Raw genomic sequence first — 72,089 nt, forward strand, 5'->3', positions numbered from 1 at the left:
GGAAGTGCCAAAATATTCCTCAGCCCCTGTGTTTTTCAATGGCATAGGTTTAAAGGTAATACAACACATCAGGTATCCACTTCCTGTCAGAAAATGTCTCAGGGTTTTGCCTGCCAAATGAGTTCTGTTATACTCACAGACACCATTCAAACAGTTTTAGAAACTTTAGAGTGTTTTCTATCCATATATAATAAGTATATGCATATTCTAGTTACTGGGTAGGATTAGTAACCAGATTAAATCGGGTACATTTTTTTATCCAGCCGTGCAAATACTGCCCCCTAGCCCTAACAGGTTTTAAGCTATATATATGGGTGCATTTCAGAGACATTTTTGCAGTGATTGGACCTAGGTCGACAGTAGCAGTAGGACATTTACTAATACAATTCATTCTTTAGCGTTTGAGCAAGGGAGAGAGGAGGATTTTGATAGCAGGACCGGGCCGAAATAGCTTGCACTGGATCAAATGGCTATCCAATTATCTTTAATCATTACAAGTAAAAGCCAAGTATTAACAAGTCATGATAAAAACAGATCTCATGAGTTTGGAATTTCTGTGAACTACACCAGTCAATATAATGAGTTTTGGAAATGTATATTCACATATGCTAAAATCTCTTAACACCATGGCCATTGTCCTCATTCGTCCCAATCAGTTCAGCAGTAATCTTCTCCAAACCTGTGCACAGTAGTCTAGTTTTTGAAATTACTTTATATATTTGAATGTCTTAAGAATTTTACACTTAAGGTATTGTAATCTATACTCATAAGACTATTGTCATTTCATGATTTCAAGATCCAATATCAAACAAGGTACTTGCCGCCGGAGCAGCCAGAGGAACTGCCCTTCCCTACCTTCAGGCTATGATCAAACCTTACCTACACCCCAACCCGAGCACTCCGTTCTGACACCTTTGGTCTCTTGGCCCTCCCAACCCTGAACTAACATATGGATAACAAATAATTGGGAATGAAGATGGACATCTGTTGATCACAGATACCGTAAAAAAAAGGTAGGGGCGTGGATACATCTCCTCCGCATAGTGTTGATCAGGCTGTTGACTGTGGGCTGTGGAATGTTGTCCCGCTCCTCTTCAATGGCTGTGTGAAGTTGCTGGATATTGTCGGGAACTGGAACACGCTGTCGTACACGTCAATCCAGAGCATCCCAAACATGCTCAATGGTTGACATGTCTGGTGAGTATGCAGGCCTGGGAAGAACTGGGACATTTTCAGCTTCCAGGAATTGTGTACAGATCCTTGAAACACGGGACCATGCATTATCATGCTGAAACATGTAATAGCAGCAGATGAGTGGCACAACAAAGTATCTCTGTGCATTCAAATTGCCATTGATAAAATGCAATTGTGTTAATTGTCCATAGCTTATGCCTGCCCTACCATAACCACACCTGCACCATGGGGCACTGTTCACAACGTTGACATCAGCAAACCACTCACCCACACGACGCCATGCAAATGGTCTGCGGTTGTGAGGCCTGTTTAAAGTACTGCCAAATTCTCTAAAATGGAGGTGGCTTATGATAGAGAAATGAACATAAAATTCTCTGGCAACAGCTTTGGTGGACATTCCTGCAGTTAGCATGTCTATTGCATGCTCCCTCAAAACTTGAGACATTTGTGAAATTGTGTTGTGCGACAAAACTGCACATTTTGGTGGCCTTTTACTGTGTCCAGCACAAGGTGCACCTGTGTAGTGATCATGCGGTTTAATCAGCTTCTTGACATGCCACACCTATCAGGTGTATGGATTATCTTGGCAAAGGAGAAACTCTCACTAACCCTAAACAAACTTCTGACCCAAATTTGAGAGAAATAAGCTTTTTGTGCAAATGGACATTTTATGGGATCATCTATTTCAGCTCATGAAAAATTTCGGGCATCTTTTATTTCAGCTCATGAAACGTGGGACCAACACTTTACATGTTGAGTTTATATTTTTGTTCAGTATACTGTATTTAAAATTTTAAAAAAGAGTTCCAAACCTCTCTGCCAATAACAGCTAGTTTTCAGTTTTCCCCTCCCCTCTCAGACCACTCCCAGACAGTCCAAAAGAAATATTCTTGCTTGAGAAATTGTGTCTTTGCTAAGAAGCAATTTTTGTTTGGTTTCAATTATTAAAGTGGTCAAAAATAACCACAGTAAGGTACTTAAGTTGTTACCCATAAATGTTTTGATATTGAGAGAAAAATGGCTGCATTGGACATTTAAGTGAAAATAGCTGTTCATAGGTCTACTCTATACAGTATACTGTATATATCCTTTTCTTATATTGGACTTAAGAAGACATTTGGTGAATTGTTATCTTAGACCTACTACTGATTTTAAGTTAATTTCCCGCAATTTTTGAAGCACTAATTTTAACATTGATCAATTTCTATGGGGACAAGCAATGTTTATGACAAACTGTTCACACCTCTCTTGTTGGCGGAGAGAATTTTGCAAGTTTAATGCTTATTTCCTGCAATTCCACACATTTTGTCATCGGGTACAAAGAAAATGTTGCAGTTTTAAAGCAAATGTTCTTGCAATTCTATACATTTTGCCATGTCTTATGTGTATTCAAGTGATATTTGAGTGACTAAACAATTACAACAATATCTATGGACAAAAAATAAATAAAAATACATTAGCTGACATGGGCTAGTTGATCTGTACATTTCTGACAAGTTGTAAATAGCTCTCTAAGGTATGCAATGACTAACATGACAAGAGGAACTGCCGACACCTTGCGCGGGAACCACTGACTTAGAATGTTATGCTGTAGGTGTTCTCTATGTTAAAACGAACACAACTCACAAGATTTTCCTCTCAGGGACAATATCACTGGATAGTGGTATTGAACAACACCTGTGCTTAAATGACAGTGTGAACATATATTTAAGAATTAAGCAGAAAAAGACGGGCCAGGTAGTTAGGGCAAATGCCAGACGGGCTGATCCATCTTTAGCTCAGTGACCAGTCTAAAAAGTATGTAACCATAGAGATAGATAGAGGACTGTAGTGCCCAAAAGCCAGTTTTAGCATGGGCTGCAGCCTTGAGGACTTTCACCATTTTGAAGTAGTAACTGGGGGATCAGCTAATGAATTATACTTATGAGCAAGCTTTCCGTAACTGCAGGTGGCAATAAATAGCCAACCTTGGCTATTTATCTGTTCAAAAAACACTGTCCAGGTGGCATTATGCACCCTTCCAGTTTGTTTGAGAAAATGGACTACTTCAAAATGGAGATTGCCTCAATGGTGCTTCCAGTGCTCTCGCAGATGCCATAATGGGACAGATACACTGACATGATGTTCATCTAAGTCTATAGATCTTTCACTACTAGAGGAATACTTTACTGCCCATTTGTGGAAACAGAACTTATTGGAACCTTACATCATTTTCCCCTTTCCCCCATCCCCCTGAAACACACATACAGTACATATCCACTGATATCCTAGAAGAACATAGGGTCAGAGACACAGCAGCATCCCTGATTTGACTTTTCTACAGTGCTTTACAGTACTATGACAGTAAAATACATTTAACGGAAATAAATAAGAATTTACAGAAATAAAATGCAATACAAACAAATATGTTGATGATAAAAACAAATGTGCAATATAAGCATTCAGTTCTGGCAGCTCACATCTTGACAGATATTCCTGTCAGTCCTGGGATTCAAACCAGTAACCCTGGCCCTACTGCTGTACCATCTAAAGTCATAATTGGTACCAGTTAAGGTTCAGATTTCTGATCTCCTTGGTCCTAATCCCTATATGATAGAGTGCAACATTGGTGGGAACAGAACATAGCCACAGGAAGTAGGGGTAATGAGGGTGATGCAGCACCCCCTGAAAAATCTGAATTAATAACAAATATTAATATTTTTGGATAACTTTTTTCTCATAAAAGCAGCACACCTTTACTAGTCCTGCATTAGCGGACCGATGTAGCCTTCTGTAGCACGGGCATAGTATTTTTTTCCCCCCCGTGGCTATGGAACAGAATAAACTGTACAGAAATGTATGGTTACTGTAAACAACAGAAAAAAGGATGGCTGTAGAGAAGTTGATGAAAGTGATCAAGTGGGGAGCACACGTATTGAAAGCCTACTTTCGTGACTCCTTTGAGGCTTTCAAGCAAACAAGTAATATTTTGACATATGAGAGCACAACTAACACAAAAGGTGAAACCACCAGACTTGCTATGATACATATACCATGCAGGTTGCTCAGTGCACTTTCAACACAGGAGAGTTTAACAATTGCTAAGTGAGAGAAAATGGTTATGGGAGTAAAATAAAAATGGCATAAGCCATCACTGCCAGAATAAGTAAGCACTCATTACATATACATTGCAGAAAAAGCCTACAATATACAACCTTCGTGAGAGATTCCCTTTATTTCTGCCTCATGGCAAAATGTGTAAAACTGCAGGAAATTAACTTGAAAACTGCAACTGAAAAACAAAAAAATTCAAGAAGACAAACGTTTTATGGAGATGGAAAGGTATACAGCTGTCCTAAGGTTAGGTGGGCCAAGAGTCCAGATCTGGCAGAATGGTTTTGGGTGTAGGGTCTTCCCAAAGATCCCACTCAGAATCTGTTTGACCATAGTTTGAATGTAGGGAGGGCAGCTCCCCTTGATGCTCTGTAGTTATGCAGTTAACTAGCTAATATGGCACAAAACATTCTCAGTTACAATACATGATAAACTTGATGCGATTATTACAGTCAATTATAGCAACTATAAGTAAGAAAAAACATTATTCAAAATTACACAAAGGAACTATCAGGTTATGTTTCATGGTTAAGGCCTAGTACCTTGTTACAAGCATGCCTGATTTTAACCATCCTAATGCCATACATGAAAGGATTGAAAATTGGTGGACATATCAGAAAATAAACAAATAAAATAGTGCGAAGTATGGGTGGAAGATCTTCCGTTTCATATCTGCCTTGTAGAATCACAAATAACCAGCCAAAGAAGAAGTTCAGCATAGAGGCTATATGTGGTGTGCAAGTGTTAAATGCTTTCTGTTTTGTCTTTTTTTGAAGACTTTAAACATATTTGTAGAATTCTGACATATGAGTATATGGTAGGAAATATAGTACAAGAAACATAAACCGCAGTGACAAGAAGACCCCATATATTATTCAGCATAGTATTTGAACAGGCAAGCTTGACTACTGAGTAGTTATCACAATACAGTCTGTCTAGAATGTTACCACAAAATTGCAGTCGCAAACTCAGGGAGATAATGATGGCGATGAAGAAAAAAGAAGACAACCAGGACAGCAGAATTAAGCCACAAATTATTTTAGGTGTCATAATACTATTATATCGTAGGGGATAACAAATAGAAATGTACCTGTCATAGGACATAACTGGTAAATTACTAACTAACCTAAATGGATAATTCCTTGACTTGTTGATTCAGTAATAGATTTCCCCACATCTACAGTATACTCACCAATATAGACAGCTTTTCATTCTCCTGATAACATAATTCAAACAATATTATTCGTTGTATCCTGCACTCATGTAACTTTACATTCAAATGCAAAGTAATACATTGATTACATGTATTCTAAATCCAAAATGAAGACTGCTCATTTCTAATCCATGGTGAACTGCCCTGTTAGGGCTAGGGGGCAGTATTTACACCGCCGGATAAAAAACGTACCCGATTTAATCTGGTTACCACTCCTACCCAGTAACTACAATATGCATATACTTATTACATATGGATAGAAAACACCCTAAAGTTTCTAAAACTGTTTGAATGGTGTCTGTGAGTATAACAGAACTCATTTGGCAGGCAAAAATCTGAGAAGGTTTCATGCAGGAAGTGGCCTGTCTGACAAGGTGTCGTTCTTCTTGTCTCTGTTTATTGAAGAGTGAGGATCTTAGCTGTCCCGTGACACTTCCTACGGCTGCCATAGGCTCTCAGAAGGCGGCAAAACGCAGAATCGTGGCTTTGCATGCTCTGGCTGAAAAAAAGTAGCGTGTTTGGGTAGTGGCTGGTTACAGTACTGTGAGACTCAGGCTCGTGCCCGCGTCGACCGAAAGCTGTGTTTTCTTTCCTCTGTTTAGCTAAATGGACCTTCCCGGTCGGAATATTATCGTTTTTTTACGAGAAAAATGGCATAAAAATGGATTTTAAACAGCGGTTGACATGCTTCGAAGTACGGTAATGGAATATTTAGATTTTTTTTGTCACGAATTGCGCCATGCGCACGACCCTGATTTACCATTTCAGATAGTGTCTGGGACGCACGAACAAAACGCCGCTATTCGGATATAACGATGGATTATTTTGGACCAAACCAACATTTGTCATTGAAGTAGCAGTCCTGGGAGTGCATTCTGACGAAGACAACAAAAGGTAATCAAACTTTTATAATAGTAAATTATGGTGAGTGCTAAACTTGCCGGGTGTCTAAATAGCTAGCCCGTTAATGCCTGGGCTATGTACTTAGAATATTGCAAAATGTGCTTTCACCAAAAAGCTATTTTAAAATCGGACATATCGAGTGCATAGAGGAGGTCTGTATCTATAATTCTTAAAATAATTTTTATGCTTTTTGTGAACGTTTATCGTGAGTAATTTAGTAAATTGTTAGCGAATTCCCCGGAAGTTTGCGGGGGGTATGCTAGTTCTGAACGTCACATGCTAATGTAAAAAGCTGTTTTTTGATATAAATATGAACTTGATTGAACAAAACATGCATGTATTGTATAACATAATGTCCTAGGTGTGTCATCTGATGAAGATCATCAAAGGTTAGTGCTGCATTTAGCTGTCTTCTGGGTTTTTGTGACATTATATGCTAGCTTGAAAAATGGGTGTCTGATTATTTCTGGCTTGGTACTCTGCTGACATAATCTAATGTTTTGCTTTCGTTGTAAAGCCTTTTTGAAATCGGACAGTATGGTTAGATTAACGAGAGTCTTGTCTTTAAATAGCTGTAAAATAGTCATATGTTTGAGAAATTGAAGTAATAGCATTTCAAAGGTTTTGAAAATCGCGCCACAGGATTCAACTGGCTGTTACGTAGGTGGGACGAATTCGTCCCGCCTAGCCCAGAGAGGTTAAACTCAGCTCCTCACTTGATTCTTATACATGTGAGATATATAAAAAAATAAGCCTGCCATGGTGTGATATGCAAAGGATTACCAATACCTGGGGATACCTGGGGATAATTAGATATGTTCAGAGTCAAGGAAACCATATAGAGAAAAACAGATACCATTTTGTACCACATGCCCTCCAGGGTGTTCAAATGCCTTTTTTAAATGAAAAATCCACCCAAAACACTCAATCTTATAATTTAAATAACACTAATATGTGACAACAATATTTTTTTGTGAAGCAATGTTTCATTTTGGCTTTTTAATAGGGATGGTAGCAACATATGAAAATTGCTGTGGAAATCTGTTGCAGCTCAAGTTGGCTACAAAATCCACATTGCAATGCTCTCTCTATGGGCTGGCTGGCTAGCTAGCAAACATAGCTACGCACAATAACACCAAAGACAATATCAGTATGTGACGTAGCTAGTTAGCTGTAAAATTGCCTTATCAAATTGCACTATTTTAGGATTCTACAATTGAATCATATTCAACCTGCAGATCGATGTGCCTGATAAAGTGGAGTCTGACATTCGCAACGACACCATGCAGTGGACCCTGGACTGAAGAGGCAGAAAAATAGAAGAAATGTGCTAGACTGTCTGTAAAACTGTAAAAGAGTATGCTAAATTTAAATTTCTCTAAAACATTTCTAGGACGGCCCAACATCTTTCCCTCTTGGGTGCATAGTCAATATTGGACCTTACCTCAACTTTCCACAAAATGCTGTGCTGCAGGATAAAACTCTAAAGTGCAGTCATGCACAGAAAAAAACGTTGGCGAGTCCTTTTAAATCAGTTTTAATTTCATGTCTACTTCGTTTTTTTCCCCCCAAATTCCATTTTCTCAGTTTAGTTTTTCCAGGTTTCGGATTTCTCCCATGTTTTCTGGTTTCCCCCAGTTTCTTCCAAACTTTTTAAATAGGAAAGCAGCAACATTTGATTTTCTGTGTTCACAACAACATCATGTGATGATGTGAAAAATCTAAGAAACTTAGATTTTCTTGTATAATTGCCCTTTGTAGTTGCCCACTGTTGTTTGGTTAGAAGGTTTTCTGTAGTGCAGTAATCGCACATGTGATGATTATGTATTCCATATAGAGTGATTTGCATTGTGGCCACAAATGGAATGGGTAGAGTAAAAGGCCAACACTTCATATTATTCAGAACTCAATGAAATAATGCCAGATATACATTCTACAGACCCTGTTGAGTACTCCCAACAATACTTTTACTCCGTCACCCAGAACAGTTTTTGCTCTATAAGCCAATATGTATTCCATATACTGTACAGTGATTCACATTTGGGGTATTTATGACCTTGGAACATGTTTTAAAACCCACATTTAATGCAAATGTCACTTTAATATGAACAAATATGAACCATTGTTTATTTTTCATATCATTAATATATACAGGTTTTTTACACTTTTATACTATTACATGGTGGACTTTTATTTAGAACATTTCGGAAATTCCGTTACCCGGAAATACTTTTTATTGTTGCTGATGAGACGCTGATCATGTGATGAGTCCGCAAATCAAATACCCAATTGTGGTGCCAACCTGACAGCGAAAAACAAGTAAGTTATCCTTTATATATTGTAGTTTAAATTAGTCTGTAGTAAAGTGTTGAGTTACATTACATACTCTACCCACCTCAGTCGTTATTCAAATAATTCTGGTGACTTTACAGCAATTGCTAGCTAGCCACAATTTTGCTAGCTAGCTACAGTAGCTAAATACACTTCTCATAGTCACGTCATGAGACTTGTAAATGAAAGAGGAATATAATAATACGAATCTAAGGGAGTTTCCCATCTCCCCATTTAGAGTTTATGGTTTAGTACAGAAATGCCCTTATCAAGATGGTGTGTAAAAGGCATTTCCTAACAGACCTGCTAACTTCATTTGTTGTTAATTTTAAGGTTGGATCCAACATGCAGTACCTCCAGCAGGCAGAGAGGCAAGAACTATTCCTCCAACAGCTCAGGGATAAGCTACACTATTCATAGTCCTGTTAGGCTGGACAATAGAGCGAGTCAAAATTCACCCCAGGCTGAAAAACGGCTTAAGAACGTTGGCTAAGCAGGAACACTAGCGCGAGCTCATAGCAAATGAATGGAATCGAACGGTCGCAAAGCCTGTTTTGACCGGAGTGACGCTTAGAATTCCATTTTGCCTAAATGGCACTAATTTTTTATCCCTTTTCATTTTACCACTACAATCTGTTCGTCTAGAAAGTAAACATCCGCACCTCGATGGTGTCAACTGTGCTTATGGCTACGTAATGAGGAAGTACGGAAAAAATGAAAACTTCAGACTATTTCTGGTCTAGCGATCGATGACAAATGAGCTCGCTGCCCAGACTGTTCCTATGGAGAGGCATGCCTCTGCATAGGCAAACAATGGGGGGAGCTCAGCGTTCCATGGGAAAAAAATATTTTTGGGCTAGCATTTGATGACAGTGGAGCTTGCGGCCCAGACTTACATAATTAGAAAGAGGAGATTTTCCTGATTAAAATGGCGTCTGACTTGAAAAAATTCCAAATATACACATTGCGAGATATTTGGCAAAATAGACAGACATGCCTATATTTCTCCTATAGGAAACAATGGGACGACCTCAGAGTTCCAAGATTCATTTTTTATTTTTATTTTGTTGTTTACACTTTAACTATAAACAACGTGAGCAGGTCTCATTGCCAACAATAGCGAAGCAGGAATTGTGACATTGAACAATAAGCTGGGAATAGAATGTTCGGAAGGCGAGTTGTTGCCACAGCGCTCAATAGAACTAATAGGAGCTGGCAGGGTGAAAAATGCCCTAAAATAAGGCCTTTTTTTGTGATTATTTCAAAACGACAGCAAGCAGCTGGGAAATATGGTCATATTATGAAACTGGGCACCACAGCAAATGCAATGAGCTAGTGTCCAGCCTAGTCCTGTGTAATGTTTAATTCATTGCTGGACTTTTTAAAATTGAATGTAATTGTATTATTTTAGAAATATACAAATAAAAGGAAATGTATGGTTTAAACAGAAATCTCTGACACATGCGAGAAGTACCTTATTTAGGGCTCCCGAGTGGCGCGGCGGTCTAAGGCACTGCATCTCAGTGCTAGAGGCGCCACTACACACACTCTGGTTTGAATCCAGGCTGTATCACAACCAGCCGTGATTGGGAGTCCCATAGGGCGGGACACAATTGGCCCAGCATCATCCGGGTTTGTAAATAAGAATTTGATCTGACTTGCCTAGTTAAATAAAGGTTACATTTAAAAATGTAATGTTTTTTTGTTTTCGTAGTTGGTGATAATTTGTGTTAATACAAGTGTTAATACATTTGTGTTTACATCATTAAGCCTTTATGTATGTGTTATGAATTACCAAAGGTGTCTGACTTTATAGTAGGTCATATGATAAGGCATTTATGTACGTGTTATAAATGACTGAAGGTGCCTCACTTCAAACTAAGTACTACAGGACACTACATAAAGTGTCAATAAATAGGTTATTAACGTTCTACTGATTTATGAAGGTTCTCTCATGATTCATAGGATACTGTACGGTGTGAGAGGTATTTAAATGGGTTGATGGACCTGTATAGCTTGTGTGTATCAGAGCCAAGATGATTTGGAGTTGTCCAACCTGAGACCACAGCACCAGGTATTACTCTTCTGTTCCCATGCTGGAGACCAGGGCTTGATTACTACCTGTTACACTGGTGCCAACATTTTGTGGCTGTTGTTTCAGCGGGGGAGTGAGGGACTGTGTCAAAAGACCTGATGGGCCCAATGCTGCACGGTATGGTTTCGTTTTTGTTGTGTGCATGTTTGTGTACTGAGGAGCATGTAACTTGCTTCCAGAAGAAAGCCAATTTCAGTTTCGTTAGGTTGGAGGCTTTCATCAAGGTAAGTGTTTCTTGGTGTAACGTCATCCCCAGACTATTGCACACACAGCAAATATAAGCCTGGGATAGCTACCATTCAAAGTTGGCCTTAGTGGGAGTGACCATAGAATTCTGTAGGAGTGACCTTACTGAGTGAAGTATTTGTCATCGTCACTAGTTAACACAGTCAGAAAGTCATAACTATGGCTAAACCCTGCCCATATCCACAATTTGTCTTCTGAAAATTAGATTTTAAACCTAACCCTAACTAATGAAGGTCAAATTTGTGTAATGTGACTAACATGACTTTACTTTAGAGAGTATTCCAATCCTTCGACCCAACATGTGACCCTTTAGAAACCACATGGTTATATTATGTCCAACATGGTTGGTTATGTCACATTTGACAATGATGATTATGACACACAGTTATGACACATTTATGAACCATGACATACGGTTAAAGATACTAACACATTTATGTAGTGCTTGTGAAGGCTTTATGAAGCCTTTATAAGCTGAACGTAATTTAAAGCTGGACTGGAACTGCAAAAATATGACCAATGGCTCATTCGAGAGAAGACAACCTCCCGTGTTATGACATCGGCCAGTATTCAAATCTGTCTTGTATGACAGACGTTTTCGCAATCTAAAAGTCGTATTCCTATTAACTACCAGTGTAGTGAGAACAGCTTTATAAATATGCTACGTCATACCAGCCAGAATTTCTGCCTGCTTGAACGCTAATAACTCAGATACACATGAAAACATGAAATGACCCAGGGAATCGATAGAAAAATCACAGAGATGCACAAAAACAATATAACACTCAAAATGGGTGAATCCTTCCTTTAAATTCTATAGAAATACAATCATTCATAGAGAATAGTAGATTAAACAGGGCATGTCTAGGCAATGTGACATGGCTAGCTAGTTAGCAGTGTGCGTTAGTGACGGTCGCCGATGTGTGCAGAGGGTACCTGGTTCGTGCCCAGGTTTGGGCAAGGACAGGGAAGGAAGCAACAGTGTTTCACATGGTCAAACTGACATTCTTAAATAACAAACGTAGTTTGGTTGGATGGTACAGCACATCAGAAGAATACACATTAAAGCTAAAATCAGCAGTTGAAACAATTAAACAACTGAAGGATCGGCATAGAACAGGTATTCCCCACATTTTCAACAGTACATTTACATTTTCCAACGGGGCTATACATTTGGGTAAGGTTTTTTTCTCACCTGAGTAGCCTCGTTTCACTGCCAAAAATAAATTTAACCATCTAGTGTTCAGCTAAATAACAACACAATGTCAAATACAGGTAGGCTAGTCAAATAATTAACATCCAATCAACTGCTACTCTCTCGCGGGAAACCTTCACTCTTGCGCAGATATTTAGAAACAAAACATGACCCTTTTAAAAATAAGCCACAGGAGTTTTTTGAGCGAGAATAAAGACGACTTTCGAGTAGTAAGACATGTATAAAAGCAACAGATACAATTAATAAGAAGGGGCTAGAAGCTTCTTATATGGTGAGCTACCGAGTGGCTAGGACAGGCAAGCCCCATACTATCGTGGAGGTCTTAATTCTTCCTGCTGCCGCGGATATGGCTGGGACAATGCTGGGGGAAAAGGCCAAAAAAACTATACAGACAATGCCTTCATCAAACAACACTGTTTTATGACGCATCAGTGACATGGCAGGGGATGTTTTGAAACAATTACTGCTTCACATACAAGCCAGTGAATTCTATGCATCACAGCTGGATGAGTCAACAGATGTGGCGGGCCTGGCACAGCTCCTGGTATATGTACGTTACGTTTATGGGGGGTCAATTAAGGAAGACATCCTCTTCTGCAAACCACTGGAAACCAGAACAACATGAGAGGATGTTGTCCTTTTTAAAGTACTGGACAGCTAGGTGACATCAAATGGACTTTGGTGGTCAAGATGTGTTGGTATCTGTACTGATGGCGCAAAAGCCATGACAGGGAGACGTAGTGGAGTGGTAACGTGTGTGCAAGCAGTTGCTCCCGACCCCCCTTGGGTACTCTGCAGCATCCACCGAGAGGTTCTTGCTGCCAAGGGAATGCCTGACAGCTTGAAAGACGTCTTGCGCACTACAGTGAAAATGGTTAACTTTGTTAAAGCAAGGCCCCTGAACTCTCGTGTATTTTCTGCATTATGCAATGATATGGGCAGCGACCATGTAACGCTTTTACTGTTTATCAAGGGGCAAAGTATTGATACGTTTTTTTGAATTGAGAGACGAGATTAAAGTTTTTTTTACTGACCATAATTTTCGCTTGTCTGAGCGCTTGCATGATGACTCAAGCTTACAGACAATGTCAAATGTGATGTAGCGAAGCACCTGAGTGAGCTGGGTGCCCAATTACGCAGGTACTTTCCTGAAACGGACGACACAAACAACTGGATTCGTTATCTCTTTCATGCCCTGCCTCCAGTCCTCTTACCAATATCTGAACAAGAGAGCCTCATCGAACAAGCAGTTCTGTGAAAATTTAAATTTAATCATAAGCCACTGCCAGATTTCTGGATGGGGCTGCGCTCAGAGTTTCTTGCCTTGGCAAATTGCACTGTTAAGACACTGATGCCCTTTGCAACCACGTACCTATGTGAGAGTGGATTCTCGGCCCTCACTAGCATGAAAACTAAAGACAGGCACAGACTGTGCTTGGAAATGATTTAAGACTGAGACTTTCCAATACAACCCAACATTGCAGAGTTATGTGCATCCTTTCAAACACACCCTTCTCATTAACCTGTGGGGAGTTAGTCACCATTTTCGACAAACAAATAAGGTTTTATATGTAAGATGGCTAAATAAAGAGCAAAATTATTGATTATTATTATATCATTATTTGTGCCCTGGTCCTATAAGAGCTCTTTGTCATTTCCCAAGAGCCGGGTTGTGACAAAAACTCACACTCATTCTTATGTTTAATAAATGTGTCATATAGTGTGTGTGTGGCAGTCTTACAATGATGTCAAAAAACAACATTTGAGAGTGCGCTGACCCTGGTGCTAGTAAGGATTCCTTTCAATTCAGTTTTTAGGTCCTCTGTAGGGTTGATGGTAAGAGATTGTTAGAATACATCATTGTCTAATTGACGTTAGGCTTCTGTAAGATATTTGTCTTTACTCCATCACCTTTGTCTGCTTTTTTAACCACAATCCGTCCATTTTTGGACAATGCTTCCACTGCATCCCTCTCTGTCTTAGAAAGAGTACATTGTGTTTCGTTAGAGTAAATTTTGCTCTTAAACAGGTTCTCCACATCAAAATTCACCTGCTTGGCAAATGTATTTAGTGTGGCATTCTGGACAATGGGACAAAAGGTGGACTTGGGCTTAAAATGTGTTTGAGGGCACAGAAACTGCCTGACCTGAAACACTTGTGTCTGTAGTTGGAGAGATGTTTTGCTTGTACCAGGCCTTCAGATGTAGATTCCTGTAGAAACTAAATAGGTAAATCTTTGTATTGAATTCATTAGTTGTGTATGTGTTGGCAAAGGACACTACTATGGAACAGATGGCTCTCCTATTCTTGGCACTTTGCCCAGTCATATTCAAGGTTGGAACAACCTTTCTAGGGATTCTGATGCTTCTAGCTTTGAGTTGCATTTTTAATAATATTGTAGCGGTATTTATTAGAGAGGTGTAAAAATAAATATTCTGTTCGGGCGCCAGGCAGGTATTAACCATGCCGAAAGAAAAAGAGCAGAAGAGAGAGAGTACCACTACCAGACCCACACACATCAGCAGAAGAGACTGCCTAGAGTGTAGCCTGTTTGCCAGATAGCCAGTTGAGAGAAAAGAGAAGACACCATATAAAACCCACGTCACAGCACAGGGGTAACCCCACCATTAATACCTCATACAATAATAATAATAGCAGAGCAATTGAATGGCAAATTCATAGAAACAATTTACATGAAAGAACCAAGTCATCAAGAGAGGATTTGCAATGATCTGTATTACCTTCCTGTGGAGGAGTGCAGAGGGTATGAATGTGGGGGGTGTTCATAGACAAAACAAAGGCCTTAAAATGTCCACAATCTTCTCTGCCACATGTCATTGGTACACACCACCTCAATCCAGTTCAAATACAATACACAACTTGAAAGCAACCTCCCTTTTAAATAAAATGTCAACCCAAATACTTCTGGCATCACAATAATAGTCCAGCGCTAATGAACATCAACGGGAAGTGCATTTGAAAAATGGAAAGTCTGCTGCAGTGTTCAGCAGTGGAACGATAGAGGGAAAAGAAAGAGAGAGAAAGAGAGATATTAGCTGTTGACTTCAGGCTTGCAGTTGTACTGTCTGACCATCTGATGGTTTGTTGGTTTGTATGTCAAAGCTTCGCAACAATGTTGCTACTAATCCATGCGATCCATAACCGGTGCAGTCCCAAACAATAACAACCACTACACCTAGAGCGGTCACACCGATGATTAGGTTAAAACACTTTATAAACTAAACGCGCTGAAAACAAACAGACTACTGCAGCATAGCACACACAATCAAGCTGTCGCGCCAACCAATAGCTCCCTCCCAGAGAGCTGAAAGAGCTGTCTTTATCTCCTCCTTCCTTACTGCTGATGCGCTCTTAAAGTGGCAGCGCACGGTGAAGGCTCAGTGCAGGATTTCGCCAGAACATATGTACAGTATTTCACTTTTTAATGTGTATAGTATTGCTTATTAGGTGGTGTCCAATGAATGCAGTAACCAATCCCTCTTCAACTTTTTTTTAGATTCGATTCAACTTTGTCATTGAACAAGTACAAGTGCAGTACAACGAAATGCAGTTAGCATCTGACCAGACCTGCAAATAAGAGTGCAAAAATGTACAACTGAAACAATGAAGTACAATGTATGTTATTAAATGGGATGTATAAATGGCAAGTACAAATGGCAAGTCTAAATGTGCAATGAAGGCAAATTGAAAGTGCAAGGAGACATGCAACTGAAATGCAGGAATAGCAGCAATGAGGTTACCGAGGTAGACATGTACATGTACAACTGAATAATGTCCTTAATCAGACTTTGCAAAGCAATGTCAGAGTCCAGTAGTACCGTGAAGAATGCAAAGAGAGTAGTGCAACAAGGTCCCTGAGAGGCAGTACTTGTCACGAATGTTTGTAGAAACGGACCAAGGCGCAGCGTGAGTATCGTTCCACATCTTTATTATATTGTGAAACTTAGCCAAAAGAACTAAATACTATAAACAAAACACAAACCGTGACGACAGAGGTGCAACATGCACTAACTCAAAATAATCTCCCACAAACACAGGTGGGAAAAACTACTACTTAAATATGATCCCCAATTAGAGACAACGATTACCAGCTGCCTCTAACTGGGGAATCATACAAAAACCCCAACATAGAAAAAAGAAACTAGAACATAAAAAAAAGAAACTAGATAAAACCCCCCAGTCACGCCCTGACCTACTCTACCATAGAAAATAAGAGCACTCTATGGTCAGGACGTGACAGTACTAAGTGGTGGGAGGTTGGATATGGCTAGTGCCGTGTCACAGAGTTCAGCAGGGTTACAGTAGAAATAAACTGTTCTTGAGCCTGCTAGTGTGGGAACATAGAGACCTGTACAGCCTGCCTGATGGTAAGAGGGCAAACAGTTTGTGGCATGGATGTGAAGGATCCCTGATGATGCCACGTGCCCTACGCAGACACCGCTTGAGCTGGAGGTCTACGATGGCAGGGAGCGGGGTGCCAGTGATGTGCTGGGCGGTTTTCACCATCCGTTGCAGGGCCTTCCGTTCGGCCACGGAGCATCCGCCGAACCACACTGTGGCGCAGTTTGTCAGAATTCTCTCAACCTGTTAGCGGTAAAAGTTGACCAGGATCTTGGGAGACAGGGGGGCCTTCTTCAGCCTCCTCAAAAAGTACAGGCGCTGCTGCACCTTTTTGACCAGGGTTGAGGTGTTGAGGGTCCAGGAGAAGTCCTTGGAGATGTAGACACCCAGGAATTTGAAGCTGGGCACACGCTCCACCTCAGTGCCATCAATGAGAACTTGGGCGGGGCTGCAACTTTTAGACTTCCTGTAATCCACAATGAGCTCCTTGGTTTTCTTTGCATTGAGGGCCAGGTTGTTGTCAGAGCACCATGCAGCCAGATGCTTGACCTCCTCCCTGTAGGCTGACTCATCATTGTCATTGATCAGGCCTACCACCGTGGTGTCGTCTGCAAACCTGACGATGGTGTTGGAACCGTGTACAGGAACGCAGTCGTAGGTGAAGAGGGAATACAGGAGGGGGCTCAGCATGCAGGCCTGTGGTACACCAGTGTTCAGGTTCAGGGTTGAGGAGGTGAAGTTATCTAACCTGACAGACTGGGGTCTGTTGGTTAGGAAGTCCAAAGTCCAGTTACAGAGAGAGGGGCTGATCCCTAGGTCATGGAGTTTGGTGACCAGCCTAGAGGGAATGACTGTATTGAATGCTGAGCTAAAGTCTATGAACAGCATTCTCACATAGTTGTTGGTTTTGTCCAGGTGGGTCAGGGCAGAGTGTAAAGCTGTGGAGATGGCGTCTGCTGTAGACCTGTTCGGTCGGTAGGCAAACTGGTGGGGATCCAGTGTTGGAGGGAGGCAGCACTTAAGACCGCAACCATTGTGCCAGTGCCGAAGCAGTCGACCGCATCAAGCCTGAATGACTTCCAACCTGTTGCACTCATCCCCACGATCATGAAGTGCTTTGAAAGACTGGTTTTGTCCTACCTTAAACTCTTACATCTAAACGTTCCGCTAGCGGAACACCTGTTCCAATATCCAATGATGGGCGTGGCGCGAAATACAAACTCCTCTAAAATCCGAAAACTTCAATTTTTCAAACATATAACTATTTTACAGCTTTTTAAAGACAAGACTCTCGTTAATCTAACCACACTGTCCGATTTCAAAAAGGCTTTACAGCGAAAGCAAAACATTAGATTATGTCAGCAGAGTACCCAGCCAGAAATAATCAGACACCCATTTTTCAAGCTAGCATATAATGTCACAAAAAACAAAACCACAGCTAAATGCAGCACTAACCTTTGATGATCTTCATCAGATGACAACCCTAGGACATTATGTTATACAATGCATGCATGTTTTGTTCAATCAAGTTCATATTTATATCAAAAAACAGCTTTTTTACATTAGCATGTGACGTTGAGAACTAGCATACCCCCCGCAAACATCCGGTGAATTTACTAAATTACTCACGATAAACGTTCACAAAAAACATAACAATTATTTTAAGAATTATAGATACAGAACTCCTCTATGCACTCGATATGTCCGATTTTAAAATAGTTTTTCCGTGAAAGCACATTTTGCAATATTCTCAGTAGATAGCCCAGCCATCACGGCTAGCCATTTAGACACCGACCAAGTTTAGCCCTGACCAAACTCCGATTTACTATTACAAAAGTTTGATTACCTTTGTTGTCTTCGTCAGAATGCACTCCCAGGACTGCTACTTCAATAACAAATGTTGGTTTGGTCCAAAATAATCCATCGTTATATCCAAATAGCGGCGTTTTGTTTGTGCGTTCAAGACACTATCCGAAGTGTAAATAAGGGTCACGAGCATGGCGCAATTCGTGACAAAAGATTTCTAAATATTCCATTACCGTACTTCGAAGCATGTCAACCGCTGTTTAAAATCAATTTTTATGCCATTTTTCTCGTAAAAAAGCGATAATATTCCGACCGGGAATCTGCGTTTAGGTAAACAGACAGAAGAAAACAAAGCATTCGGTCGACGCGGGCACGCGCCTGAGTCTCACACTACTGTGAGCAGCCACTACCCAAACGCGCTACTTTGTTTCAACCAGAGCCTGCAAAGCCACGATTCAGCTTTTTGCTGCCTTCTGAGAGCCCATGGGAGCCGTAGGAAGTGTCACGTAACAGCAGAGATCCTCTGTAATGGATAGAGATAATGAAGAAGGGCAAGAAATTGTCAGACAGGCCACTTCCTGCATGGAATCTTCTCAGGTTTTGGCCTGCCAAATGAGTTCTGTTATACTCACAGACACCATTCAAACAGTTTTAGAAACTTTGGAGTGTTTTCTATCCAAAGCTAATAATTATATGCATATTCTAGTTTCTGGGCAGGAGTAATAATCAGATTAAATCGGGTACGTTTTTTATCCGGCTGTGAAAATACTGCCCCCTATCCATAACAGGTTAACCTCTCTGGGCTAGGTGGGACGTTAGCGTCCCACTCTATCCTCTCCAGCGTCTCATCCCGTCAGCGGGATCAAAATCCAGCGAAAAATCATATCGCCAATTAGCATTAAAAAAAAATCATAATTTAAAAAAAATAATAATAATATATATATATTTTTTTATAGATACACCTCTCCTGAATCGACCCACGTCGTCCGATTTCAAAAAGGTTTTACAGGAAAAGCAAATCATTAGATTATGTTAGATGAGTCCATCGTAAAAAGCAGCTTCATAGCCATTTTCCCGACCAACCACTTGCATCACATATAACCAAAAAAGAGCTAAATGCAGCACTAACCTTTTACAAACTTCATCAGATGACACACCTAAGACATCATGTTACACTATGCATGCATTCTTTTGTTCAATAAAGGTCATATTTATATATAAAAACAGCATTTTACATCGGCGTCTGACGTTGACTAACGAATTTCCCCTCAAATGCGTCCCGGGAAACAATGCTACAATTCCCTAAATTACTATCCTATAAAGATTTTTTAAATTTATATTGTCAATCTAACATTTATAGATGAATATCTCTTGAGAACACCTGTCATACCAGATTTTAAATTAACTTTACTGGGTAATCACACTTTGCGATAAAAGGAGATGCGATACTCAGAAAATGAGCTAATATACAGAGCTCGGCACCATCTTGGGACAATCGCATGTCACATCTCATCTTGTATAATATTGTCAATAATCGCCTACCTTTAGTTGTCTTCATCAGAAAGCATCCCAGATCCACAACAGATGTATTTTCGGTCGAAAAAGTCAATACTTCACGTTCCATTAGCCTGCTGTTGGTAGCGCGTCCTAGGGCTCTCTCCAAGCGCAGGGCTGAAGTTCCGGATAAAATGAGATTCTCCCGCCTGTAGGTTCGTTCAAACATGTCAAACGTTGTAAAACATTAATCTTCAGGGCCTGTAACACCAAGAGAGCCAATAAGATTCGAGGGGGATGATTTCATTGCCTTTAAAACCGTTTCCAAAGGTGGGGGTAGACATGGCCGCCGGCGTCATAATGGTGATGGCCCATCCCCTGTGACCAATTTCCAATGACTCTCATTCACTGAGTTTCGACTGTATAAGGCTCAAACCACTGTGAAAAGACTGGCGACATCTAGTGGAAGCAATAGGAAGTGCTCACTGAACCATGGTTAACGGTGTGATTTATAGGGAAAGATGAGAAGTCGAGTCCACAATTCTGAATTCCACTTCCTGTTTCAATCGGTCTCGGGGTTTTCACTGCCATTTGAGTTCTGTTATACTCACAGACACCATTCAAACAGTTTTAGAAACTTTAGGGTATTTTCTATCCATATATAATAAGTATATGCATGCCCTAGCTTCTGAGTTTGATTAGTAGGCCGTTGAAAATGGGAACGATTTTTTTTCAAAATGCGCTGTGGCGCCCCCTATCCTAGGGTATCCTCTATTCAACAGCCAGTGGAATCGCGTGGCGCGAAATACAAATACCTCAAAAAAGCTATAACTTCAATTTCTCAAACATATGACTATTTTACAACATTTCAAAGATAAGACTCTTGTTAATTCATCCACGGTGTCCGATTTCAAAAAGGCTTTACAGCGAAAGCAAAACATTAGATTATGTCAGGAGAGTACCCAGCCAAAAATAATCACAGCCATTTTCAAAGCAAGCATATGTCACAAAAACCCAAACCACAGCTAAATGCAGCACTAACCTTTGATGATCTTCATCAGATGACACTCCTAGGACATTATATTTTACAATACATGCATGTTTTGTTCAATCAAGTTCATATTTATATCAAAAAACAGCTTTTTACATTAGCATGTGATGTTCAGAACTAGCATACCCACCGAAAACTTCCGGTGAATTTACTAAATTACTCATCATAAACGTTGACAAAATACATAACAATTATTTTAAGAATTATAGATAAAGAACTCCTTTATGCAAATGCTATGTTAGATTTTAAAATAGCTTTTCGGCAAAAGCACATTTTGCAATATTCTGAGTACATAGCTCAGCCATCACAGGCTAGCTATTCAGACTCCCGCCAACGTCGGGGCCACCTAAACTCAGAATTACTTTAAGAAAAATTGGATTACCTTTGCTGTTCTTCGTCAGAATGCACTCCCAGGACTTCTACTTCAACAACAAAAATTGTTATGGTTACAAATAATCCATAGTTACATCCAAATACCTCCGTTTTGTTCGTGCGTTCAGGTCACTATCCGAAGGGTAACGCGCGAGCGCATTTCGTGACAAAAAAATTCAAAATATTCCATTACCGTACTTCGAAGCATGTCAAACGCTGTTTAAAATCAATTTTTATGCTATTTTTCTCGTAAAATAGAGATAATATTCCAACCGGACAACGTTGTATTCATTCAAAGAGTGAAAGAAAAAAATGGTGAGGCCTCGTGAATGCGCATCTCCAGTCTCACTGTCCCCAGGCAGACCACTTACAAACTCTGCTGCTGTACTCTGCCCAGAGACAGGAGACGCGTCATTCCGCTTTCTGAAGGCTCTAGAGAGCCAATGGAAGCCTTAGAAAGTGTCACATAACAGCTCAGATAATGTAATTTCGATAGAGATGCAACAGAAGGACTACAAATTGTCAGACGGTCCACTTTCTGCATGGAATCTTCTCAGGTTTTTGCCTGCCATATGTGTTCTGTTATACTCACAGACACCATTCAAACAGTTTTAGAAACTTCAGAGTGTTTTCAATCCAAATCTACTAATAATATGCATATTCTAGTTCCTGGGCAAGAGTAGTAACCAGATTAAATTGGGTACGTTTTTTATCCGGCCGTGAAAATACTGCCCCCTATCCACAACAGGTTAAAGCCTGCCTCGGCCAATGACAGGTTGAAATGTCAGTGAAGACCTCGGCCAGCTGCCCAGCACATGCTCTGAACACACGACCGGGGATGCCATCAGGACCAGCAGCCTTGTGTGCATTCACCCTGCTCAGTGCAGGCAAAACATCTGCGATGCATAGTCTAAGGGGGAGGTCGTCTGGGGGAGCTCAGCTTTGATGGCTGGATTATTATTGTTCCTGTCGAAGCAAGCATAGAACCTGTTTAACTCATCAGCGATGGAGACGTTGCTGGCTGTGGGGGTAGGATTTTTTGGCCGGTAGTCTGTGATGGCTTGGATGCCCTGTCACATGCGTTGAGGGTTGGAGTTCTTGTTGAAGTGCTCCTCAATCCGCAGTTTGTGGTCATGTTTAGCCATCTTGAGGCCCTTTTTCAGGTTGGCCAAGGATGAGCTGTAGGCTTCCGCATCGCCAGATCTGAAAGCAGCGTAGCTTGTCTTTACCTCTCTGTTCATACAAGGCTTCTGGTTGGGGAAAGTCTTTATTAGTTTATGGCTGGTGACATTGTTGATGCAGATGTTGATGTAATCCAGAACAGAAGAAACATATGTTTCAATGTCCATATGGTAGTCAAGGATGGCCTGAGTGGCAAACAATCTCCAGTCTGTATGTTGAAACTGGTGCTGTAGTAATCTGACCCCTCTGACCACACTTTGTCTGTCCTCAATGATGGTTTCACGTTTTTAATGAGGGGTAAATACTTGGAGTAGGAACAGTGAAAGGTGATCAGACTGTCCCAGGTGGGGGAGGGGAACGGCTTCGTAAGCCTCCGGAATGTTTGTATAGCATTAGCATCCAGAGGTTTATAGGCTGCAGTAACAACAATGGATGTAAGCTCCCGAGGCAAGTAGAAAGGCCTACACCTTATCATCAGGTACTCTAGATTAGTTGCGCAGTGACTCCCAGTTACGTTACTGTCTGTACACCATGCCTTGTTTACATAAATGCACAGACCACCCCCTCTGGTCTGACCAATCCTCTGCCGTACGATCAGCCCTGAAGACGTCGCACCCCTCTAGCTCAATAGCGTTGTCGGGTATGCTGTTGTTTAGCCACGTTTCCGGGAAAATCATGATGCTGCAATCCATAATCCTTTTTTTTGTGATGATTCTTAGTCGTATTTCGTCCATTTTGTTTGCCAGTGACCAGACGCTAGCGAGGAAAATGCTAGGTAGTGAAAGCCGATGTGGGGTTGGCTTTTGCCAAGCCCAGAGGCCACCCCGCTTCCCTCGCCTTTGTTTACGATCTTAAACGCCGCCTCCGGGCACTTCCTCTCAGCGATGTTTCAGTCTCCCAGGGCGTCTTCGCGATCTCCAGTGGAAGTTGTAAGTTGTCAAAACTCTCTTTGTGCATTGTGTTCCAATATCCAGGAGTTCTTGTCAGCTATATAAAGTGTACGTCAGGCTGTACTGAGTGAATACACTAAGAACTGTTAACCTCTTACATCTAGACGTTCCGCTAGCGGAACACCTGCTCCAATATCCAATGATAGGTGTGGCGCGAATTACAAATTCCTCAAAAATACAAAAACTTCAATTTTTCAAACATATGACTATTTCACAGCATTTTAAAGACAAGACTCTCCTTTATCTAACCACACTGTCCGATTTCAAAAAGGCTTTACAGCGAAAGCAAAACATTAGATTATGTCAGCAGAGTACCAAGCCAGAAATAATCAGACACCCATTTTCAAGCTAGCATATAATGTCACAAAAACCCAGAAGACAGCTAAATGCAGCACTAACCTTTGATGATCTTCATCAGATGACACACCTAGGACATTATGTTATACAATACATGCATGTTTTGTTCAATCAAGTTCATATTTATATCAAAAAACAGCTTTTTACATTAGCATGTGACGTTCAGAACTAGCATACCCCCGCAAACTTCCGGGGAATTTGCTAACAATTTACTAAATTACTCACGATAAACGTTCACAAAAAGCATAACAATTATTTTAAGAATTATAGATACAGAACTCCTCTATGCACTCGATATGTCCGATTTTAAAATAGCTTTTGGTGAAAGCACATTTTGCAATATTCTAAGTACATAGCCCAGCCATCACGGGCTAGCTATTTAGACACCCGGCAAGTTTAGCCTTCACCAAAATCAGATTTACTATTATAAAAGTTTGATTACCTTTTGTTGTCTTCGTCAGAATGCACTCCCAGGACTGCTACTTCAATAACAAATGTTGGTTTGGTCCAAAATAATCCATCGTTATATCCGAATAGCGGCGTTTTGTTCGTGCGTTCAAGACACTATCCGAAATGGTAAATCAGGGTCGCGCGCATGGCGCAATTCGTGACAAAAAATATCTAAATATTCCATTACCGTACTTCGAAGCATGTCAACCGCTGTTTAAAATCCATTTTTATGCAATTTATCTCGTAAAAAAGCGATAATATTCCGACCGGGAATCTCCTTTTCGGCAAACAGAGGAAAAATCACAAAGACGGGGGCGGCTAGGGCACGCGCCTAAGCCCACAGTCCCTTGATGGGCCACTTGAGAAAGGCGATAATGTGTTTCAGCCTGGGGCTGGGATGACGACATTCAGGTTTTTCCCGGGCTCTGAGCGCCCATGGAAGACGTAGGAAGTGTCACGTTAGAGCAGAGATCCTTTGTAAAAGATAGAGATGGCAAAGAAGTTCAAGAAATGGTCAGACAGGCCACTTCCTGTAAAGGAATCTCTAAGGTTTTGACCTGCCATTTGAGTTCTGTTATACTCACAGACACCATTCAAACAGTTTTAGAAACTTTGGAGTGTTTTCTACCCAAAGCCAATAATTATATGCATATTCTAGTTACTGGGTAGGAGTAGTAACCAGATTAAATCGGGTATGTTTTTTATCCAGCCGTGAAAATACTGCCCCCTAGCCATAACAGGTTAAGTAAATTACAACTAATTCTCAAAATCTGGGTAGACGCCGCGCCTCGCGCCGCCACTATATCAGGGGCGATTGGAAAAGCTTTTCAAAAGAGGACATTGTATTATAATTTCTTTGTCCTCCCTGACGATGGCCATGCAACCGAAACAGATCAGAGTTTTTAAACTTTGTTTCCATTGAACATGCCATACAAATAAAGGCATTTTAATTAATTATATAAAGAGTGCCTTTGTCCGCCCTTCCTTTTGATGACAGACAATGTCTTCTCCATTTCCCCACGCTCTCCACTGGATCCACGTCATACCAAAAAGCATGTGTCACAGACACCGGGAATCTTTCAACTTCAACTGCTCCGCTCAACACTTAATGCCACCTCTGTTATCACTCCTTTCAATGGTGCCCTGCTCCGGAGAGCAAAGTAAGTCATAATTCTTGTCCAAGTTACCTTCACCAACTCAACAGCCCCCAACCTCTTCTCTTCCCAACCTGACACCACATACGATTCAGCCAAAATGCAAGGATCATTATCTCTACAAATCTCACTCCCACTGGGCCAGAATCATCCTTATCATCCTAGGGACGAGGCCCGAACTCTGTGTTCTTCAGGTACTTCATCCTCACTCTCGACAGGTTCCATCTCTAAACTACTGAAGCATGTATGCCTCTTTTTGCACTTGACGCCAACATTCCTCACCACACTGCTTCCCTCTACACTCAACTTTTCCTCACCGGGAATCTTCAACTTCAGTTGACCCTCAACACTTTTCACCACTCCAGTTATCACTCCTTTCAACAGTGCCCTGCTCTGGAGAGGAAAGCAAGTCATAGTTCTTGTCCCCAGTCACGTGATGCGGAGCGCATACTCCCTCTGGACGGCAGAAATGCAAAAAATATACGTGATTCTACTTCGAGTTACTATCACCGACCCAACATTCCCCAAAATCTTCTCCACCCAGCCTGACACCACACATGGATCTGCCAAAAGGCAAGGATCAATTCTCTCCAAAAATATCACTCCCACCGGGTCAGAATCATCTTTGTCATCATCAGGATGAGGTTCAAACTCGGTGGTCTTCATTGCACATGCCACCTCAGTTAATTAATCCTCACTGTCATCATGTTCAATTTCCTTCTGTAGCTCCTCCAAAAGTTGTGTGATCCACCATTTCATATTTACTCAAAACAAGTTCCACTTTTCTCCTTTTTTTCCATTGTCCGCCATCTACTCCATCAGATCTTCCACAAGGCTTGTCCATTCCATATTTACTTATATGTTCCACTTTTCTCATTTTTTTCCTGTCCGCCATTTCACCCATACCTCATGCCCACACCGGCAGCCTTCAATGACCCAAATTGTATCAACCCTTACAAAATGTCCATTAATTAAAATCCACATAATTATTCACATTTCCTGTTGCTGCAGGATTATTTTCCTGCTGAGGCAAACTGGCTCAAATTAAGATCCTACATTTGTAGTTCAACTGATGGGCCATCAGCTCATATCAGCTAGTCAACTCAGCCAGGGAAACACAAATGAATGTTTTTCACACCTTCCATTAATGTGACATATGTGACCTGCCACCAAATCTTCCCTCGGAGAGGAGGCCATTTCCCAAACTATTTTAATAAACTTTGATATTGCATTTTGTCTCTGTTGTTCATCCAATTAAGACTTCACTCGTTTGAACTAATTTTGAACAGTGATTGGAAACCTTAGGTTTGCTAGAAACCTTAAGAAGTCCTCTTTTTTGATTATACATAGATCCCCAAAAATGTGCGTTTGTTTTAAAATCGTTCTCTTTCATGCTCCATTGCACTCCATTCCGTAGGCTACCTCACTATTTAATCTGGAATCAGTGTTAGACGTAACATAGTTCATGTAAATCTGTCTCCCTCCATAAAGATTTAGATGCACTATTGTAAAGTGGTTGTTCCACTGGATATTATAGGTGAATGCACCAATTTGTAAGTCGCTCTGGATAAGAGCGTCTGCTAAATGACTAAAATGTAAAAATGTAAATTTAGAATGATATGTTACTAATTACAACTTGTAATGTTTCATAGCAACCAACCAACTACCCACCCTCCTTTAATATTTGCCCTAAGTAACCTTTTGTCTCACTGTAACGGCTGTCGTCAACATGAGACCAAAATGCAAGCGGGATGTGGATACTCATCTTTAATACTTATTTTAAATAAAGTGAACACCAAAACAATAAACAAGAACGACTCACGACATGCTAACAGGCTATACATACAAAATAATAGCAGTGCTAGCGCAACAACCCACAAACCCAAGTGAAAAACACACACCTAATATATGACTCCCAATCAGGAACAACGATAACCAGCTGTCCCTGATCGGGTGCCACACAGACCAACATAGAAACATACAACCCAGAACAAACATACACAGACCTCTTCTGCCACGTCCTGACCAAAATACTACACAACTACACCCTCTGCTGGTCAGGACGTGACACTCATGTAACCATAGCAAACGTAACAAAAATTATTATACATATTTGATTGTCTGAATTTACATTTACCATGTTACGTCTAGTTTATGAGACCAGGCTGCACTATTCTCAATTTCATCTAGATCTAATATTATACACCTATGTGTTCAATTAGTTTTGATAGGCTACAATATGCTATAGTTTAGGTGTAGCATACGGCTGCACTTGTAATACACTTGACACCTGTATGTCGTAGTGGAGACCAATATCTCTATCTTGTTATAAAGCTATATAAAACAACGGTTATTGATATGTATGGATGCATTTCAGGGACATTTTTGCAGTGATAGGATTTAGGTCTACAGAAGCAGTAGGACATTTACTAATACAATTAATTCTTTAGCGTTTGAGCTAGAGAGAGAGGGAGAGAGGAGGATTTTGATAGCAGGACCTGGTGTGAAATAGTTTGCACTGGATCAAATGGCTATCCAATTATCTTTAATCATTACAAGTAAAAGCCAAGTATTGACAAGTCATGATAAAAACAGATCACATGAGTTTGGAATTTCTGTGAACTACACCAGTCCATGTAATGAGTTTTGGAAAGACGTATATTCACACATGCTAAAATCTCTTAACACCATGGCCATTGTCCTCATTCGTCCCGATCAGTTCAGCAGCAATCTTCTCCAAACCTGTGCATAGTAGCCTGGTTTTTGGAATTACTTCATATATTTGAATGTCTTATTAAGAATCTTACACTTAAGGTATTGTAATCTATGTTCATAAGACTATTGTCATTTAATAATTAAAAGATCCAATATCAAACAAGGTACTTACCGACGGAGCAGCCAGAGGAACTGCCCTTCCCTACCTTCAGGCTTTGATCAAACCTTACATACACCCCAACCCGAGCACTCCGTTCTGACACCTTTGGTCTCTTGGCCCTCCCAACCCTGAACTAACATATGGATAACACATAATTGGGAATGAAGATGGACATCTGTTGATCACAGATACCGTAAAAAAAAGCTAGGGGAGTGGATCATAAAACCAGTCAGTATATGGTGTGACCTCCATTTGCTTCATGCAGCGCGATACATCTCCTCCGCATAGTGTTGATCAGGCTGTTGATTGTGGGTGTGGAATGTTGTCCCCTCTTCTTCAATGGCTGTTGCTGGATATTGGCGGGAACTGGAACACGCTGTCGTACACATCAATCCAGAGCATCCCAAACATGCTCAATGGGTGACATGTCTGGTAAGTATGAAGGCCATGGAAGAACTGGGACATTTTCAGCTTCCAGGAATTGTGTACAGATCCTTGCAACATGGGGCCATGCATTATCATGCTGAAACATGTAATAGCAGCAGATGAGTGGCACGACAAAGTATCTCTGTGCATTCAAATTGCCATTGATAAAATGCAATTTTGTTCGTTGTCCCTAGCTTATGCCTGCCCATACCATAACCACACCTGCACCTTAGGGCACTCTTCACAACATTGACATCGGCAAACCACTCACCCACACGACGCCGTTCAAATGGACTGCGGTTGTGAGGCCTGTTTAAAGTACTGCCAAATTCTCTAAAATGGAGGTGGCTTATGGTAGAGAAATGAACATAAAATTCTCTGGCAACAGCTTTGGTGGACATTCCTGCAATCAGCATGCCTGTTGCACGCTCCCTCAACTTGAGACATCTGTGGAATTGTGTTGTGTGACAAAACTGCATATTTTAGTGGCTTTTTATTGTCCCCAGCACAAGGTGCACCTGTGTATTGATCATGCTGTTTAATCAGCTTCTTTATATGCCACACCTGTCAGGTGGATGGATTATCTTGAAAAAGGAGAAACGATCACTAACCGAGATGTAAACACATTTTTGACCCAAATTTGAAAGAACTAAGCTTTTTGTGCATATGGACAATTTCTGGGATCTTTTATTTCAGCTCATGAAACGTGGGACCAACACTTTACATGTTGCATTTATATTTTTGTTCAGTATACTGTAGTTACTAGACAAATAAAAAAACGTTCCAAACCTCTCTGCTAATAACAGCTAGTTTTCAGTTTTCCACTCCCCACTCAGACCATTCCCAGACAGTCCAAAAAATATTCTTGCTTGAGAAATTGCGTCCTTGCTAAGAAGCAATTTTTGTTTGTTTTCAATTAAAGTGGTCAAACATTACCACAGTAAGGTACTTAAGTTGTTACCCATAGATTGTTTGATATTGAGAGAAAAATGGCTGCATTGGACATCTAAGGGAAAATAGCTGTTCATAGCTGTTCACTCTATACAGTATACTGTATGTACTGTATATATCAATTTGTTATATTGGACTTAAGAATACATTTGGTGAATTGTTATCTTAGGCCTACTACTGATTTTAAGTTAATTTCCCCCAATTGTTGAAGCACTAATTTTAACATTGATCTATTTCTATGGGCACAAGCACTGTTTATGACACAAACTGTTCACACCTCTCTTGTTGGCAGATTGAATTTTGCAAGTTTAATGCTTATTTCCTGCAATTCTATACATTTTGTCATGGGGTCCAAAGCAAATGTTGCAGTTTTAAAGCAAATGTTCTTGCAATTCTATACATTTTGCCATGTCGTGTGTTTTCAGGTGATATTTGAGTACCTAAACAATTACAATATTATCTATGGGCAAAAAAAACAAAAAAATATATTAGCTGACATGGGCTAGTTGATCTGTACATTTCTGACAAGTTGTAAATAGCTCTAAGGTATACAATGACTAACATGACAAGAGGAACTGCTGATGCACTACCCACATTTTTGGGGGGTAATGCTGACAGCTTGTGCGGGAACCACTGACTTAGAATGTTATGCTGTAGGCGTTCTCTATTTTAAAACGAACACAACTCTCTGTCACGCTCCTCTTCGTCTGAAGATATAGAGAAATCGCTGTCAGAAAAGGTGGACCAATACGCAGCGGGTTGCGTGCTCATCATATTTTATTTAAATGTGAACACCAAGAAAAAACAAGAAACAAAGACCAACAGGAACAGTTTTGCAGGCTATACACAACGCAATGCAAAAACAACAACCCACAAACCCCAGGTGAAAAACACACTCCTAATATATGACTCCCAATCAGGAACAACGAAATACAGCTGTTCCTGATCGGGAGCCACACAGACTAACAAAGAAACAGACATACTAGAAAAACCATACAACACAACCCTACTGCCACGTCCTGACCAAAATCTAATACAATTACTCCCCCTGCTGGTCAGGACGTGACAGTACCCCCCCTAAAGGTGCAGACCCCGAATGCACCTCAAAAGAAAACACAAATCCCCCAATACCACAAAAAAAAACTAAACAAAAAGGGAGGGAAGGGAGGGTGGCTGCCGTCAACGACGGCACTTGTGCTACACCCCCACTCCCCAACCCACCTACACTGGAGGAGGCTCTGGTTCTGGCCTCCTGTCTTCCCGACTGACGACATAGTCTCTTGGTTCTGGACCGTAGGCAGACTCACTTAGTTCCGGGTTGTAGGCAGACTCATTTGGTTCAAAGCTGTAGGCAGACACACACAGTTCATAGTTAATTTCAATCTCACCCGGTTCCGGGTCGCGGGCAGACTAACCCGGTTCTGGGTCGCGGGCAGACTCACCCGGTTCCGGGTCGCGGGCAGACTCACCCGGTTCCGTACAGTGGGCCGACTCACCCGGTTCCGGACACTCTGGACGCGGCACTGTTGCCGGACACTCTGGACGAGGCACTGTTGCCGGACACTCTGGGCGAGGCACTGTTGCCGGACACTCTGGGCGAGGCACTGTTGCCGGACACTCTGGGCGAGGCTGACGCACTGGAAGCCTGATGCGTGGGGCTGATAGTGGAGGTACCAGACTAGAGGTTCGCACTTCCGGGTCAGCACGATAGAGGCGGGAACTGGAAAAACTGGGCCATGGAGGCGCACAGGTGGCCTTGATGGCACCTCCTGCACAACCCGTCCTGGCTGGATGGAACTAGCAGCCCTGTACGAGCGGGGTGCTAGTACAGGGCGAACTGGGCTGTGCAGGGGCTTGATGGTTACCGTGCGTAGAGCGGGCGTAGGGTAGCCTGGTCCTAGGAGGCGTACCGGCGACCAGACGCGCTGCGCAGGCATCCTCCTACCAGGCTGGATGCCCACTCTAGCACGGCATCTGCGAGGGGCTGGAATATCTCGCACTGGACTGTGCGAGCGTATGGGCGAGATCGTGCGCACTTCCTCAAACTTCGGCGCCCTCCACTCCATACGTTCCTCCATGTAAGCACAGATAGCTGGCTTATGGCTCTTCCTTGGCCCAGCCAAACTACCCGTGTGCACCCCCAATTTTTTTTATTGGGGGTGCCTCTCGTGCTTCTCCATCAGCGCGTTCCTGGCCTCATACCGCCGCCTCTCTGCCTTAGCTTCCTCTATTTCCTCCCGTGGGCGACGGTATTCCCCAGCCTGGTGCCAAGGTCCAGCCCCGTCCAGAATCTCCTCCCAAGTCCATCTCTCTCTATAGTCCATGTACTCCACCTGCTGCTCCTTTCTCCGCTGCTTGGTCTTTGTTTGGTGGGTTGTTCTGTCACAGCCGTCATTAGAGAAAGACCAAGGTGCAGCGGAGGATGCGTTCATCTTGAATGAATTTTAATTGAAAAAGAGAACACTTTGACAAAATAAACAAAATGACAGCCGACAGTTCTGTCAGGTACTAACAACGAAAACGAAAGCACTAAACAGAAACAATCACCCACAAAAACCCAAAGGAAAACCAGGCTACTTATGTGTGACTCCCAATCAGCAACAACGAACTACAGCTGTGCCTGATTGGGAGCCACACACGGCCTAACCAAAATAAAGAACAAAAATCCCTCTCTATGGCCAGGGCGTTACACTCACAAGCTTTTCTTCTCAGGGACATTATCATTGGATAGTGGTATTAAACAACACCTGTGCTTAAATGACAGTGTGAACATATATTTAACCTCTGGACGGGCTCGACATCCAGCGAAAAATCCTATCGCCATTTGCATAACAAAATTTAATTACATTTTTTTCAAATATAGGACTATTTTATATCGTTTTATAGATACACCTCTCCTGAATCGAACCACGTTGTCCAATTTCAAAAAGGCTCTCGTTAATCTAACCACACTGTCCGATTTCAAAAAGGCTTTACAACGAAAGCAAAACATTAGATTATGTCAGCAGAGTACCCAGCCAGAAATAATCAGACACCCATTTTTCAAGCTAGCATATAATGTCACATAAACCCAAACCAGAGCTAAATGCAGCACTAACCTTTGATGATCTTCATCAGATTACAATCCTAGGACATTATGTTATACAATACATGCATGTTTTGTTCAATCAAGTTCATATTTATATCAAAAACCAGCTTTTTACATTAGCATGAGACTAGCATGTGACTAGCATTCCCACCGAACACTTCCGGTGAATTGACTAAATTACTCACGATAAACGTTCACAAAAAACATAACAATTATTTAAAGAATTATAGATACAGAACTCCTCTATGCACTCGCTATGTCCGATTTTAAAATAGCTTTTCGGTGAAAGCACATTTTGCAATATTCTGAGTCGATAGCACAGCCATCACAGGCTAGCTATTTTGACACCCACCAAGTGTGGTACTCACCAAACTCCGATTTACTATTAGAAAAGTTTGATTACCTTTGCTGTTCTTTGTCAGAATGCACTCCCAGGACTTCTACTTCAATAACAAATGTTGGTTTGGTTCAAAATAATCCATAGTTATATCCAAATAGCGGCGTTTTGTTCGTGCGTTCAAGACACTATCCGAAGGGTAAAGAAGGGTGACGCGCCCGATGCGTTTCGTGACAAAAAAAATCAAAATATTCCATTACCGTACTTCGAAGCATGTCAAACGCTGTTTAAAATCAATTTTTATGCTATTTTTCTCGTAAAAAAGCAATAATATTCTGACCGGGAGTCGTTGTTTTCGTTCAAAGAGAGAGAAAGTAAACATGGTGTCGGCTCATGCATGCGCCTCCAGTCTCATTGTCCTCTGATCGACCACTTACAAAATGCGTTAATGTTTTTCAGCCAGGGCCGGCATAGCCACCATTCATCGTTCTGGCGCCTTCTGAGAGCCTATGGGAGCGTTAGAAAATGTCACGTCATGCCAGAGATCCCCTGTTTTGGTTAGAGATGATCAAGAAGACCAATAAATAGTCAGAGAGAGCGCTTCCTGTTTGGAATCTTCTCAGGTTTTGGCCTGCCAAATGAGTTCTGTTATACTCACAGACACCATTCAAACAGTTTTAGAAACTTTAGGGTGTTTTCTATCCAAATCAAACAATTATATGCATATTCTAGTTACTGGGCAGGAGTAGTAACCAGATTAATTCGGGTACGTTTTTTATCCGGCCGTGCACATACTGCCCCCTATCCCCAACAGGTTAAGTGTTCCATTTATTTTTTTGAGCAGTGTATTTTCCCTCAAATGCGTCCGGTGAAACAGCGCTACAATTTACTAAATTACTATTCGAAAACATTTTTCAAATGTAATATTGTCATTCTAAGATTTATAGATTAGCATCTCTTGAAAGCACCTGCAATGCCAGATTAAAAAATAACTTTACTGGGTAATCACACTTTGCGATAAAAGGGGATGCGATACTCAGAAAAATAGGCTAGCAATACAGGTCAGCGCCATCTTGGAACAATCGCATATCAAATCTAGTCTTGTATACTATTGTCAATAATCCCTTACCTTTGATTATCTTCATCAGAAGGCACTTCCAGGAATCCCAGGTCCACAACAAATGTATTATCGTTCGAAAAAGTTAATCCTTTATGTTCCAATAGCTTGTTGTTGTTAGCGCGTTCTGAAGGCTGCTCCAAAACTACCGTCGGCCTCGGGACTTCTCTCTCAACAAAATGCATTTTTTTTAAATGTAAGTTCGTTCAAACATGTCAAACGTTGTATAACATAAATCTTTAGGGCCTTTTTCAACCAGAGCTCCAATAACATTCAAGGGGGACGATTGCATTGTCTTTCAAAACGTTTCGAAAGGGGAGGGTAGCCAGGGGCGCCGGCGTCATAATGGTGATGGCCCTCCTCATGTGACCACGTTCCACAGACTCTCATTCTGTCAGTTTTCACAGTAGAAGGCTCAAACCACTTTGTAAAGACTGGGGACATCTAGTGGAAGCAATAGGAAGTGCTCAATGAACAATAGCTCACGGTGTGATTTATAGGCAAAGTGATGAAGTTGAGTCCGCAATTCAGAATTCCACATCCTGTTACGATCTGTCTCGGGGTTTTGACTGCCATATGAGTTCTGTTATACTCACAGACACCATTCAAACAGTTTTAGAAACTTTAGGGTGTTTTCTATCCACAAGTATTAATTATATGCATATCCTAGCTTCTGAGTTTGAGTAGGAGGCCGTTTAAAATGGGCACGAATTTTTTTCTAAAATCGCTGTAGCGCCCCTATCCTAGGCGACCGTCAAGAGGTTAAGAACTAAGCAGAAACAGAGGGGCCAGGTAGTTAGGGCAAATGCCAGAACGGCTGATCCATCTTTAGCGCAGTGACCAGTCTAAAAAGAGATCGATAGAGGACTGTAGTGCCCAAAAGCCAGTTTTAGCATGGGCTGCGGTATTGAGGACTTTCACCATTTTGAAGTGGTAACTGGGGGATCAGCCAATGAATTATACTTATGAGCAAACTTTCCATAACTGCAGGTGGCAATAAATAGCCAACCTTGGCTATTTATCTGTTTAAAAACCACTGTACAGGTGGCATTATGCACCCTTCCAGTTTGTTTGAAAATTCGTAGAAATAATAGAAGAAAATGGACTACTTCAAAATGGAGATTGCCTCAATGGTGCTTCCAGTGCAGATGCCATAATGGGACAGATACACTGACGTGATGTTGATCTAAGTCTATAGATCTTTCACTACTAGAGGAATACTTTACTGCCCATTTGTGGAAACAGAACTTATTGGAACCTTACATCATTTTGCCCTTTCCCCCATCCCCCTGAAACACACATACAGTACATATCCACTGACATTCTAGAAGAACATAGGGACGGAGACACAGCAGCATCACTGATTTGACTTTACTACAGTACTTTACAGTACTATGACAGTAAATACATCTAACGGAAATAAATAAGAATTTACAGAAATAAAATGCAATACAAACGATTATGTTGATGATAAAAACAAATGTACTGTATAAGCATTCAGTTCTGGCAGCAGTTCTGGCAACTCACATCTTGACAGATATTCCTGTCAGTCCTGGGATTCAAACCAGCAACCCTGGCCCTGCAGCTGTATCATCTAAAGTCATAATTGGTACCAGTTTAGGTTCAGATTTCTGATCTCCTTGGTCCTAATTCCTATATAATAGGGTGCAACAGTGGTGGGAACAGAACATAGCCACAGGAAGTAGGGGTGCTGAGGGTGATGCAGCACCCCCTGAAAAATCTGAATTTATAAATATTACTATGAATATTTTTGGATTACTTTTTTTCTCACAAAAGTAGCACACTGGGCCTTTACTAGTCCTGCATTAGCGGACCGATGTAGCCTTCTGTAGAGAGGGCATTGCATTTTCCCCCCCATGGTTATGGAACAGAATAAACTGTACTGATATCTCTGGTTACAGTAAACAACCGAAAAAAGGATGGTTGTAGAGAAGTTGATGAATGTGATCAAGTGGGGAGAACATGTATTAAAAGCCTACTTTCGTGACTCCTTTGAGGCTTTCAAGCAAACAAGTATATGAGGGCACAACTAACACAAAAAGTAAAACCACTAGACTTGCTATGATACATATACCATGCAGGTTGCTGAGTGCACTTTCACCACAGGAGAGTTTAACAATTGCTAAGTGAGAGAAAATGGTTATGGAATAAAATACAAATGACTTACAAATGGACACATGCCGGTCATAAGCCATCACTGCAAGAATAATGTAAGCACACATTACATATAAATTGCAGAAAAAAACTGCAATATACAACCTTCGTGAGAGATTCTCTTTATTTCTGCCTCATGGCAAAATGTGTAGAACTGCAGGAAATTAACTTGAAAACTGCAACAACATTAAAAAAATTCAAGATGACAAACATTTTAGGAAGATGGGCAGGGACACAACTGTCCTGAAGTTAGGTGGGCCAAGAGTCCAGATCTGGCAGAATGGTTTTGGGTGTAGGGTCTTCCCAAAGATCCCACTCAGCATCTGTTTAAGCATAGTCTGAAGGTAGGGAGGGCAGCTCCCCTTGATGCTCTGTAGTTATGCAGTTAACTAGCTAATATGACACAAAACATTCTCAGTTACAATACATGATAAACTTGATGCGATTTTTACATTCAATTATAGCAACTATAAGTAAGAAAACACATAATTCAACATTACAAAAAGGAACTATCAGGTTATGTTTTAGGGTAAATGCCTAGTACCTTTTTACAAGCATGCCTGATTTTTACAATCCTAACTCCATACATTAGAGGGTTGAAAATTGGTGGACATATCAAAAAATAAACAAATAAAATAGTGCGAAGTATAGGTGGAAGATCTGCAGTTTCATATCTGCCTTGTATAATCACAAATAACCAGCCAAAGAAGAAGTTCAGCATAGAGGCTATATGTGGTGTACAAGTGTTAAATGCTTTCCGTTTCGTCTCTTTTGAAGACTTTAAACATATTTGTAAAATTCTTACATATGAGTATATGGTAGGAATTATAGTACAAGAAAGATAAACCACAGTGACAAGAAGACCCCACATGTTATTCAGCATAGTATTTGAACAGGCAAGCTTGACTACTGAGTAGTTATCACAATACAGTCTGTCTAGAATGTTACCACAGAATTGCAGTCGCAAACTCAGGAAGATATTGATGGCGTTGAGGAAAAAAGAAGTCAACCAGGACAACAGAATTATGCCACAAATTAGTTTTGGTGTCATAATATTAATATATCGTAGAGGATAACAAATAGAAATGTACCTGTCATAGGACATAACCGCTAAATTACTAAATTCTGTTAGAGCGCATGTGTACAACACATAAATCTGGAGATAACAATAAAGAAGGGAAATATCATGTGTGTCAGAGAGTAAGTAAAACATGAGAGCAGGAAACAAAGCAGTGCTCCCATACAACTGATTAACAAACAAAGCACATAGAAACATATACATGGGTTCATGAAGGCTTCTTTCAATGCAGATAACTCCAATAAGCAAAGCATTGGCAAGAATGATGACAAAATATAATACAGTTAGTACAGCAAAGTAGAAATACTTCAATTGTCCGATATCACCGTATGCAGCAAGCCTAAAGACCTTAAAGTGAGTAGAGTTTTCCATGGTCCTGGGATTTAGCAAAGATGTGCTGTCAATGTTTGAAGAAGAGAAGAAAATCTTCCTACTGTAGCTTACATATAAGTTAAATTGATGATATCACAAAGAACAGACAACCTAAATCGATAATTCCTTGATTTGTTGATTCAGTAATAGATTTCCCCACATCTACACTATACTCACCAATATAGACAGCTTTTCATTCTCCTGATACGATAATTCAAACAATAGTATTATTTGTATCCTGCACTCATGTAACTTTACATTCAAATGCAAAATAATACATTGATTACATGTATTCTAAATCCAAAATGAAGACTGCTCATTTCTAATCCATGGTGAACTGCTTAAACTCAGCTCCTCACTTGATTCTTATACTTGTGAGATGTAAAAAAAAAAGTCTGCCATGGTGTGATATGCAAAGGAATACCAGTACCTGGGGATACCTGGGGATAATTAGATATTTTCAGAGTCAAGGAAACCATATAGAGAAAAACAGATACCATTTTGTACCACATGCCCTCCAGCATGTTCAAATGCCTCTTTTAAATGAAAAATCCACCCAAAACACTCATTCTTATAATGTAAATGACACTAATATGTGAGAACAATATTTTTTTTGTGAACAAATGTTTCATTTTGGCTTTTTAATAGGGATGGTAGCAACATATGAAAATTGTTGTGGAAATCTGTTGCAGCTGAAGATGACTACAAAATCCACATTGCAATGCTTTCTCTATGGTCTGGCTGGCTAGCTAGCAAACATAGCTACACACAATAACACCAAAGACAATATCAGTATGTGACGTAGCTAGTTAGCTGTAAAATTGCCTTATCAAACTGGACTATTTTAGGAGTCTACAATCGAATCATGTTCAACCTGCAGATTGATGTGCCTCACCGAGTGGAGTCTGACATTCGCAACAACACCATGCAGTGGACCCTGGACTGAAGTGGCAGAAATATAGAAGAAATGTGCTAGACTGTCTGTAAAATTACACATTCCTTGAGGTAGGAATATCGGTCCCGCTTTAAATTTCTCTAAAACATTTCTAGGACAGTCCAACATCTTTCCCTCTTGGGTACATAGTCAATATTGGACCTGACCTCAACTTTCCACAAAATACTGTGCTGCAGGATAACACTCTGAAGTGCAGTCATGCACAGAACAAAACATAGGTGAGTCCTTTTAAATCAGTTTTAATTTCATATCTACTTCAGTTTTTTCCCTCAATTCCATTTTCTCAGTTTAGTTTTTCCAGGTTTCGGATTTCCCTGGTTTCCCCCAGTTTCTTCAAAACTTTTAAATAGAAAAACAGCAACATTTGATTTTCTGTGTTCTTAACAATGCTTAAGCCACATCATGTGATGATGTGAAAAATCTAAGAAACTTAGATTTTTTTTGTATAATTGCCCTTTGTAGTTGCCCACTGTTGTTTGGTTAGAGGGTTTTCTGTAGTGCAGTAATCGCACATGTGATGATTATGTATTCCATATAGAATGATTTGCATTGTGGCCACCAATGGAATGGGTAGAGTAAAAGGCCAACACTCCGTATTATTCAGAACTCAATGAAATGATGCCAGATATACATTCTATGTCTACAGATCCTGTTGAGTTCTCCCGACAATACTTTTACTCCGGCACCCAGAACAGTTTTTGCTCTATAAGCCAATATGTATTCCATATACTGTACAGTGATTCACATTGGGGGTATTTATATGACCTTGGAACATGTTTTAAAACCCAAATTTAATGCAAATGTCACTTTAATATGAACAAATATGAATCATTCGTAATTTTTAGACAATTATTTGTCTTATATCATTAATTAATACAGGTTGTTGACACTTTTATACTATTACATGGTGGACTTTTATTTAGAACATTTCAGAAATTCTGTTACCCGGAAGTACATTTTAGTGTTGCTGATGAGACGCTGATCATGTGATGAGTTCGCAAATCAAATACCCAATTGTGGTGCCAACCTGACAGCAAAAAACATGTAAGTTAACCTTTATTTATTTTAGTTTAAATTAGTTTGTAGTAAAGTGTTGAGTTACATTACATACTGTAGCCTCCTCAGTCATTATTTCAAATCATTCTGGTGACTTTACAGCAATTGCTAGCTAGCCAAAAGCTAGCTTGCTAGGTAGCTAAATTACACATCTCACAGTCACGTCTCATTTGACCGGAGTGACGCTTAGAATTCCATTTCGGCTAAACGGCACAATTTTTTTTATCCCTTTTTATTTTACCACTACAATCTGTTCGTCGGACGAAACTGGGAAAAACAACATACACAAAATAGTCCAAATTGGTGAAGTGAAATGAAAAAAAAACTTGTTTCAATTTTTTTTCTAAATATACAACGGAAAAGTGGTTTGTGCATATGTATTCACCCCCTTTGCTATGAAGCCCCTAAATAAGATCTGGTGCAACCAAATAAGTCACATAATTAGTTAGATTGCACACAGATGGACTTTATTTAAGTGTCACATGATCTGAGTATATATATATATATATATCTGTTCTGAAAGGACACAGAGTCGGGAACACCACTAAGCACTTACCAAGTTAGTGGCACCATGAAGACCAAGGAACTCTCTAAACAGGTCAGGGACAAAGTTTTGGAGAAGTATAGTTCAGGGTTGGGTTACAAAAAAATATCCAAAACATTGAACATCCCACAGAGCACAACTGAATCCATATTACAAAATAGAAAGAATATGGCACCACAACAAACCTGCCAAGAGAGGGCCGCACACCAAAACTCACAGACCAGGCAAGGAGGGCATTTAATCAGAGAGGCAACAATGAGACCAAAGATAACCCTGAAGGAGCTGCAAAGCTCCACAGCGGAGATTGGTGTATCTGTCCATAGGACCACTTTAAGCCGTACACTCTACAGAGCTGGGCTTTATGGAAGAGTGGCGAGAAAAAAGCCATTGCTTAAATAAAAAAAGGTATGTGGGAGACTCCCCAAACATATGGAAGAAGGTACTCTGGTCAGATGAGACCAAAAAAGCTTTTTGGCCATGAAGGAAAACACTATGGCTGGCAGAAACCCAACACCTCCCATCACCCCGAGAACACCATCCCCACAGTGAAGCATGGTGGTGGCAGCATCATGCAGTGGGGATGTTTTTCACTGGCAGGGACTGGGAAACGGGTCAGAATTGAAGGAATGATGGATGATGCTAAATACAGGGACATTCTTGATGGAAACCTGTTTCAGTCTTCCAGAGATATGAGACTAGGACGGAAGTTCACCGTCCAGCAGGACAATGACCCTAAGCATACTGTTAAAGCAACACCTGAGTGGCTTAAGGGGAAACATTTCAATGTCTTGAAATGGCCTAGTCAAAGCCCAGACCTCAATCCTATTGAGAATCTGTAGTATGACTTAAAGAATGCTGTACACCAGCGGAACCCATCCAACTTGAAGGAGCTGGAGCAGTTTTGCCTTGAAGAATGTGAAAAATCCCAGTGGCTAGATGTGTCAAGCTTATAGAGACATACCCCAAGAGACTTGCAGCTGTAATTGCTGCAAAAGGTGGCTCTAAAGTATTGAAATAGTTATGCATACTCAAGTTCAGTTTTTTTGTCTTATTTGTCATTTGTTTCACAATACAAAATATTTTGCATCTTCAAAGTGGTGGGCATGTTTTGTAAATCAAATTATACAAATCTCCCCAAAAAATAAATTTTAATTCCAGGTGGTGAGGCAACAAAATAGGAAAAATGCCAAGGGGGGTGAATATTTGCGCAAGCCCTTTTTACATAAACATTTGTGACAAAGTGCTCAACATTAGGCAAACCCAGAATCTATAAACTAAGCCTATAAACTTAAAAACCCTTTACAACCCCCATAATGGAAAGATTTATGTAAAGTGTAACCAAGATTTATAATCACTTTGTTGGTCTACAATCACTTCTCTACTACCAGCTGCTCAGTGGAATGAGTGAATGATTGTTTAAGACAGCAAAAATACATAATTTTGAATTGTCAGAATATGAATATAGTATCATGACAGAAGGCGAGACCCAGATGCAGACACAGGAGGCAGATGGTTGGAGTCTTAAAATATTTAATAATGCAATAGGGTAAGGCAAGAGAATGGTCGTGGACAGGCAAAAAGGTCAAAACCAGTTCAGAGTCCAAAAGGTACCAAAGGGTAGGCAGGATGATCTGTCAGGCGGGAAAGTAGTCCAGAGTCAGGCGGGGTCAAAACCGGGAAGACGATCAAAAAGAGAATAGCAAAAGGAATATGGGAAAAACACGCTGGTTGACTTGACTAACATACAAGACGAACTGGCACAGAGAGACAGGAAACACAGGGATAAATACACTGGGGAAAATAAGCGGCACCTGCAGGGGGTGGAGACAATCACAGGAACAGGTGAAACAGATCAGGGCGTGACATATAGAATATACAGTACCAGTCAAAGGTTTGGACACCTCTACTCATTCAAGGGTTTTTCTTTATTTTTACTATTTTCTACGTTGTAGAATAATAGTGAAGACATCAAAACTATGAAATAACACATGGAATCGTATAGTAACCAAAAAAAGTGTTAAACAAATCCAAATATATTTTAGATTTTAGATTCTTCAAAGTAGCCACCCTTTGCCTTGATGACAACTTTGCACACTCTTGGCATTCTCTCAACCAGCTTCAACTGGAATGCTTTTCCAACAGTCTTGAAGGAGTTCCCATATGCTTTTCCTTCACTCTGCGGTCCAACTCACCCCAAACCATCTCAATTGGTTTGAAGTCAGGGGATTGTGTAGGCCAGGTCATCTGATGCAACACTCCATCACTCTCCTTCTTGGTCAAATAGCCCATGCACATCCTGGAGGTGTCATTGTCCTGTTGAAAAACAAAAGATAGTCCCACTAAGCGCAAATCAGATGGGATGGCATATCGCTGCAGAATGCTGTGGTAGCCATGCTGGTTAAGTGTGCCTTGAATTCTCACTGACCGTGTCACCAGCAAAGCACCCCCACACCATCACACCTCCATGCTTCACGGTGGGAACCACACATGCGGAGATAATCCGTTCACCTACTCTGCGTCTCACAAAGGCATGGCGGTTGGAACCAAAAATCTCATTTGGATTTATCAGACCAAAGGACAGATTTCCACCAGTCTAATTGCTCATGTTTCTTTGCCCAATCAAGTCTCTTCTTCTTATTGGTGTCCTTTAGTAGTGGTTTTTTGAAGCAATTTGACCATGAAGGCCTGATTCACGCAGTGTCCTCTGAACAGTTGATGTTGAGATGTGTCTGTTACTTGAACTCTGTGAAACATTTATTTGGGCTGCAATCTGATGTGCAGTTAACTCTAATGAACGCCAGTTTCATGATACTACATGATTCCATATGAGTTATTTCATAGTTTGATGTCTTCACTATTATGCTACATTGTAGAAAATAGTACAAATAAAGAAAAACCCTGGAATGAGTTTCCAAACTATTCACTGTTCAACTTGGATAAAAATTAAATATGATGATTAAATTAAATAGGAATTCATAATGTGATATTTATTCAGTATTCACATTCAACCATACGTTGTAGTTACACGCATATTATTGTTAGTGTACCAATGAAACAATGAATTGCCTTCCAAAATTGTTGTCAATATACATTTATTTTGAGAGATACACCTGGTTATAAGCACAGATGCATTATCACAACTTAATAACCTAAAATAAAAACATATCTTTACATTACTATAACCACAAGCATCGGTGAAATAATTTATTTTCTGAGAGTATTAAGAATAAAGCACCCAATGGGGAAAATATACATTGAAAGAGTAGCTTTGTATATTGTTGTTCTTCTTACGGAAGTTCTTAGTTCTAAATTGCATAAGGAGTCAGGTAATGATGCTATCAATTGCACCCTATCCCCTTTATAGTACACTACTTTGGCTCTGGTCAAAAGTAGTACACTATATAGGCAACAGGGTGCAATTTGGGACGCTTCAAGCATTTGTGCCTTGTGCCTTCCTTGAGGAATGCCGACACTGTGAATAGCCAAGTGTTGCAGTTTTATCAGATTTTACCTTTAATTTGGTTGACTTCTAATATCAGGAAGTCTCCCTGTTGTGTGAGATCATGTAACTAACCACTCATATATGGTGGTTAATTTCTGTATTATCAAAGAGAGTCATACTTCATACACCAGTCAGAGTTATACTTAAACTTCATCTTTGACATGCTCAAAAATACTGCACAAATGCAAAATTGACTTGCCCGATGAACTCGGGATGGCTGGGCAGTGATAGTGGTTCCTCTCCATCGCTCGTTGTGTTGATTTCATCATGTCCATTTGGTGATGTTTTTTCACTGTTGAATCTTATTGCAAATGTACTGTCCATTTGCAATATGTTTCAATGGGCATTTACCATCACGAATTTGACATGCTCAAAAATACTGCAGAAATGCATAATTGACTGGCCCGATGAACTCAGGATGGCCGGGCAGTGCTAGTAGTTCCTCTCCATCGCTCGATGGTGACATGAGAGAAGTGGGACTCTATTTTTTGAAAAATGCCCAAAATGACTAGAGGCGCCCCCTATTGGATGGGCACGGGTGGGGGGTGCTCCCTACCCAACCGTGGACCCCTTGCACCCCCCTAAAGGCAATAAAACATTTTTTTAAATGTTCTGCTTGTAACCCGTTCCAATCACCAGGCGCACGGCTGTTCATTTGCAATATGTTTCAATGGGCATTTACATCACGAATTTTACATGCAAAAAAAACTGCAGGAATGTGAAATTGACTGACCCGATGAACTCGGGATGGCCAGGCAGTGATTCTGGAACCTCTCCATCGCTCGTTGGTGTTGATTTCAGACTGTCATTTTGGTGATGGTCTATCACTGTTTAAACATAATGCAAATGGACAAAAGTCAGCCAGCAAGTCACCGTCCATCAGTCAATTAGATATCATTCTGACACCAAACTGATACAAACTGACACCACACCCACTTTTTCCAACTCGTTTAGCAGCCAACTATCACATATTTCAGAGCAGGCTCAAAATTCACAGCGCCTTCTGTTTAAACAATAATAAAAAGATAAAACACATAGTTACGTTGTAGCTGCGGGTCCAGTACTGACATTATGTGTAGGCCTAGCTGAGGCAACCCCAAATCCCAAGTTTCGGCTCGATAGGTCATTCGGTGCCAGAGCAACGACCTTAACCTGTTTGGGATAAGGGGCAGTATTTTCACGGCCGGATAAAAAACGTACCCGATTTAATCTGGTTACTACTCCTGCCCAGAAACTAGAATATGCATATAATTAGTAGATTTGGATAGGAAACACTCTAACGTTTCTAAAACTGTTTGAATGGTGTCTGTGAGTATAACAGAACTCATATGGCAGGCCAAAACCTGAGAAGATTCCATACAGGAAGTGCCCTGTCTGACAATTTGTTGTCCTTCTGCAGAATCTCTATCAAAAATACAGCATCTGTGCTGCAACGTGACATTTTCTAAGGCTTCCATTGGCTCTCAGAAGGCGCCAGAAGGTGGAATGGGGTGTCTGCTGTCTCTGGGCGAAGAACAGCAGGATAATATGTTAGTGGTCAGCCTGGGAACAGTGAGACAGAGGCGCGTTCACAAGAATTCTAAAAAAAATTATTTCAGCCTTTGAATGAATACAACGTCGCCCGGTTGGAATATTATCGCTATTTTACGAGAAAAACAGCATAAAAATTGATTTTAAACAGAGTTTGACATGCTTCAAAGTACGGTAATGGAATATTTTGAATTTTTTTGTCACGAAATGTGCTCGCGCGTCACCCTTCGGATAGTAACCTGAACGCACAAACAAAACAGAGCTATTTGATTATAACTATGGATTATTTGGAACCAAAACAGCATTTGTTGTTGAAGTAGAAGTCCTGGGAGTGCATTCTGACGAAGAACAGCAAAGGTAATACAATTTGTCTCTGTTACGGCTTGGTAATTGTGGAGGAGGAAATGAGGCGCAGGAAGCAGCGAACACAGGGTAGTGGTGTTTTTAATATACACTCACAAAAAAACAAATGTTCCCACACACAGGGGAGAAAATACATACGGCGTCCAACAACGTCGACACGAACACAAGCCGTCTCACAAGAAACAATCATTAATCCCGCACGAACAGGAGCGGGCCAGCTAAACTAAATAGCCCCTCTAATGGCTAATTGACCACAGGTGTCACAAAATGAAAAAAGGGAAAAGCAAAAGGGAATCGGTGGCAGCTAATAGGCCGGTGACGACGACCGCCGAGCGCCACCCGAGCAGGAGGGGGCGCCACCGTCGGTGGGAATCGTGACAGTACCCCCCTCCTGACGCGCGGCTCCCGCAGCGCGCCGACACCGGCCTCGAGGTCGACCCGGAGGGCGAGGCGCAGGGCGATCCGGACGGAGGTGGTGGAACTCCCTCAACATAGATGGGTCCAGGACGACCGCCGCCGGCACCCAGCACCTCTCCTCCGGGCCGTACCCCTCCCAGTCCACGAGGTACTGTAGGCCCCTCGCCCGGCGTCGCGAGTCCAGAATGGCCCGTACGCTGTACGCCGGGGACCCCCCGATGTCCAGAGGGGGCGGAGGGACCTCCGGCACCTCATCTTCGTGAAGGGGACCAGCTACCACCGGCCTGAGGAGAGACACATGAAACGAGGGGTTAATACGGTAATAGGAAGGGAGTTGCAACCGATAACACACCTCATTTATCCTCCTCAGGACTTTGAAGGGCCCCACACACTGCGGCCCCAGCTTCCGGCAGGGCACGCGGAGGGGCAGGTTCCGGGTCGAGAGCCAGACCCTGTCTCCCGGTGCGAACACGGGCGCCTCACTGCGGTGGCGGTCAGCACTCCTCTTCTGCCGTGCACTGGCCTCCTTTAGTGAGTCCTGGACGGCTCTCCAGGTCTCCTTGGAGTGCTGGACCCAGTCCTCCACCGCAGGAGCCTCGGTCTGACTCCGGTGCCATGGTGCCAGGACCGGCTGGTAACCTAACACACACTGAAAGGGTGATATGTTAGTAGAGGAGTGGCGAAGTGAGTTTTGGGCTAACTCAGCCCAGGGAATATACCTCGCCCACTCCCTGGCCGGTCCTGGCAATACGACCTCAGGAACCTGCCCACCTCCTGGTTCACCCTCTCCGCCTGCCCATTGCTCTCGGGGTGATAACCGGAGGTCAAACTGACCGAGACCCCCAGCCGCTCCATAAACGCTCTCCAGACCCTGGATGTGAACTGGGAACCTCGATCAGAGACAATGTCCTCCGGCACCCCGTAGTGCCGGAAGACGTGGGTAAATAGGGCCTCCGCAGTCTGCAGGGCCGTAGGGAGACCGGGCAATGGGAGGAGACGGCAGGACTTAGAGAACCGATCCACAACCACCAGAATCGCCGTGTTCCCCTGAGAGGGGGGAAGATCTGTCAGGAAGTCAATGGACAGGTGCGACCATGGTCGTTGTGGAACGGGGAGGGGCTGTATCTTCCCTCTTGGTAGATGCCTAGGAGCCTTACTCTGGGCACACACCGAACAGGAAGAGACATAGGACCTCGTCCTTAGCTAAGGTGGGCCACCAGTACTTCCCCCTTAGACTCCCCACTGTCCTCGCCTCATCAGGATGACCCGCAGTAGGTAGCGTGTGCGCCCACCGAAACAAACGATCACGAACACCGAGCGGCACATACATGCGCCCCACGGGCACCTGCGCAGGCGCAGGTTCCAACACCAATGCCCGCTCGATGTCCGCGTCCACCTCCCATACCACAGGTGCCACCAGCCTCGACGCTGGAATGATGGGAGTTGGATCGATGGGCCGGTCCTCCGTGTCATAGAGACGGGACAGGGCGTCGGCCTTAGTATTTAGGGAACCCGGTCTATAGGAGATGGTAAACCTAAACCGGGCGAAGAACATGGCCCACCTCGCCTGACGTGGATTCAGTCTCCTCGCTGCCCGGATGTACTCCAGGTTTCGGTGGTCAGTCCAGATGAGAAAGGGGTGTTTAGCCCCCTCAAGCCAGTGCCGCCACACCCTCAAAGCTTTAACCACTGCTAGCAACTCCCTGTCCCCCACATCGTAGTTATGCTCCGCCGAACTGAGCTTCTTCGAAAAGAAAGCGCAGGGGCGGAGTTTCAATGGCGCACCCGAGCGCTGTGATAGCACGGCACCCACCCCAGCCTCGGATGCGTCCACCTCCACTACGAACGCTAAAGACGGGTCCGGGTGCGCCAACACGGGTGCGTCGGTGAACAGCGTCTTCAATTTCTTGAAGGCTCCGTCCGCCTCCGTCGACCATCGCAAACGCACCGGCCCCCCCTTCAGCAGTGAGGTAATGGGAGCCGCTACCTGGCCAAAACCACGGATAAACCTCCGGTAGTAATTGGCAAAGCCTAAAAACCGCTGCACCTCCTTCACCGTGGTTGGAGTCGGCCAATTACGCACGGCCTTAACGCGGTCACACTCCATCATCACCCCCGTGGTGGAAATGCGATAACCCAGAAAGGAGACGGCTCGTTTGGAAAACTCACACTTCTCAGCCTTAACGTATAGGTCATGCTCCAGTAGTCTACCAAGCACCTTGCGCACCAGGGACACATGCGCGGAGCGGGTGGCGGAATATATCAGAATGTCATCGATATATACAATCACGCCCTGCCCGTGCAGGTCCCTGAGAATCTCGTCAACAAAGGATTGAAAGACGGCTGGAGCATTTTTCAACCCATACGGCATGACGAGGTACTCATAATGGCCCGATGTGGTACTAAAGGCGGTTTTCCACTCGTCTCCCTTCTTGATACGCACCAGGTTATACGCGCTCCTGAGATCCAGTTTTGTGAAGAACTGCGCTCCGTGAAATGATTCCACCGCCGTAGCGATGAGAGGTAGTGGGTAACTAAACCCCACCGTAATAGCGTTTAGACCTCGGTAATCAATGCACGGACGCAGACCTCCCTCCTTTTTCTTCACAAAAAAGAAACTCGAGGAAGCGGGTGAGATGGAGGGCCGAATGTACCCCTGTCCCAGGGATTCCGTGACATATGTCTCCATAGCCGCCGTCTCCTCCTGTGACAAGGGGTACACGTGACTCCTGGGAAGCGCAGCGTTAACCTGGAGATCTATCGCACAATCCCCCTGTCGATGAGGTGGTAATTTAGTCGCCCTCTTTTTACAAAAAGCGATCGCCAAATCGGCGTATTCAGGGGGAATGCGCACGGTGGACACCTGGTCTGGACTCTCCACCGACGTGGCACCTATGGAAACTCCTAGACACCTACCTGAACACTCCTCTGACCACCCCTGGAGAACCCCCTGTTTCCACGAAATACGGGGATTGTGACCAGCCAGCCAGGGGACCCCCAGCACCACCGGAAACGCAGGCGAGTCAATAAGGAAAAAACGAATGCGCTCCTTATGATTCCCCAGCGTTACCATGTCCAGTGGCACCGTAGACTTCCTGACTAGCCCTGACCCTAATGGTCGGCTATCTAGGGAGTGCACGGGGAAAGGGGAATCTATCGGCACCCGCGGAATGCCCAGCTTAATGGCAAGTCCACAGTCCATAAAATTCCCAGCTGCGCCTGAATCGACTAGCGCCCTATGCTGGGAAGAGGGAAAAAATGTAGTAAACAAAACAGGTAAAAACACATGACCAACAGGGGGTTCTGGGTGAATCTGGTGCTGACTCACCTGAGGTGACCGAGAAGTGTTCTGCCTACCATCTTGACTCCCAGACTGGCTCCTCCGGCACCGGTCGGCCGTGTGTCCTCTCCGACCACAGCTGGTGCAGGAGGAGCCACCTCCTCCGGTGCCCCTTGGCACGGCCCCCCCTACCTCCATAGGGGTAGGGGCGGGGGTGCACGGGGGTGGAACGGGCAGGACCCTCTCCGAACGCCCGCGGGCAGCCAGCAAGTTGTCCAGTCGTATGGACATATCTATCAGTTCGTCCAGGGACAGAGCTGTGTCCCAACAGGCCAGCTCCCTGCGGACGTCCGCCCGGAGACTGCAGCGGTAGTGGTCTATGAGGGCCCTGTCGTTCCACCCCGCCCCAGCAGCCAAGGTCCTGAAGTCCAGCGCGAAGTCCTGGGCACTCCTCGTCTCCTGCCTGAGATGGAACAGCCGTTCACCCGCCGCTCTTCCTTCCGGAGGGTGGTCGAACACGGCCCGAAAGCGGCGGGTGAACTCCGGGTAGTGGTCCCTCGCCGAGTCTGGACCGTTCCAGACCGCATTAGCCCACTCCAGAGCTCGGCCCGTCAGGCAGGAAACGAGGGCACTCACGCTCTCCTCCCCCGTGGGAGCAGGTCTGACGGTGGCCAGGTACAGCTCAAGCTGGAGCAAAAACCCCTGGCACCCAGCCGCCGCCCCATCGTACTCCCTCGGGAGCGCCAGACGAAGCGCGCCAGAGCCAGACATCATGGGAGGCGAAGATGGCTGTATCGGGGGAGGTGGAGGTGGAGAGAGGATACCACTTCTCTCCCATCTGTCCATCCTCTCCATCATCTGGTCCATTGCCGATCCGATGCGATGGAGGACTGTCGTGTGGTGGAGTACGCGTTCCTCCATCGAGGGCAGAGGAGTGGCCGCTGCTCCCGCTGATTCCATGCCTTCTATCGAGGTGCAGGATTCTGTTACGGCTTGGTAATTGTGGAGGAGGAAATGAGGCGCAGGAAGCAGCGAACACAGGGTAGTGGTGTTTTTAATATACACTCACAAAAAAACAAATGTTCCCACACACAGGGGAGAAAATACATACGGCGTCCAACAACGTCGACACGAACACAAGCCGTCTCACAAGAAACAATCATTAATCCCGCACGAACAGGAGCGGGCCAGCTAAACTAAATAGCCCCTCTAATGGCTAATTGACCACAGGTGTCACAAAATAAAAAAAGGGAAAAGCAAAAGGGAATCGGTGGCAGCTAATAGGCCGGTGACGATGACCGCCGAGCGCCACCCGAGCAGGAGGGGGCGCCACCGTCGGTGGGAATCGTGACAGTCTCATAGTAATTCTGAGTTTAGGTTGTCCCAAACTTGAATGAGCTATTGGACAGAAACGTTGGGGTCCGTCTCTATGGGCCGAGGCGGTTTCAATTCACCTAGTCATGCGACTCTGGAACATTTCTAAATGTTGCCATTTTCGTGATGTCAAAATGAATTGAACATATTGCAAATGTACGAGGCTATTTCTCGGTCTGAGAACCGTCTAGATCCCCATAACCCACCGTGCAATATCGACTTGAGCTCTAGAATAGGTTTCTAAAGTTTCAGAGCTCTAGGTCTGACGGTTCTTTGATCGTTCGAACGAAGGTCACTCTTGCAGGCACCGTGTGTCTCTAAGCCCCACACCGTGTCACTATGTCCTAGCTGTGTGTGTGTGTTAGTTTATTTTGCAAATCTGATGGGATAAATGACTGATTTACAGTTCATGAGGGTTACCTAGTCACACATATGAAGTTTTGAAATGATCTGACTTTTTTAACCCTTCGAAACAGCCCCTGTGACCCATATTGCGTCCCACCCTAGTCAACAGCCAGTGGAATCGCGTGGCGCGAAATACAAATACCTAAAAAATGCTATAACTTCAATTTCTCAATTTCTCATTTTAAAGACAAGACTCTCGATAATCTAACCACAGTTTCCGATTTCAAAAAGGCTTGAAAAGCAAACAGCAAAAGCAAAACATTAGATTATGTCAGGAGAGTACCCTGCCAAAAATAATCACACAGCCATTTTCAAAGCAAGCATATATGTAACAAAAACCAAAACCACAGCTAAATGCAGCTAAATGCAGGTTAACCTGTTGAGGACAGACGTTCCGCTAGCGGAACCCCGTTCCGCCTGCGGAACCCCTAGCCAACAGCCAATGTTATCGCACGGCGCGAAATACAAAACCAACTAAAATACCACAATTCAATTTTCTCAATCAATCAACTATCAACTAATCTAACCACATTGTCCGATTTCAAAAAGGCTTTACAGCGAAAGAAAACATTAGATTGTGTTAGGAGAGTACATAGACACAAATAATCACACAGCCATTTTCCAAACAAGCATGTACGTCACATTAACCCAAAACACAGCTAAATGCAGCTCTAACCTTTGATGATCTTCATCAGATGACACTCCTAGGACATTATGTTATACAATACATGCATGTTTTGTTCAATCAAGTTCATATTTATATCAAAAACAACAGCTTTTTACATTAGCATGTGATGTTCAGAACTAGCATACCCACTGAAAACTTCCGGTGAATTTACTAAATTACTCACGATAAACGTTGACAAAATACATAACAATTATTTAAAGAATTATAGATACAGAACTCCTTTATGCAATCGCTATGTCCGATTTTAAAATAGCTTTTCGGCGAAAGCACATTTTGCAATATTCTGAGTACATAGCTCGGCCATCACGGCTAGCTATTTTGACATTCGTCAACTTTGGGGTCACCTAAACTCAGAATTACTATTAGAAAAATTGGATTACCTTTGCTGTTCTTCGTCAGAATGCACACCCAGGACTTCTACTTCAACAACAGATGTTGTTTTGGTTCCAAATAATCCATAGTTATATCAAAATACCGCCATTTTGTTCATGCATTCAGGTAACTATCCAAACGGTGACGCGCGAGCGCATTTTGTGACAAAAAAATTCAAAATATTCCATTACTGTACTTAGAAGCATGTCAAATGCTGTTTAAAATCAATTTTTATGCTACTTTTCTCATAAAATAGCGATAATATTCCAACCGGGCAACGTTGTATTCATTCAAAGAGTGAAAGAAAAAAATGGAGAAGTTAGCATGTCTTGGGGGTATGATATTTGTGCGTCTAACTTTCTCACTCATCATTGTTCACAATTCATTCCGAACTATGGAACTTTGCATTGTGCAGTGAAACTGCTTGAGCTGTTTAAATACTATTTGACAGTCTTACTTTTTAGTTTGTCCTATTAAATCCAACTTTATTTTCCTCAGCCTTTGTTTTTTGTTCTTTGATTCATGTGTTTTATTACCTTTTAAAAAATGTTATCCTTAATTTCGTGTGAAAATAGAGTTTGAAAATAAAAATAATGTTTGAGTTGAAGTTTTGTTTGATATTGGATCTTGAAATGATGGAATGACAATAGTTGTATGAATATAGATTTCAATAAGTTAATAGTGTATTAGTCATTTTAAGAAGTTTTTTAAATATATGAACTAATTCCACAGACTAAGCTATTACACAGATTTGGAGAAGATTTATGCAGAACTGATCAGGACAAATGAGGACAATGGTCAAGGTGTTATTAAGAGCTATTAGCATGTATGAATATCCAGGTCCTTCCAAAGCTGAAGACTCGGACTGGTGAAATTCACAGAAATTTCCAAACTCATGACTGTTGAAATCTGTTTTTATTGTGACTTGTCAATACTTGGCTTTTCCTTGCCAAAAGTTATGCGTTTGACTCTCATCACGGACAACTTCAGTATTTTAGCTAATTAGCAACTTTGCAAATATTTACTACTTTTTAGATACTTAGCATGTTAGATAACCCTAACCTTAACCCCAACCTTAACCCTAACTGCTAACATTAGCCACATCAAATTATAATTATAATTCAGAATTACATTTTGTAACATATCATACAAATTGTAATTCTTAGCAAGCATACTAAATAGAGGGAAACAGACTTACACTGAGTCCAGGTTGAATAGTGAGGTAGCCTATGGAATGGAATGCAATGGCGTAGAAAGAAAGATTGTAAAACAAATACGCAAAAGGCAGCTCATTCATTTGTTTATCTATATCTTAGCGAAAAAGAAGACATCTTAAAGGGAAACTGGCCCATCTCCAGCACCATCCTAACATCAACATATGTGAAAGTGGTACATTTCCATGTTTTGTAGTAAAAAAAGATAGAGGAAGATAAGTGATTCCAATGGTATCATCGGTGTGCATTGTGTGATTTTGACCAATTGTGAGTAGGCATTTCTTGATGTTAGGATGAGGTAATTTAAACACCTTTCTCTGTCCTTCTAATTACTAAACATAGAAACAGTGCCATTTTCACATACGGTATGTTGATGTTGGGGTGGTGTTGGAGATGGTGAATATGAAGTTTCCCTTTAAGGTTTCTAACGAACCTAAGGTTGCTAATCAACTGTAAAAAAAATGTGTTCAATTAAGTGAAGGCTTAACTGAATGAACAGAGACCAAATGCAATATCGTAGTTTATCAAAATAGTTTGGGTATTGGCCTAGTCTCCAGGGAAAGATTTTTGATTGCAGGTAGCCTGCCCTATGTCACATCAATGGATGGTGTGAAAAACGATAATGTTTGTGTTTCACTGGCTGAGTTGATTGACTGATTTGAGCTGATGGCCCATCAGTTGATTGACAGGTGATTGAACAGCTTGTTGAACAGCTTATTTCACCATCCCCAATCCTACAATATGCGCCAACCCTGTCTCTTTAATCATGTGAGTATTTGGTCATTATCAATTAAGAATGTGTTCACATTGATTGGATGAAGATACATTTATACAATGATCAAATCCAAATGACTTCACAACAATTGTAACAATGAAAATCACCACATTTACATGTACAGTTTAACATTATGTTTACCGTAATTTCTGGACTATAAGCCGCAACTTTTTTCCCACGCTTTGAACCTCGTGGCTTAAACAATGACGCGGCCTAATATATGGATTTTTCCGGCTTTCAATTTTTTTTTCTCCAAAAAAACACATTCTATGACGTGCTCAGTTTTTTGGCAGCAGGAAGCTTTCATTAGACCAATGAAATTGCCGAACGGGTTAAGGTCAAACAACTTTTTTGTTTACTGTTTAGATTAAATCGAGCGCTCTCAAACTTCCCATCATTCTGATTACGGTAGTCATTTTGTCACCCTGATTCCTGGGGGCACAACAAAGTATTTGCAGCCACTCGACATCAGTGTAAATCGTGCATTTAAGGTGGCGCTCCATGTTCAGTGGGAGGCTTGGATGACAAGCGGGGAGAAATCCTTCACTAAAACGGGCCGCATGCGAAGAGCAATTTATGGTCAAGTCTGCCAGTGGGTCCTGACAGCGTGGAGCATTGTAAAAAAATCCACTATCATCAACGGGTTTCGAAAGGCTGGACTGCTGCGTGTTGAAGAGGGCTCAGCGGGGGATTTGCCTCCGGATGAAAGTGACGATAGCGACAATGAAAACGATCCAATATCGGATGAAGCAATTCTGAAGCTATTCAACTCCGACACCGAAGGAGATGACTTCAGTGGTTTCAGTGCACAGGAGGAGTTAGATAGTGACCAATGACTTTCTTGGTAGGCTACTGTTTAGTGCAAATTTTTTCTTTTTTTGTTACAAGCCGTGTTTCGTTAAAGCCTATTTATTTTTGTTACAAGCCGTGTTTCGTTAAAGCCTGTGTAAAGTTCATTTGTTTCAATGTACCGGTAGGCACCTGCAGCTTATAGACATATGCGGCTTATTTATGTTCAAAATAATATTTTTTTTTAAATTCAGTGGGTGCGGCTTATATTCAGGTGCGCTTAATAGTCCGGAAATCACGGTAGTTATATTTGCAGCACTATGCCAATGAACATACCCTGACAGTACTATTGTCTGTGTCACCACCTTATTAATAGGCATATACAGCGTGCAGTAGAATGCGTTAATCAGTTGATTGACTGGTGTAGACCTAGGCTACTGTGAAACTAGAAACATTCCTCTAGTGTGGATGCTAGCTATAATTTGTCATTATAGATATGGTCTTTGGTGGCCCTTAGTTGAGATTTCCATTGCTAAACTGTTATGCGCAGGCTACAGTAGCATACTGTACTTTCAGTTTGATGTTGGCATTTTTAAGTCATCCTTGTTCTGCTGTCAAGATGTTTATGCATTTGAGCCTATGGTCCAAAGACGATTTTGTTGAGCTGAGAAACTTTGTTTTGACGTGTAAATTATTTGACTATTCGTTTTACTTTTTGAAAACATTGAACTAAATGCAGTTACAGTACTTATAGGTCTAATGTATAACTAAATCTATTAAAAAATAAAATGACGATCAGATGGTGGTACTCCTCCATTCATTCAGTGCGTCAATCAAAAGTGAAAGGGCAAAGTTGCAATGTATTCAAGGCTTAAAATTCATTAATCTCAGTATATAGAGTTTATATTCTATTTTGATGTTTGTTTTCTCTTTCAATGGCAGAATCAGTTAGCATAACATCTATTGTCGCTTGCTAGGTCTGTGCATATTCTATGAATTTGATGGAGGGTCACCCTGGGGTCATGATAGGGGCTGCAACAAATGTTTGATGTATTATAATAATTGATTATGTTTATGTTGTATTAATGGAAGGGGAAAGGCTATAAGACCCCTCCCTCACTACATCTATAGGGTCCTGGACTGCAGATTAGCAATATACAGTTATTTTCTAGTCTCTGCTTCTTATAAGAAACGTTCTGAGAGATGTGTGAGTTATTGCAGTCAAAACAGGGTGTCTGTGAGAACGCGCCTCAAGGCTAAAAGAGATTCATAGACACAGAATCCTGTAGGGGAGTTAAAGAGATAAGAGACTAGTCAGACACCACTATAAAGCAACTTTAGGGAGTGGAAAATTACTGCTGAGCCCTTAGAAAACACTGGAACTATTGTCTCTCCTGCAAGTTTGTATAACTGTATATGCATGGGATTGGTCTCATGAGTAGAAGGTGTTGACGTAGTCAGTTACATCACTAGAGGTTGACTGCAAGCATATTAAAGCAACTTGGACCCTTTCCTATTTTGCAGAACTTACTCGGAAACACACGTGCTATGTTCCCGTTGTCAACTTCTATCTGCAATTGCATTAATAAAGGTTTTTGATTAATTTACTTAAAGATATTGTCTGATTTCTGATTTCACCAATAAGCAAATTATTGACAAGGAACACGGAATCTACTCCAACAAATTACCTTGTATTATTGATAATCATGTTTTATGTTGGACTTATGCTCACAATTGTTATTTGACCAATGATTTATTCTGCCTATTGCTTTCTTAAACATACAGTATAATAAAACAATTGATAAAGAAAAAAAGAAATCCTAACAAAAAATACCCCCCCTACAAATTTCAATTTATTATAATCCAGTAACATGTAAGAGTTCACACGAGATGCACTGTAGCTGCATGTAGCCTACACTATGCTACTTGAAATGGTGCCCAGTAGACCTGCAGTCTAAGGTACACTGTAGCTAGTAGGTACTATATTGCATACAATCACCTCTTCCAGCTGCCCTCTGGTGGCGATTCTAAATATTTATTTTAATCCACCTGCTTCAGGATTATTTTACTCCTGTGACAAAACAGGTCAAATTAAGATCTAACATCTGTAATTGGTATTTAGACCCGAGGGTTACATTTTCTTTGTCTCTAAATGCTTTCGTAAAATGCATAGATCTCAGCAAAGTTTAAATCACAGCTGTGTAATTTTGATATTTAACCACTGATCAGCTCCAGGAAGTGAAGCAAAAGAGGGCTAGACTTTGGTAGTAGCCAGTTTTTGCATTAACAAATAATTTCATTTTATATAATAAAAAAACTATTACATTTCAAAATGCACTGTACTATAACCTTCATAAAGTTGATATTGAAGTAGTTCGTATCATCCATCTACTTCCAATGTACTGTTCACAGTCCTCATGGCAGTTGACCTCTTGATTGGCACAACACACCCAGCCATGGGCATCATGCTCCCCCAAAATGTTGTAGGGGCACTGATGAGTTAAATGTATATATCTGAATGTACTGTAGCGTGACAAGTTACAAGTTAATACTTGTAATTACCTTAAAACATTGTCCTCAAAACCTCTGTATCTTCCCTCACCATAGTACACAGGCCTGACTCATATTAGGCTTAGGAATGACTGAAACACAATGTCCTTATACCTGCAACTTGACATACGGCCACTTGTTTTAATCTTGCTGGAAGATGCAGTCATTACAAAGAAATGGGTAACATTATGCCACCCTACATATGGGGATAAATATATTGTATGTTGTATGAGATATAACAAAGTGTACAGTGAGGGAAAAAAGTATTTGATCCCCTGCTGATTTTGTACGTTTGCCCACTGACAAAGAAATTATCAGTCTATAATTTTAATGGTAGGTTTATTTGAACAGTGAGAGACAGAATAACAACAAAAGAATCCAGAAAAACGCATGTCAAAAATGTTATAAATTGATTTGCATTTTAATGAGGGAAATAAGTATTTGACCCCTCTGCAAAACATGACTTAGTACTTGGTGGCAAAACGCTTGTTGGCAATCACAGAGGTCAGACGTTTCTTGTAGTTGGCCACCAGGTTTGCACACATCTCAGGAGGGATTTTGTCCCACTCCTCTTTGCAGATCTTCTCGAAGTCATTGAGGCTGACGTTTGGCATCTCGAACCTTCAGCTCCCTCCACAGATTTTCTATTGGATTAAGGTCTGGAGACTGGCTAGGCCACTCCAGGACCTTAATGTGCTTCTTCTTGAGCCACTCCTTTGTTGCCTTGGCCGTGTGTTTTGGGTCATTGTCATGCTGGAATACCCATCCATGATCCATTTTCAATGCCCTGGCTGAGGGAAGGAGGTTCTCACGCCAGATTTGACGGTACATGGCCCCGTCCATCGTCCCTTTGATGCGGTGAAGTTGTCCTGTCCCCTTAGCAGAAAAACACCCCCAAAGCATAATGTTTCCACCTCCATGTTTGACGGTGGGGATGGTGTTCTTGGGGTCATAGGCAGCATTGCTCCTCCTCCAAAGACGGCGAGTTGAGTTGATGCCAAAGAGCTCCATTTTGGTCTCATCTGACCACAACACTTTCACCCAGTTGTCCTCTGAATCATTCAGATGTTCATTGGCAAACTTCAGACGGGCATGTATATGTGCTTTCTTGAGCAGGGGGACCTTGAGGGAGCTGCAGGATTTCAGTCCTTCACGGCGTAGTGTGTTAACAATTGTTTTCTTGGTGACTATGGTCCCAGCTGCCTTGAGATCATTGACAAGATCCTCCCATGTAGTTCTGGGCTGATTCCTCACCATTCCCATGATCATTGCAACTCCACAAGGTGAGATCTTGCATGGAGCCTCAGGCCGAGGGAGATTGACAATTCTTTTGTGTTTCTTCCATTTGCGAATAATCGCACCAACTGTTGTCACCTTCTCACCAAGCTGCTTGGCGATGGTCTTGTAGCCCATTCCAGGCTTGTGTAGGTCTACAATCTTGTCCCTGAAATCCTTGGAGAGCTCTTTGGTCTTGGCCATGGTGGAGAGTTTGGAATCTGATTGATTGATTGCTTCTGTGGACAGGTGTCTTTTATACAGGTAACAAACTGAGATTAGGAGCACTCCCTTTAAGAGTGTGCTCCTAATCTCAGCTCGTTACCTGTATAAAAGACACCTGGGAGCCAGAAATCTTTCTGATTGAGAGGGGGTCAAATACTTATTTCCCTCATTAAAATGCAAATCAATTTATTAAATTTTTCTGGATTTTTTGTTGTTATTCTGTCTCTCACTGTTCAAATAAACTTAACATTAAAATTATAGACTGATCATTTCTTTGTCAGTGGGCAAACGTACAAAATCAGCAGGGGATCAAATACTTTTTTCCCTCACTGTACACTTTGTAGTTCATTTTGACAGTAAAATAAATGTTTCTGACTCGTATCGATGCAGTTGATCTTTAAAGTTTATTTGAAGTGCATCTTGTGAAGGCTTCATAAAGCATTCACATAGGCTTTATAAGCACTACGTAAATGGGTCACAAATAATCTATATCCGTTTTTCCTGCTCTATAAAGGATGAATTTGAAAAAAAATGAAAAAAATTGTTTATGGTTATGTCACACAGTTTTGCAACATTATAAATATAGAGCCTGATACACGGTTAGCTCCAAAAGTATTGGGAGAAAATATTATTTTGGTTTTGGCTCTGCACTTTGAATTTGAAATGATACAATGACTACGATGTGCATTCTGTATACGAAGTGCATTCTGTCAAATTCCATTTTGTCACGAATTATGTCGTGGTGTTGCAGGGAAGACCAAAATGCAGTGGGTATATGGATACTCATTCTTTTAATTCACAAAAAGAGTAAGGCATCCACAGAAAAAACAAAACAATAAATGATACTCACAACTAACAACAGTGTGGCAGGCTCAACAAGCAGTGCTCACAAACAATCTCCCACAAAAGACAAACACACCCTACTATATGGGACTCTCAATCAAAGGCAAATAGACAACACCTGCCTTCAATTGAGAGTCCCAACCCCAATTAACCAAACATAGACATACAACCAGCTAGATCAACATAGAAATACATAAACAAGGAACAGTGCCCAAAAACCCCGGAATACATAAATCAAATCCCCTACAACAAACACACCACCCCGAACCACATAAACCAAATACCCTCTGCCACGTCCTGACCAAACTACAATGACAATTAACCCTTATACTGGCCAGGACGTGACACATTTGAAGGCATTTTCATCCATATCAAGTGAATCGTTTAGAAATTACCGCACTTTTTGTACATAGTCCCCCGATTTTATGGGACCAAAAATATTGGGACAAATTCACTTATGTGTATTAAAGTAGGCAAAAATGTTGTATTTGGTCTCATATTCCTAGCACCCAATGATTTCATCAAGCTTGTTACTACAAACTTGTTGGATGCATTTTCTGTTTGTTTTGTTTGTGTTTCAGATACATTTGTGCCCAATAGAAATGAATGGTAAATAGGGTCACATAAACACTTCTACATTAATGTGGATACTACCATGATTACAGATAATCCTGAATGAATTGTGAATAATGATAATTGAGAAAGCACAAATATCATATCCTGAGTGACAAGCATTTTGTTGAGTAATGACATTGGGCACATTCGAGGGGATCACGTCAACTCGTTGACCATTGTGGGTCACTGACTTTGGAAGTGTGTTGCACTCTGTTCTGCCACCTCTGGTCTCTTGGCCCTCTTGGCAGCTCCCGCTCAGCCCTGTCCAAGCTCTTCTCTTTCCTGGCACCCCAATGGTGGAATCAGCTTCCCCCTTAAGCTAGGACAGTAGAGTTCCTGTCCATTTTCCCCAAAACATCTGAAACATTACCTCTTCAAAGAGTATCTTAAATAATCCCGCAGCACCCCCCCAAAATAAATAAAATAAAACAACTTTTGTAGACTAACATTCACACTTAACTTGTTTTTCCCCTTACTAGCTCTGACTTTGCTAATAGCTATTTTATTGAGGAAGATGTACTTACTATGACTGTGATATGTGGTTGTCCCACCTAGCTACAGTTGAAGTCGTAAGTTTACATACACTTAGGTTGGAGTATATTTAACTCGTTTTTCAACCACTCCACACATTTTTTGTTAACAAACTATAGTTTTGGCAAGTCGGTTAGGACATCTGCCTTTGTGCATGACACAACACAACAATTGTTTACAGACAGATTATTTCACTTACATTTCACTGTATCACAATTCCAGTGGGTCAGAAGTTTACATACACTAAGTTGACTGTGCCTTTAAACAGCTTGGAAAATTCCAGAAAATTATGTCATGGCTTTAGAAGCTTCTGATAGGCTAATTGACATAATTTGAGTCAATTGGAGGTGTACCTGTGGATGTTTTTCAAGGCCTACCTTCAAACTCAGCGCCTCTTTGCTTACAGTTTTTCTCAATTGTTTACACACAAATACTGGTACTTGAGACACAATGACCACAACATGTAACTCATGCACCAACCCCCTGAACCAATTCTGCTAAACTACAAGCACAATTCCTGCTTTACACTCAAATTGCAGTTCTAAAACACATTTTTTTTCAAAACACTACACACAATTATTTTATTTGGCACAATTTTCATGCAGAAAATCTCTTGTTTTCACAATGAACACACTGCCATTCAAATATGCACACTGACTCATCACATGGGCAAACACCCGTCACACCGTTTTACAATTAGCAATCAGAGCTTTAGCATAAAAGGGCAACAGGTGAGCTCTTCTGTTTTGGAGCAATGGATGCCAACATTGGAAACAGAGGCAGAGCCAGAAGAGTGAGCGTAAGTGGAGGAGGACGGGGAGGACAAGGACGAGGAAGGCCAAGGACCGTAATCTCTGATGAGATCCGATCCACTTTGGTTGATCATGTGGTCAACCATGGTCTAACAATGAGGGAGGCTGGACAAAGAGTACAGCCAAATTTGAGCAGGTACACTGTAGCCTCCATCATCCAGACATTCCGAAATGAGAATAGGTAAGAATTCTACTCTCACTAGAAAATTCCAGTACTGCATATCAATACAGTACTCAATGAGTACAGTAGTACAGTATTGCCTGTGGACTGTTCTGTAGGACTGTAAAAATAAAGTGTGTTTCAAGTATTTGGGAAATGTATTCCTACTTTGTATTTACAGTATTTTACTATTTGTTTGGCAGAGCTGCAAGATTACCAACACAAGGTGGCACGCTGGCCGATGATATTTATTTTTCCCACAAAAACAATGTACGTGTTCTGTCTCCTGAACAGGAAACTGAAATCATGAACATGGTCCTTGAAAATAACACCATAACATTATGGCAAATACAAAGAAAAATAATAGAAAACAATGGGATATTTCAAAATATTGATAGGGTAATCTTATCAACACTGGACCGTGTCTTGCGCAGAAATAATCTCAGGATGAAGCAGGTCTACAGGGTGCCATTTGAACGCAATTCAGAAAGAGTCAAAGAATTGCGATATAACTATGTGTAAGTGAGTCCTATACAATCCCACAATTGATGCATACTCTCAACACTGTATAAATTATACATATTTCAGTATTGTAATCATAATGATTGTGCTTCACAATAGTGACCACTCCACGTCTATTTCTGATATTGTCATGTGTGTTTCAGAGAATCCTTGAGCTAGAGGTGGCTGCAGTGGAGCACCAGTTCATCTTCATTGATGAGGTTGGATTCAACCTTACAAAAAGACGAAAGAGGGGAAGGAATATCATCGGCCAGCGTGCCATTGTTCAAGTCCCTGGCCAGCGCGGAGGGGACATCACAATGTGTGCAGCGATCACCCACCACGGCGTCATCCATCACCATGCTACCCTTGGCCCCTACAACACCGCCCATCTGATCACATTCCTGGACACCCTACACAACACACTCATTCCACCAGATCAGGTAGATGGCCCAGAGCAGCTCAGGTACGTTGTCATTTGGGACAACGTAAGTTACCACAGGGCTGCTCTGGTTCGTAACTGGTTCACTGCCCACCCACGCTTTAGTTGTTTATCTCCCTCCATATTCTCCATTCCTCAATCCTATTGAGGAATTTTTTTCTGCCTGGAGATGGAAAGTGAATGACCGAAATCCACAAACGCGTATACCTCTTCTCCAAGCTATGGAAGACGCATGTGGAGATATAGCAGCTGATGCTTTTCATGGCTGGAATCGCCATGCTAGGTGATATTTCCCCCGGTGCTTGGCCAGGGAAAACATTGCTTGTGATGTGGATGAGGTGCTGTGGCCAGACCGCAACAGAAGAGAGGATGCAGCATTTAAAAAAAATGTTTTTACTGTAACTGTATATATTAAATTCTTCTGTTTTGTATGTAGACCACTGTATGTGCAACTTTGTGTTGGTTGGGAATGGGAATGGTACATTGTTTTTGTGGGAAAAATTAAATGTATTTGTGTGTTCTGAGTATTAAAAACAATATTCTCAAATATTTTACAACACACTTATGTATGTACTGTCTGTATTAATGGCAACACTGAACCAAAAAAAGGCCTAAGTCATTATGATGAATGGAGAAGAAGTGTTTTCCATTCATCATAGTGTTTTACATTGAGCACATCAGTGTTCAACTGGTTCTTATAAATGTCTATTCATATGATGGTTTGTGTGTCATTTGAAAACAAAATACCATTTTGATAAGAAATAACATTGTTTTGAATGTAAAGTTTCATTTTGCTGGAGAATTGAGTGGTTTTGCCCATTGTGTGTTTTTTGATTTGTGTGCAGAGTTCTTAGAATATGAGGCATGCTTTCAGAAAATGTGTGTAAACAATCGAGAAACTGTAATATCATGGGAAAATCAAAAGAAATCATTCAAGACCTCAGAAAAGAAATTGTAGACCTCCACAAGTCTGGTTGAGCCTTGGGAGCAATTTCCAAACACCTGAAGGTACCACATTCATCTATATAAACAATAGTACGCAACTATAAACACCATGGACCACGCAGCCGTCATACTGCTCAGGAAGGAGGAAGCCACTCCTCCAAAATCGCCATTAAAAAAGCCAGACTACGGTTTGCAACTGCACATGGGGACAAAGATCATACTTTTTGGAGAAACAAATGACCATCTTTATGTTTGGAGGGAAAAGGGGGAGGCTTGCAAGACAAAGAACACCATCCCTACCGTGAAGCACGGGACTGGCATCATCATGTTGTGGGGGTGCTTTGCTGTTGGAGGGACTTTAGCCTACATGTTGACTGCATGAACTTTACAAAAATCATGTGATCAAAGGTCATCAAGTTTTGACTGCAGTCGACCACAATTCCTGCAGTTGCTCTTCACTAACTTCATCCGGCAGCCCTCACCTGCATTGTGGGAGGCTCTATTGTCAATCAATAAGTAGGGTGTTTTTGTTTGACCCAAGCGAATGTGACCAAAGACGACTGAAACAGGAACCAACTTTGCTAGCAATTCATGCTGTGGATATCTAGAAATTAATGTGATATTTGAGGCACTCTCTCAAATATTGGTTGAACAATTAACACATATACTGTGTATTAGGAGACATTTTATTTTTACATTCATAAAGAACCACTTTTTATATCATTTGTCAGTTAAACATATATTTTTTATACGTCATAAAGCAAGTGATGTGTGGTTATGGGAACTCATAGACTGAAATGTAAAAAAAAGGTTCGGGCTGGACCAAAAACATCCGGGGCTGAAGACCTGGAAACCCAGGCCTAATGACACCACTGATATTAATGGAATAAAGGTAAACTCCCAAAGTACAAAAATGATAAGTAGCAACAGGCAGATTAAAGACAAATGAAATGGTAGAAAACTGCAGCTCCACATGGCATCTTCTATCAGGTACAAACACCTGTCCTAATTGGAGTTCAACTGAGGGGCCATATTACCCAAAACCCCTTATATGCTCCTCTCCAGGTTAACCAACAATCGGCCAGTAGGTGTCAACAATGGCAATAAAGAGTTTCCATACAAACAGAAACCATAATAAAGGTTTACACAATAACTCTATACACACAAAGCATTTTCTATACACTTTCTATAATTCTTCATAATTTACATATATTAACCCAAATAGTTCAATACATTTTATTTTTTTAATACCAAAATGGCTCTGTGTTGAACAGTGGCTTGAACAGTTGATGAATCCCAAACCACCCCCTCGCCTCTACGAACTTTGTCAAGTGTTGGCCCTCCTTTGTCAAGTGTTGCTGACCAAACTCAGAGGGTGACTTCCAGAGTGACGAGGGGATCAATTAACCTATCAACTTCGGGACATACTCCTGACATGCAATTCCTCATCATTTTACAAGATATAAGTAAGGGATAAACGCCTCCGTTCTGTACATTACCTTGGAAATAATGGATTCCTTTGCAGAGTTCATTTTTCCAAGGTACTGTAAAGAACGGAGGTGTTTATCTCGCTTATACCACAGTTGCCAAAGAAAACAATACTATAAGGAAACATTTACTGGTAGAAATAAGATAAATAGTTGATATTTTCATTTATAGAAACAAATGAATACTTTCTCATCTTTTGGTCATTCGTTGTGTTCTGTTGCCTTGAGAGAGGTTATCTACATTTTGAAATAGTCTCAGAATAGTTGTTTGCATTTTACATTGTTACAGAAATAAGAATCATTATCAATTAAATAGCCTACTTTGTGTGTGATTTGAAATACTTTCTGAATATTGTCCTCTGGTCACATTTTGGATGATTTTTGAAACATGTATAAATAATATAAGTATAATGTATTTTTCAGGATACATTTTGAGTGAGTAATTTAGTCAAATGTACTACAATTCAAATACACTAGGGTTTTTTGTTGTTGTGTTATTCGTTTTTTGATGGTGAGCGTCTACACAATGCAAGACAAACGTAGTGTTATTCCAATTGACATTAATGTGGTGTCATATTAAAGATGTTGTGCTCTTTAAAACTAAGTTAACTTGTAATTGTCATTTGGTCTTTGTTTTTTAGCTGTTTGTTTGTATTGTGTGAGAAAATGAGCTTTATCTTGAACATTCTCAGTAATCTACAGCAGTATTATAGAATTACATTTGGATATACAGTGGCAAGAAAAAGTATGTGAACCCTTTGGAATTACCTGGATTTCCGCATAGATTGGTCATAAAATGTTATCTGATCTTCATCTAAGTCACAAAAATAGACAAACACAGTCTGCTTAAACTAATAACACACAAACAACTTTACGTTTTCATGTCTTTATTGAACACACCGTGTAAACATCCACAGTGCAGGGTGGTAAAAGTTATGTGAACCCTTGGCTTTAATAACTGGTTGACCCTCCTTTGGCAGCAATAACCTCAACCACACGTTTTCTGTAGTTGCAGATCAGACCTGCACAACGGTCAGGAGGAATTTTGGACCATGCCTCTTTACAAAACAGTTTCAGTTCAACATTATTCTTGGGATGTCTGGTGTGAACTGCTCTCTTGAGGTCATGCCACAGAATCTCAATTGGGTTGAGGTCAGGATTCTGACTGGGCGTATTTTCTTCTGTTGAAGCCATTCTGTTGTTGATTTACTTCTGTGTTTTGGTTCGTTGTCCTGTTGCATCACCCAACTTCTATTGATTTTCAATTGGCGGACAGATAGCCTTACATTCTCCTGCAAAATGTCTTGATAAACTTGGGAATTCATTTTTCCGTCAATCATAGCAAACTGTCCTGGCCCTGAGGCCCCAAACCATGATGCTCCCTCCACAATACTTTACAGTTGGGATGAGGTTGTGATGTTTGTGTGCTGTGCCTTTTTTTCTCCACAGATAGTGTTGTGTGTTCCTTCCAAACAACTCAACTTAGTTTCATCTGTCCACAGAATATTTTGCCAGTAGTGCTGTGAAACATCCAGCTGCTCTTTTGCAAACTTCAGATGTGCAGAAATGTTTTTTTACACAGCTGTGGCTTCTTCGGTGGTGTCCTTCCATGAACACCATTCATGTTTAGTGTTTTACCTATCGTAGACTCGCCAACAGAGATGTTAGCATGTTCCAGAGATTTCTGTAAGTCTTTAGCTGACACCCTAGGATTCTTCTTAACATCATTGAGCATTCTGCACTGTGCTCTTCCAGTCATCTTTGCAGGACGGCCACTCGTAGGGAGAGTACTGTAGGAACAGTGCTGAACTTTCTCCATTTATAGACAATTTATCGTGGACTGATGAACATCAAGGCTTTTAGAGACACTTTTGTAACCCTTTCCAGCTTTTTGTTAGTCAAGAATTCTAATTCTTAGGTCTTCTGAGATCTCTTTTGTTCAAGGCATGGTTCACATCAGGCAATGCCTATTGTGAATAGCAAACTCACATTTTGTGAGTGTTTTTTATGTTGCAGGGCAGCTCTAACCAACATCTCCAACCTCGTTTCATTGATTGGACTCCAGGTTAGCTTACTCCTGATTGCAATTAGCTTTTGGAGAAGTCATTAGCCTAGGGGTTCACATACTTTTTACAACCTACAATGTGAATGTTTAAACTATGTATTCAATGTAGAAAAAAAATACAATAATTTGTGTTATTAGTTTCAGCACACTTTGTTTGTCTATTGTTGTGACTTAGGTGAAGATCAGATCAAATTTTATGACCAATTTATGCAGAAATCCAGGTACTTTTTCTTGCCAATGTAAAGACACACCATTGAAGTAGAATCACCTTAAGTATGACAAATTACACAAGTCTCCTAATAGTCATTTAGCCCAATGTATGGACATCATAAAAATATCTGCTTAGATTGTTAAGGTGTGGTAACCAGAATGAATGTGTTTAGTTACCTTTTTTTGTAATCTTTAGATTTTTTTGGGACCAAATTGCCATGTACAGTCTCCCATACAACCACAAATTAAGTGCTATGGTGTCCAATCATAGGAAAGAAAATGTAATGGTGTATTGCCTGAATGTCATGTGCCATTAACTTTGTTAACAATTTACTGCCTAGGTCAACCAAGATGGCTGAAAGAACAACGTGGTTGGGAAACACACCCACCATGGGACACCTCGTGGCTACTCCTACATCTAGGTTCACAGCTTGGGAAACCCATCCAAGCTGAAACCACAAGGGGGACTGTTGTAATGAGGGTCCACGAGTGAGGTCAAACACCCTTCAGGCAAAGATACACAGTTCACCCATAAATGGTGTGAAGGGGGTTCAGCCATTCCTGTCACTTAGTGGCTTTCCAGACACCCCTATCACTCATCTGTTCCTCCCCTTTTTACTACACTGGGTGTCCCCTGTTGGAGGTCAGGAGACAAAGAACAGCCACTTTCTTCAGATCACCAGACCATCCTCATGATTCACACGTATTTCTGGGGGTGCAGATGTGGATTCTTAGAAAAGGGAGGAGAGGCAGGCTATGATATTCTTTGTGGAAAGAGGGAGAAGTGGTGCCAATTGCGTCACTGACATTTAAACACTTTCCTTAACAATGTATCAAACTGAAGGACTCATAACTTGAAGAATAATGTGATATTTCTTCATATTTTTCTATTTCATTAAATAGGTGTATAATGTGTATCTGCTGTAACATGTTATGTATGCATTTTACGCAAGGCATTTTTAGAACCTACTGTACAGGCTACATATTTCATCCTAAGGACTGTTGAACTCTTTTCTGTATACTAGGAAGATACACAAGGACATTTCTGATTTATCTCAATAGCCAGAAATGTACTGAATTGCCAGAGTCAACTGGGTGGTCCCATGACTTCCTGTCCGGATTATCGGCCCGCGCCCTGTGAGTATCCCTATAATTACAGGGCTTGCTGACAGACTGGCTTGATCAAGTTTCTTTGTGTTGCGGCCACACCAGTTGAACATAATGATCTACATTCTCCTTGGAAACCAAACACCTACCGACAAGACTTATCTTACTCAGACAGAAGCAGTCATTCATGAGGTGATCATGCGGAACACACTGTTTGCTTTTTCAAGATTGACTGAGTTCACCATCCACCCCAGCTGGGAACAGAAGAATAATTCACTGCACGGAAAAGCTGGACAAAGAGAGAGAGAGACGAAAGTGGGTACAGTTGAAGTTGGAAGTTTACATACACCTTAGCCAAATACATTTAAACTCAGTTTTTAACAATTCCTGACATTTAAGAAAATTTTCCCTGTCTTAGGTCAGTTAGGATCACCACTTTATTTTATGAATGTGAAATGCCAGAATAATAGTAGAGAGAATGATTTGTTTTAACATTTATTTCTTTCATCACATTCCAGGTGGGTCAGAAGTTTACATACACTCAGTTAGTATTTGGTAGCATTGCCTTTAAATTATTTAACTTGGGTCAAACGTTTCGGGTAGCCTTCCACAAGCTTCCCACAATGAGTTGGGTGAATTTTGGCTCATTCCTCCTGACAGAGCTGGTGTAACTGAGTCAGGTTTGTAGGCCTCCTTGCTCGCACACACTTTTTCAGTTCTGCCCACACATTTTCTATAGGATTGAGGTCAGGGCTTTGTGATGGCCACTCCAAAACCTTGACTTTGTTGTCCTTAAGCCATTTTGCCACAACTTTGGAAGTATGCTTGGGGTCATTGTCCATTTGGAAGACCCATTTGCGACCAAGCTTTAACTTCCTGACTGATGTCTTAAGTCGATCTTGCAGCAAAGCACCCCCTGTGCTTCCCTTTTGGGATGGTGTTCTTCGGCTTGCAAGCCTCCCCCTTTTTCCCTCAAAACGTAATGATGGTCATTATGGCCAAACAGTTCTATTTTATGTTTCATCAGACCAGAGGACATTTCTCCAAAAAGTATGATCTTTGTCTCCATGTGCAGCTGCAAACCGTAGTCTGGCTTTTTTTATGGCGGTTTTGGAGCAGTGGCTTCTTCCTTGCTGAGCGGCCTTTCAAGTTCTGTCGATATAGGACTTGTTTTACTGTGGATATAGATACTTTTGTACCTGTTTCCTCCAGCATCTTCACAAGGTCCTTTGCTGTTGTTCTGGGATTGATTTGCACCTTTCGCACCAAAGTACGTTCATCTCTAGGAGACAGAACGTGTCTCCTTCCTGAGCGGTATTGTCACAACATCGACGGAAGGTGGCGCCCCTCCTCGCCCGGGCGGCGCTCGGCGGTCGTCGTCGCCGGCCTACTAGCTGCCACTGATCCTCTTTTATTTTCTGTTTGTTAGGTTTAGTTTAGTTGGCACCTGTTTAGTATAAGTTCATTAGTGGGGGAGGGTATTTAGTCGTTCTGTGTAGGTTGTGCTGTGTGCGTGATTATTTGTTGTCAGGTGTTCAGAGGTACAGGTTTTTTCCCCTCTGCCTGTGGGTTTTGGTGCAGCGTGTTTTGGGCTGCGTCCCTAAGCTGCATGCAGGCTATTTGTTTGGGCATTTGTTTTGCCTTGCCCTGCCTTACCTGTTTTCTTGGCAACGTGTGGATAATTATTAAAATTACATGTGTTCACGGACTTGTGTCTCCTGAGCCTGACTTCGACCCTCCTGCTTCCTTGTGCACACTGACAGGTATGACGGCTGCGTGGTCTCATTGTGTTTATACTTGCGTGCTATTGTTTTTACAGATGAATGTGGTACCTTCAGGCGTTTGGAAATTGCTCCCAAGGATGAACCAGACTTGTGGAGGTCTACAACTATTTTTCTGAGGTCTTGAATGATTTCTTTTGATTTTCCCATGATATTAAGCAAAGAGGCACTTAGTTTGAAGGAAGGCCTTGAAATACATCCACAGGTACACCTCCAATTGACTCAAATTATGTCAATTAGCCTATCAGAAGCTTCTAAAGCCATGACATAATTTTCTGGAATTTTCCAAGCTGTTTAAAGGCACAGTCAACTTAGTGTATGTAAACTTCTGACCCACTGAAATTGTGATACAGTGAATTACAAGTGAAATAATCTGTCTGTCAACAATTGTTGGAAAAATGACTTGTGTCATTGTCACGTTCTGACCAGTAAGGGGTTATTTGTTATTGTAGTTTGGTCAGGACGTGGCAGGGGGTGTTTGTTTTATGTGGTTTGGGGTTTGTTGGGTTAAGTTATTATGTAAGAGGGGTGTTTGTTTAGAGTGTTCCTTGGTTTTTGGGCTATGTTCCTGTTAGTTTATTTCTATGTTAGTTCTAGTCTTTCTGTCTGTTTAGTTAATGGGGTTGACCTTCAATTGGAAGCAGCTGTTTCTAATTGAAGGTCTTATATAAGAGGGGTGTTTTTCCCTATGGGATTTGTGGGTAGTTGTCTCCTGTTTTGTGTCTGTGCACCTGACAGGACTGTTAGTGTCGGTAGTTGTTTTATATACGTGATTTGTTTGTTTTTCCTTCTTTTAATTAAATAAAGAAGATGAGTATACACGTTCCCGCTGCACTTTGGTCCAATCCTTACGACGCCCGTTACAGTCATTCACAAAGTAGATGTCCTAACTGACTTGCCAAAACTATGGTTTGTTATTAACAAGACATTTGTGCAGCGGTTGAAAAACAGGTTTTAATGACTCCAACCTAACTGTATGTAAACTTCCAACTTCAACTGTACAGGGGGGTACCGGTACAGAATCAGTGTGTGGGGACACCGGTTAGTCGAGGTAATATGTATATGTAAGTAGAGTTATTAAAGTGACTATGCATCGATGATAACAACAGAGAGTAGCAGCGTTGTAAAATAGGGGGGGGGCAATGCAAATAGTCTGGGTAGCCATTTGATTAGATGTTCAGGTGATTAGATGTACTTAGGTGATATCGTTATCAACCTACTGCATATCCCTTAAAAATATAAACATTCATGTGCTAACACTCTTTTCACAGGGCAAACTGTAATTGGCCCTGTGCAGGAAAAAAAGTAAATCTATCCCGCCACAATGCTACAGAGCTGTTGCTGTCAACAGAGTGTAGACAGAGTGAAAATACTGAAGACTTATTGGA

At 41.5% G+C, this 72,089-nt stretch overlaps 2 protein-coding genes across 2 annotated transcripts; both read right to left on the bottom strand.

Moving 5' to 3' along the window:
* Positions 1–4,802: 4,802 nt before the first annotated feature.
* Positions 4,803–16,818, bottom strand: LOC106612772 (olfactory receptor 52N4). The gene is given in 3 exon segments (XM_014214245.2): positions 4,803–5,066; positions 5,068–5,413; positions 16,667–16,818. Coding segments are annotated over 3 exon segments (762 nt in total).
* An 81-nt stretch (positions 16,819–16,899) lies between these two features.
* Positions 16,900–38,198, bottom strand: LOC106612771 (olfactory receptor 11A1-like). Its single transcript, XM_014214244.2, has 3 exons — positions 36,983–38,198; positions 17,248–17,349; positions 16,900–17,148 (listed from the first exon to the last, which is right to left on the bottom strand). The coding sequence occupies exons 1-3, from the start codon at positions 37,886–37,888 to the stop codon at positions 16,900–16,902; spliced, it is 1,257 nt and encodes a 418-aa protein (XP_014069719.2). The 5' UTR covers positions 37,889–38,198.
* Between the last annotated feature and the right edge of the window lie 33,891 nt (positions 38,199–72,089).

This window comes from Salmo salar, chromosome ssa09 (genome assembly GCF_905237065.1).
Source record: "Salmo salar chromosome ssa09, Ssal_v3.1, whole genome shotgun sequence".
Lineage (NCBI taxonomy): Eukaryota > Metazoa > Chordata > Actinopteri > Salmoniformes > Salmonidae > Salmo > Salmo salar.

Coding starts and splice junctions, on each gene's coding strand:
- LOC106612771 (XM_014214244.2), bottom strand. CDS start 37,888: ATGGAAAACTCTACTCACTTTAAGGTCTTTAGGCTTGCTGCATACGGT. Junction 17,350..36,982: donor TCAGGCATGCTTGTAAAAAG/GTACTAGGCATT, acceptor GGTGTACCACAG/GCCTGCATGCTGAGCCCCCT. Junction 17,149..17,247: donor TTGCAGACGACACCACGGTG/GTAGGCCTGATC, acceptor CTCAATGCAAAG/AAAACCAAGGAGCTCATTGT.